This window comes from Nicotiana tabacum, chromosome 10 (assembly GCF_000715075.1).
Source record: "Nicotiana tabacum cultivar K326 chromosome 10, ASM71507v2, whole genome shotgun sequence".
NCBI classification, from domain to species: Eukaryota; Viridiplantae; Streptophyta; class Magnoliopsida; order Solanales; family Solanaceae; genus Nicotiana; species Nicotiana tabacum.
The window spans coordinates 117,918,789-117,981,995 of NC_134089.1; the positions used below are offsets into that span (position 1 = coordinate 117,918,789).

Sequence of the window (63,207 nt, forward strand, 5' to 3'; positions counted from 1 at the left end):
TTTTGACTTTGAATCATCCGGTAACTGAACTCGACCATGCACGCAAGTCATAACACATAATAAGACGTCGCTAAAGACCTTATGCCGCCGAACGGGACATAAATTCTCAAAACAATCGGCCTGGTCGTTACATTTGTACTATAAGATCTTTCGTCGCACTGTCCATGTGGTTAATGTCTCATTCACAAGGAAAATGTAATGACCAGACCGGTCGTTTTGAGCTTTTGCATTTCGCTCGCCAGTTCTCGGGCATTCCTAGCCCCGTGTGGCGTACTATGACATATGTAAATCTTTGGTTTTGGTTTTGAGGGTAATTAGAATGAATTTGGAAGAACAGTTCTCAGTTTGAAGCATAAATTTGAAAGGGTTGACCAAGTTTTGACTTGTTTGTATACGATCTCGGATTGGAATTTTTGTGATTTGGTTAGCTCCGTTAGGTGATTTGAGACTTAGGAGCGTGATCGGAATGTATTTTGGAGGTCCGTGGAAGGTTTAGGCTTGAATTGGCGAAATTAGAATTTTGGCATTTTCCGGTTGATAGGTGAGATTTTGATTTAGGGGTCGGAATGGAATTCTGGAAGTTGGAGTAGGTTCGTTTTGTCCTTTGTGATGTATGTGCAAAATTTCAGGACATTCGAGCGAGGTTTGATAGACATTTTGATCGAAAGTGAAATTTTGAAGTTTTTTTGGAATTCTTAGGCTTGAATCCGATGTGAACTTGGTGTTTTAATGTTGTTTTGAGAGTTTTGAAGGTTGGAAGAAGTTTGAATGATGTTATGGGATATGTTGGCATGTTTGGTTGAGGTCCCGAGGACCTCGGGTGAGTTTCGGGTGGTTAACGGACCAATCTTTGGTTTTGAGTGTTGGCAGATTTTGCTGGTTTGTGTTGCAGAAGGTTTTTTCATCACGTTCACGAAAGGGCTTCGCATTCGCGAAGAGTGTTCTCTGAGATGGCAAATTTTGTTCTTCGCATTCGCAAAGGTATAAACGCGAATGTTAGATCTAGTTTTAATGATGCAAATAATATATCTATGCAGGAAATCAATTACAGAAGAACAAGGAATCAAGAAGATGATACAAGATCGCTGAAGTCAATATTTATGCTTAAGGAAAGAAATCAATCAGCAAAGATTATGAATCAATCAGCAAATCTGGATGCCTAAGGGAAGAAATCAATCAGCAAAGATTACGGACAGCTGCGATGGAAAGAATCAAGCAAGCCTAAACTTAAGGCATTAATCAAGGCCAGCATATCCGGAAGATCGAAGATCTTGTAAAGATTGCTAAGCGGCTAATTTCGGAAGGACCAACAATCAAGGAGCAAACCTTCATTATAAACAACTGTTGAAGGAAGGATATCAAGGAAGAGCAACAGTGTAATGACCCGACCTGTCATTTTGATCTCTAGCGCATCGTTCAACAGTTTGAGGCAATGAGCAGCTTTACTTCAGGTATTATGACTTGTATGCATCGTCAGAATTGAATCTCGGGAAGTTCGGAGTTGATTTGGAAAGAGAATTCTCATTTCGAAAGTTTTAAGTTAGAAGAATTGACTAATGTTGGATTTTGGGTAAACGACCTCAGAATCGGGATTCAAAGGTTCCATCATGTTCGTATGATGATTTCGGACTTGGGCGTATGTCCGGATCGGGTTTTGGAAGACCCGGGAACGTTTTGGCGCCTATTGTGGAAGTTAGCATTTTGAAGGAATTTCATAAGTTTGGGTTGAAGTGCATTTCGGTGTAATCGATGTCCGTTTGGGATTTCGAGTCTGGGAGTAGCTCTGTATGGTGATTCTGGAGTTGGGAGAGCGATCAGAAGTGAATTCGGGGGTCCGTGGGTCATTTTGGAGTCATTTGGCTAAAGATAGAAATTTGAAAGTTTTTGTCAAGTTTGACCGGAAGTGGAGTTTTTGATATCGGGGTCGAAATCCAATTCCAAAAGTTGCAGTAGGTCTGTAATGTCGAATATGACTTGTGTGCAAAATATGAAGTCAATCGGACGTGATTTGATAGGTTTAAACATCGAAAGTAAAAGTTTGAAATTCTAAAGTTCATAAAGCTTGGATTGGAGGTCGATTCGTGGTTTTAGCGTTGTTTGATATGATTTGCAAGTCTGTAATGTGTTTAGGGACTGGTTGGCATGATTGGTTGGGGTCCCGGGGGGCCTCGGGTGGATTCCGTGTGGTTAACGGATCGAATTTGGAGTTTGAAGAAGAGCTGAAGTTGCTGGTTGCTGGTGTAACCGCACCTGCGATGCTAGGGCCACAGGTGTGGAGCCGCAGAAATGGCCCTATGGTCGCAGATGCGGTATTGGCGGAAGAGAGATGGGACCGCAGATGCAGTCGTTTGGTCGCAGATGCGGGACCGCATCTGCGGTAGAGAGGGCGCAGAAGTGGAATGGGCTGGGAAGCCCCGAACCGTAGAAGCGGTAATTGGTCTCGCACCTGCGGAACCACAGAAGCGGTCAGGAGACCGCAAGTGCGAAAAATACTGGAGGCGGTGAGGTTCTTTTAAATTGGGGGTTGGGTACATTACAACCCCATTTTCTTTTATTGGAGTCGATTTTAGAGCAACTTTGAGGTGCCATTTTCACCACCAAGCATGAGGTAAGTAATTTATGCTAGTTTTGAGTTAAATACGGATTTGGACATGGAAATTTGTAGAAAAACTTGGGGTTTGAGGGAAAACCTAGAAAATTGATATTCTTGGAATTTAACCGCGATTATGGGTATGGAATTAAGAGAAAATCATATATTTGACTTCGTGAGTTCATGGGTAAATCTTATCTTCGAAAATTTTCGAAATTCGGGCACGTGGGCCCGAGGGCGTTTTTGTCAACTTCTCGATCGAGGTTAGGAATTATTATAAATTGGATTGTAATGATTAATTGAATATATATTAATGGATCTGCATCATTATTGGCTAGTTTGGGAGTATTGTGCATCGATTCGAGTCTTCGAAAGAGCGTGGAATGTCGGTTATGGATTTTCGGAGCGAGGTGAGTCTCCTTTCTAACCTTGTAAGAGGGAATTGTCCCTATAGGTGAATTAATTGGTAATGTGCTCCTATTTGTGGGTGCTACATACGCACGAGGTGACGAGAGTCCGTGCATAGCTGCTATTATGTTTAAGTCCAGGTAGTTTAGGACCCAAAAGCATGCTATATTTGGAATATCTGTAATCTTATTGACAGTTTGATTTGCTTAAATCACATCGATTAGTAAATGAATTTCTAAAAAGATTAAACTTCATTTTCTTGAATTGTTAAAAGAGAATTGGCTTTTCCTTGGATAATTATTCCTTGATGAATTCTTGATTGACTGATTGTTGTGTTTATTTATATTTGACTGTGTCGCACGTATGATTCACGAACGGGGTAATAGACACATCTATGGTTCGTGTCGTTCGACCCTCGGCAGTGCACATTTTAAATATTGTTGGATCGGGCCGTACGACCTCGGCATGATTTGCGCATGCTTGTATTGCTTGCCTTGAGATTTATTGATATTGATATTTACTCTCTCCGACTTGAGATAATTGAAAATTAATGGACTATGAATCCGGAGACCTTTAATATAAAAAGGAACTTTTACCTGTTCGTGACTTATTTGAAATTATTGTCATTCTTAATAAATCCATGATTATTCGCATTAATGATATATCACTATTGGACCCCTAGTAAGTGTCAAAGTCGACCTCTCGTCTCTACTTCTTCGAGATTAGACGGGATACTCATTGGGTACACATTGTTTTCATACTCATACTACACTTCTGTGCATTTTTGTTGCACAGGCACATGCATCTCTAGTGGCCTAGTGAGCGTAGCAGCATGGTTGATACAGAGACTTAGGTGAGCTGCATTTTCGAGATGACCCGCAGCCAGCAAGTCTCTTTCAGATTACTATATTTATTTTCTGTCCAATATTGTATTCCGGACGGTTGTTGTATTACATTATTTCTTAGAAATTGCTCATGCACTTGTGACACCGGGTTTTGGGATGTCTATGGGTTTATTCAGAATTTTTTAAAAGTTGTTAAATGTTTCATTATTTATTTAGAGGAATTTGCGAAGTACTGTTTAAGCGTATAAAAGAAGTGATTTCGAAATATTTTAAATGAGAATTTAATTAAGTATTTTGTTGGCTTGCCTGACAGCGGTGTCTGGCGTCATCACGACCTTTAGTGGATTTTGGGTTGTGACAACATGGTATCAGAGCACTAGGTTCCCTTAGGTCTTACGAGTCATGAGCATGTCTAGTAGAGTCTCGCGGATCGGTACGGAGACGTCTGTACTTATCTTCGGGAGGCTACAGGGCTGTTAGGAGTACTTCCCTTCTTGATTCCTCATCGTGCGATTTGATTCCTTGAGGCTCATGCCCTTGTTTCCTTCCTAATCAATCTTACACGACGCGAACCGCTGGTTATAAATCGAGAATTGAAGGATTGTTGATTGGGTTATTGTCATTGCCTTGCGGGAGGATGTCTTGTCATTTCAGCTCAGTATCAGTATTCCTGAGAGCTTTGAGACTATGCACAGATCACTATGATTGCTCATGATTGGTTATCGCACAGTACTGACTTGATGGTACGATACTTTCCTATGTGTTGGGGCGGTGAATAATTTGAAAGGAAGTCTACTCAGTGCATGATTCAGAGATCTGATATTTCATTTCTGGCGGAGGAAAAACAATTGGCCTATGAATGTCCAGAATTGGGGTGATGGAGAAACGAGACTTGGTATTTTCGAGCTTGGAGGAATTTTCATCTGCGATGTAGGGTCATCGTCCTCAATTGTATGTGTTAAGTTTGCAGGTGTTATGGTCTTCTGCAATTCGCCTTTGGGGTAAGATATAGTGAAGTAATATTGGAAAAACGACTATTAGATATCACGGGGTGTGGTGTTTCTGTATTGAATCGACGTTTCTAATACTGACAGCTCGAAAAAAAAATGATCTTCGGAGAGGTTTAAAGTTAGTAGCGATTTGTGGGTTCAAGTGTTACGAAGATAGATTTTATTTAAGGCAACAACTAAGCGGCAAAGGATGAGAAAGTACATGTGTGGAGTGCCAGGCGGTGGTTAAAATTTCTAGAAGGCCAAGTACAAGAAGCAAAGGTCGAGTAGTCAATTAAAGGGTTGAGTTCCGCCAAAGTGGGAGAGTGGCGAAGCTGCATAGGGGCTTGGTGATAGGATGACCGCGCACCTCGAGGAGAGTTTGGAATAATTTGGGAATTTTAGAGATTGGTGATTGGGGCCTACATATTTAATTTAGATCATGGGCTATTATGCGGCAGGAGATTTGATATAACGGAAAGGAGCTGCTTGAAATAAAGAAGGATACAACATATGTTTGAATTGTAAGGATGTTGTCGTACATCTAATTGATGTCCACGAGGGGTGAATGGACTTGTGCAGCTAGAGAGTGAGCTCGGACTCAGGATGGGTTATTGATGTCGTAGTGATTGTACCCCGTGCAGCAACGTTGGAAGATGTCGGAAAGTGATTTCCGTGGATGGGTTATTCCCTGTAAGCAGGTTAGTAGTCGCGTGGTTGGCGAAGCTTCTGTGGAGGATTTTAGTGGCCATTCTGGTAAGAGGTCGAATATGTGAATGTTGATGGAAATTCAGGGTGTTCATGAAGTGTTAATGGAAGGATTTCAAGGAATCTGGCAGTTTAATTGCGCGAGGTCATGTCAATAAGAGATAAAGAATCTTGGTGAATTCCATAGGTGTGTAAGAGTGGCTTCAAGCTAAGTGGGAGAGTCTCACAGCCTATGATTGGGTTGCATGGTTAACTACTTGCGAGGTTTCTGGTTATTAGCATATTGATGGGTTATTTCAGCTACAGGAAAAGGACATAAGTGGTAATTAGAGCAAAGGAATTGTTAAAGGTGTGTTATGGTTGGCCTTATTGGATCATGTTCAGACTTGGGGAAGGATTCAGGATTTATGCCTTGTATAGATGCGGGTTTCAAGGGAAGTGATTTTGCCGGGTGCTTCATCGAGAGGGTATTCATATGCTAGAAAATTCATGGAGTTGAATATATTCGGGGCCAAGTCAGAGCGGGTGGCTCTCAACAACGGTCCTAGTGGATTTAAAGGTTAAAGTGTAATGCCTAATGATTTCGAGCCTATAGGTAGTTAAGAATCAAGCTTTGTAGCAGTTTATGAGAAGGTGCCCAGAATGTTCTATGATGTTTTGACTTGCAGTGTAGCATTTGGGAGGAAAATGAGAACAGACTTCATATCCGTAGTGGAATTATCAGAATGGGCATACCAGTTGGGGATGCGAATGTGCGCACAAGGGGGTATGAAATGGTTCGTGGGGTTTGAGACAGCATGGTCTCGTGATTCAAGGTCACTCGAGATAGGTGCGGATGGATTGTGTTATGTGTCAAATGGAGTCATCATTATTTCAAAGACAATCAAGGATAAATTGGAAGGAGATAGATTGGTTAGCCATAGTTGAATTGGCATATGGGTGGTAATGACCAGTTCCTTCAGTGTGATCAAGTTATGCAAGCGATTTGTGACGGTGCGTGCGAGGCTTATCGGCCGCCGTAATTGATATTTTTAGAAGCATTCTACTATTATGGCCTGTTATGTGTAGGCGAATCCCGGAAGGGCTATGGTGTCTTAGACCACTACTCAGAGATTTTCATATTCCACGGTGATGAGAATTCATATGTGTGTTGCTATGGTTCCCCTGAAGTGAGTTAAATGGAAAGTTTTTTATATGATGAAGTGTTAATCTATTAGTGGTTCCGAAGTTATGATGAAAAATGTGTTCTATCGTATATTGGCATGTTGGGTGCGGTGAGTGGTATGGAATTGGAAGTGAGGATCAAGGTTGTAGTTCGGTGTTGACAAGGATGTCACGAGCTCGGATGAGTAGGAAGAGAGTTTCGATGTTTAAAGTAAGTTGGTATTGTCCTCAGTGTCACCTGAGATTGGTGCTTTGTGAAAAAGGTTTTGCATCCTGGTTAAGGATTCTTGATCGTTTTTCAGCGTTAGTACGACCGGTGGTTTGGATGTACAGACCTGTTATCTATTACGGAAGGTTGTGGGAGCTTGCCCCACGGGAAGGTTGTATAAGTGTGGCATGTAGTCACTTGATTTATTGAAGAGTTAAACCAAGTATGAAGATTGTAGTGATGTCGTTAAATTGAGAATTGATGCTTGGAGGGCACTCGGTTTATTGGGTTGTGGACTGTGGAGGATTACTCCGATCATGATGGTAGTTCGCGGGTGTTATAAGAAAAAAGGGAGTTATTATGGTCCTTTGAAAGGTTATTAGCCTAGTTCAGTGTGATCAGAATTAGCTTGAGGTCTGTGGATGGATCTAAATGTGAATATGGGCTCTATATCAGGCCAGATGTGTTCATTTCAGCAATGCACTCCTTGTGGAAGAGTAGTCAGGGTACTATTTCGTCGTCAGCTATTTCATGTAATGATATATTGCGCCGTATGAGTTGCAAGACGGCTTGGTGAATTTCTTATGTGTTGAGGTTCCGCGCAGAGATGATGTTATATAAGCAAGATGGCTCTCGAGATTCAAATCATATATCGCACCTCAATTGTGCTTGAGTTTTGTAGCCTATGGCGCTATATGTCTCCCCAGGGATGGTATTATGCACTTAGTGTGCTTGTGACCGATATTCGGTATTTTGTTGTAATGAGCAATCTAGCTCGGTGTGTAACTCCTTTTAAATTTTATGTGTGGATCGGGTAGCACGTCGTCATGGGTATGTTGTTTGGATCGGGTTGCGCGCCGCAACAGTGTGATGTTGAGTACATATTCCTATATCTGTTTTTATGTGTTTTGTTTCCTATCTTTCTAAGGAAAACTCATATGAGTTGTGTGCCCGCGTCGCATGTATGATTCACGAGCGGGGTGTTTTTTTAATTATGTTGACCGCGTCGCATGCATGATTCGCGGGCGGGGTAACTGGATTTCCTTTTCAGAGTTCGTTTTCCTTTGTATCACTTTCGAATTGGCACATTGTGGCACATTGTGGCATCATATGAGACTTTTGATCATGTCCGGGATGGCTCATTGCCTGAGCAGTTCGTACTGGGTGAGACGAGATCATTGGATCTAGGATCAGTGCAATCGGATTATATGAAGTATATTAAAGAGCAAAGATCATTATTTGGTTCAGAATGAAGTAATGGTTCTTGCCAGAAGTATAGACTCAATGATTGTTGGCTTGGCAGTTGGTTATAAATTTCTACACATCTCTTCTATTGTGGCGGTATTGCGAGAGTTGGAACAATAACAACAACAACAACCCAGTATAATCCCACTTAGTGAGGTCTGGGGAGGGTAGTGTGTACGCAGACTTTACCCCTACCCTGGGGTAGGGAGGCTGTTTCCAAATAGACTCTCGGCATCCTTCCCTCCAAGAACTTCCCACCTTGCTCTTGGGGAGACTCGAACTCACAACCTCTTGGTTGGAAGTGGGAGTTGCTTACCATCAGAGTTGGAACAAGACTTATATATATCATGAGGTGTGTTGTGAGCATCAGATTCGGGGAATGTTGGTTATTACGCTCAAAGAATGTTATTGTGGTTCTATAAATAAAGTGGTGCAAGGTGTGAATTTAGCAAGGGTATGCAGTCATGTTCTGGTATATCGTGTGGTGATTGATACGGTGTTCGTATGATGGAAACAGGCCTGGCAGAGAATTCTGGATGTTGGAATTAGACTCTAAGGCTTATTTGCTTGAATAAAAGGGAATAACTTCAGAATTTACCGAGCTAATGTGCTAAACTGAGTTCTGGTAGCACGGGTAGGTGCACGAGATGTTAAACAGCGATTTCAGACTACTCCAGCATACTTCTTAGCACGTTTGAGGACGAACGTATGTTTAAGTGGGAGAAAATGTAACGACCCGACCTGTCATTTTGAGCTCTAGCGCGTCGTTCAGCAGTTTGAGGCCATGAGCAGCTTCACTTCAGGTATTATGACTTGTATGCATCGTCGGAATTGAATCTCGGAAAGTTCGGAGTTGATTTGGAAAGAGAATTCTCATTTCCGAAGTTTTAAGTTAGAAGAATTGACTAAGGTTGGATTTTGAGTAAACGACCTCGGAATCGGGATTCAAAGGTTCCAGCACGTTTGTATGACGATTTCGGACTTGGGCGTATGTCCGGATCGGGTTTTGGAAGACCCAGGAACATTTTGGCGCCTATTGTGGAAGTTAGCATTTTGAAGGAATTTCATAAGTTTGGGTTGAAGTGCATTTCGGTGTAATCGATGTCCGTTTGGGATTTTGAGTTTGGGAGTAGCTCTGTATGGTGATTCTGGAGTTGGGAGCGCGATCGAAAGTGAATTCGGGGGGTCCGTGGGTCATTTTGGAGTCATTTGGCTAAAGATAGAAATTTAAAAGTTTTTGAGAAGTTTGACCGGAAGTGGACTTTTTGATATCGGAGTCAGAATCCGATTCCGAAAGTTGGAGTAGGTCCGTAATGTCGAATATGACTTGTGTGCAAAATTTGAAGTCAATCGGACGTGATTTGATAGGTTTAAACATCGAAAGTAAAAGTTTGAAATTCTAAAGTTCATAAAGCTTGGATTGGAGGTTGATTCGTGGTTTTAGCGCTGTTTGATATGATTTGAGGCCTCGAGAAAGTCCGTAATGTGTTTTGGGACTAGTTTGCATGATTAGTTGGGGTCCCAGGGGGCCTCGGGTGGATTTCGGTGGTTAACGGATTGAATTTGGAGTTTGAAGAAGAGCTGAAGTTGCTGGTTGCTAGTGTAACCGCACCTGCGAGTCTAGGGCCGCAGGTGCGGAGCCGCAGAAGTGGCCCTATGGTCGCAGATGCGGTATTGGCGGAAAAGCGCTGGGACCGCAAATGCGATCGTTTGGCTGCAGATGCGGGACCGCATTTGCGGTAGAGAGGGCGCAGAAGCGGAATGGGCTGGGAAGCCCCGGACCGCAGAAGCGGTAATTGGTCTCGCACCTGCGGAACCGCAAAAGCGGTCAGGAGACCGCAGGGGCGGAAAATGCTGGAGCCAGTGAGGTTCTTTTAAATTGGGGGTTGGGTTCATTTCAACCCCATTTTCTTCCATCAGAGCCGATTTTGGAGCAACTTTGAGGTGCCATTTACACCACCAAGCATGAGGTAAGTAATTTATGCTAGTTTTAAGTTAAATACATGATTATATATGGATTTGGACATGGAAATTTGTAGAAAAACTTGGGGTTTGAGGGAAAACCTAGAAAATTGATATTCTTGGAATTTGACCACGATTTTGGGTATGGAATTAAGAGAAAATCATATATTTGACTTCGTGAGTTCATGGGTAAACCTTATCTTTGAAAAATTTCAGAATCCGGGCACGTGGGCCCGAGGACATTTTTGTCACCTTCTCGATCAGGGTTAGGAATTATTATTTGTAATGAATAATTGAACATATATTAATGGATTTGCATCATTATTGGATAGTTTTGGGAGCATTGTGCGTCGATTTGAGTCTTCGGAAGAGCGTGGAATGCCGGTTATGGATTTTCGGAGCAAGGTGAGTCTCCTTTCTAACCTTGTAAGAGGAAATTGTCCCCATATGTGAGTTAATTGGTTATGTGCTCCTATTTATGGGGCGACGTACGCACGAGGTGACGAGAGTCCGTGCGTAGCTACTATTATGTTTAAGTCCGGGTAGTTTAGGACCCAAAAGCATGCTATATTTGGAATAACTGTAATTTTATTGACAGTTTGATTTGCTTAAATCACATCGAATTAGTAAATGAATTTCTAAAACGATTAAACTTCATTTTCTTGAATTGTTAAAAGAGAATTGGCTTTTCCTTGGATAATTGTTCCTTGATGAATTCTTGATTGACTGATTGTTGTGTTTGTTTATATTTGACTGCGTCGCATGTATGATTCGCGAGCGGGGTAATAGATGCATCTATGGTTCGTGTCGTTCGACCCACAGCAGTGCACAGTTTAAATATTATTGGATCGGGTCGTATGACCTCGGCATGATTTGCGCATGCTTGTATTGCTTGCCTTGAGATTTATTGATATTGATATTTACTCTCCCCGACTTGAGATAATTGAAAAATAATGGATTATGAATCCGGAGACCTTTAATATAAAAAGGAACTTTTACCTGTTCGTGACTTATTTGAAATTATTGTCATTCTTAATAAATCCATGATTATTCGCATTAATGATAATATCACTATTGGACCCCTAGTAACTGTCGAAGTTGACCTCTCGTCTCTACTTCTTCGAGATTAGACGGGATACTCATTGGGTACACGTTGTTTTCGTACTCATACTACACTTCTGTGAATTTTTGTTGCACAAGCACATGCATCTCTAGTGGCCTAGTGAGCGTAGCAGCATGGTTGATACGGAGACTTAGGTGAGCTGCATTTCCGAGACGACCCGCAGCCAGCAAGTCTCTTTCAGATTACTGTATTTATTTTCTGTCCAATATTGTATTCTGGACGGTTGTTGTATTACATTATTTCTTAGAAATTGTTCATGCACTTGTGACACCGGGTTCTGGGATGTCTATGGGTTTATTCAGAAATTTTAAAAGTTGTTAAATGTTTCATTCTTTGTTCAGAGGAATTTGCGATGTACTATTTAAACATATAAAAGAAGTGATTTCGGAATATTTTAAATGAGAATTTAATTAAGTATTTTGGTTGTCTTGCCTGACAGTGGTGTCCAGCGCCATCACGACCCTTAGTGGATTTTGGGTCATGACAAACAGCTTGCTATCTTATTCTTGGAAAGAATCAATCTCTTTCCAAGGATCAAATCTCTTGGGTTGTCAAGCCTTGTCAACAATCAATCTTCACCAAAGTATTTATACTCGACTTTAAACCTTACACAAATATACTTTGATTGAACCAAAAAACTTTATCTTTGTTGTACTGCAAACAAACATTGTAGTTCTCTAAGATCTGTTGTGTAACAAGTCAGAGAAAAAAGGAGAGTACAACACTGGTGAGGCATTGTATCAAAAAGAAACGAGTGTTAGAGGAACTGAGTTATCAAGTCATTTACACTATACTCGGAGAAACGCATTTACTAAAGAGAACTCCCTTGCAACCCAAGGGGACTGGACTAGGATTCACATTGAATCCGAACCAGTATAAAATTTCGGTGTCTTTAATTCCTACACTTACTTTCTGCATCTTACTTTCTGTCATTATAACTGTTAAGTCATTACATCTAGTCGTCTAATTGACAAACTAGTCAACTAATAAGAGATTAAGTTTAAAATATACAATTCATCCCCCCCTCTTGTACTTTCAATTGGTATTAGAGCAAGGCTCACATTCTACTTTTGCTTAACAGTTTGTGAAAAAAGATCATGGCAAATCAAGTTATCATAGGATCTCTCTTTCAGGAAGGAACTTCACAAGTTAGACCATCATACTTCAATGGACAACATTTCTCCCATTGGAAAGTGCGGATGGAGATCTTTGCCAAGGCCTATGACGTCAAAGTTTGGAGAGTCATCAAAAAGGGGAACTATCCCTTACCAACTACTACTCTACCACTTGTTGATCCTGAAGATATAGATTCATATATAAAAGAGCAAATGGAAGTGGTACAAGTTAACAATAAAGCGAGAAATTTGCTTCATAATGCTATAAGTGGTGAAGAATATGAGAAAATCTCAAGCTGTGACACAGCCAAAGAAATGTGGGACAAGCTTGAGGTCACATATGAAGGAATCGGCAAAGTAAAGGAAACGCATATCAACATGCTGGTTCATGATTACGAACTCTTCTCAATGAAAGAAGGAGAATCTATTGAAGAGATGTTTTTTAGGTTTTGCAAAATAATTAGCAATCTAAAGGCATTTAGAAAGCCTTATACCAGTGGTGATCAAGTTAGAAAAATTCTCAGGAGTTTGCCAAACACTTGGCAGACCAAAGTAGTCACACTGAAATCTCAGGATCTAAACAAATTATCTTATGATGATCTACGAGGAGTACTCATAGCTTTTGAAAAGACGAATCTCAAGAAGACTAGTCAAGAAGAAAAAACGAAAATAGTCGCATTCAAGACCTCAACTGAAATAGCTGAAAATGAAATTGATGATGATCCTGAAGCTCTACAAGAAGAGATTATTATGCTATCAAGAAACATGGATGGATTAATGAGAAGATTCCAGAATACAAAGAAAGGAAGAATCCCACCAAGATGATCCAGGCAATACAATGAACAGGACAAGAATGATGGAAAGTGCTATGAGTGTGGAAGATTTGGGCACATTCAAGTTGAGTGCCCAAAACTAAAAAGGAAGATCTCCAGAGGCTTTAACAAGAACAAATCCTTCGGAAGCTAGAATGATGAGGACAATTCAGACCATGAAGAGATAGCAAATCTCTGCTTCATGACGATTCTAGAAAACAAAATGAACAAATCCTCAGGATGCTGGACAGATAAGGACACTTCAGATGAAGAAAATGAAAATTGTTTCATGGCACGAGGTGAAATAAGTGAGGTAAGATCTTATAACTGTGAAAGATGCAATGAATTACAGGATATTCTTGATTTAACTTTGAAAGAGTCTCAAAAAATAATGAATGAGCTTAAGAGACTTACTAAAGAAGTTAAAGACTGGAAACTCAAACATGAAGTATGTGAAATCGAAAAAGAAGTACTTCAAGAAGAGTTTGAGGAATTGCAAATGCAATTCAATGGCATGCACAAATCCACCAGTCACAGTTATGTTAGGTCAAACCAGACGACTTACAAGTCAACTGGAAAAGGACCAGTCAGAACCAAGTCAACTAGTACTAATACTAATGAAAGACCTAAAGGTGGGTTAGAAGTTATGTGTCATTACTGTAACAAAAGTGGGCATAAATATTCCTTTTGTCATTTTAGTAAAGCAAACGTTTCAGGATAGGTTTGGAAACCAAAAAACAATTCTGAATCTGGTAACACTAACCCTCCAGGACCCAGGAAAGCTTGGGTACCTAAAAAAAAGTAATCACTTTGTTTTACAGGAACACCACAAAATAAGTCGCAAAAGAAAATGGTATCTAGACAGTGCATGTTCCAGTCATATGACAGGTGACAAAAACCTCTTCAAAGAAGTTACAAAAATTGATGGAGGAAGTGTTAAGTTTGGGGATGACTCAAAAGGCAAAATAATTGGTACTGGAACAATTCCCTTCAATAACAACTGTGACATCACTGAAGTTTATCTTGTCGATGGCCTCAACTACATTCTCTTGAGCATAAGTCAACTTTGCAACTCAGGATATGAGGTAAATTTTAAGAAAACATGTTGTGCTATTGAAGGCGAATCAGGTAAAATAGTCCTTCCTGGAAAAAGGTATGGAAATGTTTATATCCTTGATGGTTTTGAAAATATAGATGGTCATATCTGCTTAACTTCTATGTCTGATGATCCATGGTTGTGGCATAGGAAACTTGGTCATGCTAGCATGCATTTGATAGAAAAATTGTCCAAACATGAGTTAGTTGTTGGTCTACCCAAACTGAATTTTTCTAGAATTCATATATGTGATGCATGTCAAATGGGTAAGCAGACCAGAAACTCCTTCAAAACCAAAGATATAGTATCTACTTCCAAACCTCTGCAATTACTTCATATGGATTTATTTGGCCCTACTAGAACTGTTAGTATAGGAGGAAAGAGGTATGCTTTTGTTATTATTGATGATTATTCACGTTTCACTTGGGTAATTTTCTTATCTCATAAGGATGAAGCATTAAGAAATTTTGAAGTTTTCTGCAGAAAGGTTGAAAGAGAAAAGGGATATCTGATCTCAACAATTCAGAGTGACCATGGAGGAGAATTTGAAAGTAGAGCATTTGAAGATTTCTGTAATGATTAGGGATACACACATAATTTCTATGCACCACGCTCACCATAACAGAATGGGGTTGCAGAAAGAAAGAACAAAACCCTCCAAGATATGACAAGAACTATGTAACTAGATCATTCACTGCCAAATCACTTCTAGGCAGAAGGTGTAAGTACATTATGTCACATTCTCAACCGATGCCTCATAAAGCCTATTCCGAAGAAGACTCCATATGAATTATGGAAAGGTAAACGTCCCAATATCAGTTACTTCCATCCCTTCAGAAGTAAGTGTTTTATCCACAATAACGATAAGGATAATCTTGGAAAATTCGATCCAAGAAGTGACGAAGGTATTTTTCTGGGCTACTTATTAAATAGTAGATCTTTTAGAGTCTATAATAAAAGCACATTATGTGTGGAAGAATCAGTACATGTTATATTCGATGAAAATAATCCCTTGATCAAGAAAGGAATTACTGCAGGTGATGAAGGTCAAGCTCAAGAAATTCAGGAGACAAGCAAATCTAAAGAGTTGACTGATATATCTGCTGCGACAGAGTCAACTAGTGAAATCAGCAGCAGTGTACCAGATCAACCAATCGAGTCAACGGCCAATGTAGTGCGTCCAAATGAATGGAGAAGCGAGCCTGAATATCCTCAAAAATTCATTATAGGGGATCCAAATGAAGGAATGAAAACTAGGGGAGCTCTCAAAAAGAAAGCAAATATTGCACTAATCTCTCAGGTTGAGCCAAAGAAGATAGAGGAAGCGTTAAAAGATTCAAGTTGGGTTCAAGCTATGCAGGAAGAGTTAGATCAGTTCAGTAAGAATCAAGTGTGGAATCTGATACCCAAACCTGAAAATGTTTTTGTAATTGGAACAAAATGAGTTTTCAGAAATAAATTGAATGAGGATGGAAAGGTCGTAAGAAATAAAGCCAAACTAGTTGATCAGGGGTACTCACAACAGGAAGGAGTCGACTATGATAAAACTTTCGTTGCAATAGCTCGTTTGGAATCCATACAAATTCTTCTGGAATACGCATCATTTAAAGGATTTAGACTGTTTCAAATAGATGTTAAAAGTGCCTTTTTGAACGAATTTATTGAGGAAGAAGTATATGTAAAACAACCACCTGGGTTTGTAGATTCAAAGTTCCCATACCATGTATATAAGCTCACTAAGGCGATATATGGGCTAAAGCAAGCTCTGCGTGCTTGGTATGATAGACTTAGTTCCTTTCTTGTTGATCATCGCTTCACAAGAGGTAAAATAGACACTACCCTGTTTATTAAAAGATCATCGGAAGGTAACCTCATTATTCAGATTTATGTTGATGATATTATATTTGGTAGTGCTAACCCTCTTATGTGCAAGGAATTTTCAAATCTTATGCAAAGCGAATTCGAAATGAGTATGATGGGAGAGCTAACATTCTTCCTTAGACTCCAAATTCAACAATCTGAAGAAGGAACCTTTATATGTCAGACCAAATACACAAAAGAACTGATTCAAAAATTTGGTATGAGCAATGCAAAATTCATTAGCACACCAATGAGACCTTCCACAAATCTAGACAAAGATGAACAGGGAATTCCTGTTGATGAAACTAAATATCATGGAATGATTGGATTACTGTTGTACCTGATAGCAAGTCAACCGAGTATTATGTTTAGTGTATGTAAATGTGCCAGGTTTCAGTCAGCTCCTAAGGAATCACATTTGACCGCAGTAAAAAGAATCATTCGATATCTCATTGGGACTGTATCTCATGGACTATGGTATCCTCGCTCTAACTCTTTTAAATTAGAAGGTTTTTCAGATGCTGACCTTGCAGGTGATAAGGACGATAGAAAAAGCACAGGAGGTACATGCCAATTATTGGGAAAGGCATTGATATCCTGGAACAGTAAAAAACAAGCATCAGTTGCATTGCCTACTACTGAAGCTGAATGCATTGCCATTGGACAATGCTGCGCACAACTACTGTGGATCTCATCAACAGGGTGACTATGAACTTTCGTTTAAGCCTATACAAATTTTTTGTGATAATTCAAGTGCTATTTGTCTTTCCAAAAATCCTGTGCATCATTCGAGAGCAAAGAATATAGATATCAAGCATCATTTTATTAGAGATCATGTTCTTAAGTGAGACATAGAAAAATCTTTTGTTGGAACTACTGATCAGTTAGCTGATATTTTTACTAAGCCTTTATTAGATGAGAGATTTTGTGATTTAAGAAAGTTACTTGACATTACTTGCTTTACTAATAACCTTTAGGACCTTTATGTACTATTGATTCTTTTACAGGTGTAATGATTGTCCTTTACTCATGCATTAATTACGCCTCCGTTTTTCACTCTCTTTTCTCTTGTTTCACATCAGTTCGTCGTTTAAAGTTGGAAAGTCAATCATCGCATCCCTTCAACTGACATCTTTTCCTTTTCTATACTTAACCGTCAGAAATTTTCTTCTTAAGGCAGAGAACCCTTCTCAGTCACTTTCATCGTTATCCCCTCTCCAAAGCTCCGATCAAACCCCTTTCCTTCAATGGCCAAACATTCCAGATATCCCTCTACCTCTACCAGAAAAAGCACCCGTTCCAAAGCTAAACCCCCATCTATGCCTCCAGAACAAGTAGACCTAGTGTCTGATCACTCTGAGGGTTTCGCCTCTTCTCAGGGAGATTTCTCTGAACACTCTCAACTCCTAGGAGAAAAAGCCCTAGGTAAACGACCCATGGAAGAACCCCCTGTTTCCTCTACCCCAAAGAAATCCAAGGTTGATTTTTCTGCCTCTCTCGAGTCTGACCTAGACTTCTGGGATTCTCCAAATAGGGATCTTTTCATTGCTCTGAAGGACAAGTTTGTTGCTCATGGAAAGGTTGTCAACCTTGACGACATGGAACCCCTCAATTGCAAGGTCAAAAACCTCTTTGTTCATAAAGGATGGGTTAAGTTCCTCTCTATTCCTCCGCCTAAGGTATATGAACCCCTGGTAAAAATATTATATGCCAATCTCTGTTCTAGTAAGCCTGATAGGTTGGAATCCTTAGTGTTAGGTAAGCGCATTGTTCTTGATTGTGCCCTGTTTGATTCACTCTTTCAGTGTCATTGTTCTGGTTTTCCTATGCTTTTTAAAAAACACCTGGCCTGATGATTTTGAAATTTCTTTTGACCAAGCTAAACAGTGTATTGTTAAGTGTCCCTCTGACTCCCTTCCAAACTAGTTAGGTCCCAGTGATGTTAGTTTCGAAACTGGTTCTGGCCCATATTGTAGCAACTACTTTGCTTCCCCATACTGGTTCCTTTTCCACCTTCTCTCAAAGATACACCTTCTTCATTTATTGCATTGTGACCAAACTCAAAATCAAGTTGTCCTCCTGGGTTATCAATTTCATGATCGAGAGTGCTGAAGATCCCACTAGTCTACCCTATGGCATGGTAATCACTCACATTCTGGAAGCTCATCAAATTTCCCTGTCCAACTATCCCTTCATCACTGTTTCGAAGTCTTACAATTCTAGAGCCTTTGCTAGTATGGGTTATGTGAGTGTAAAGGGCTCCTGGGTTAAGAAGCACGATAGTGTAGCAAAGCATACTCCTATAGAGCCCAAACCTTCACCCTTTGTTCCTCATCCTAGTCCTGGTAATCCTGATCTTGGTGACAAGCTTCGTGTCATTGACTCTCAACTCTCTGAAATCAAAAAATCTTCTCACAGCCACTCAGTCTACTGTTGGTGGCATTCATGTCATCTCCAAGGAAACAAGGTCTGATGTGTCCAAAATTAGAGTTACTTCTCAGAGTTAGGGAGAATGTTGTCAAAGCCTTCAAGGAAATTCATGACAGGTTGGATGGAGTGAGCATCTCAGCCAATGCTAGCTTTGAACAATTGAAGGAGGCCATCTGCAACACCCTTACTTATTTTCTATGCCGTTAATGTGGTTGTTTAAGACAATATTTTTTTGTTGTGCTGGTTGTGGGCCGTTTTCTCAGCCATTGGATAATTTTTATAACTCTATTGTTTAATGCTATATATTCTATTTAGTTCTTGGCTTGTTCCCTCTTTGCTGATTCCAAAAAGGGGGGAGAAGGGTATATGTAGTATCTGTACGGGTATAGTTTGTTGGCAGGAGTCGACTCTAACCATGGACTAGTCAACTGCATGAACTGAGGGGGAGTACCATGGACTAGTCAACTGCATACAATGAAGGGGAGTAAAACACAGGGAAGTCAACTGGTGTTTACACTTATATATTATTTTGTCATCATCAAAAGGGGAAGATTGTTAGATCTAGTTTTAATGATGCAAATAGTATATCTATTCAGGAAATCAATTATAGAAGAACAAGGAATCAAGAAGATACTATAAGTTCGCAGAAGTCAATCTTGATGCTTAAAGAAAGAAATTAATCAGCAAAGATTATAAATCAATCAGCAAATCTGGATGCTTAAGGGAAGAAATCAATCAGCAAAGATTATGGATAGCTACGATGGAAAGAATCAAGCAAGCCTAAACATAAGGCATTAATCAAGGACATCATATCCGGAAGATCGAAGATCCTATAAAGATTGCTAAGCGGCTAATTTCGGAAGGACCAACAATCAAGGAGCAAACCTTCATTATAAACAATTGTTGAAGGACGGATATCAAGGAAGAGCAACGACTAGCTATCTTATTCTTGGAAAGAATCAATCTCTTTCCAAGGACCAAATCTCTTGGGTTGTCAAGCCTCGTCAACAATCAATCTTCTCCAAAGTATTTATACTCGGCTTTAAAACTTAGACAAATATACTTTGATCGAACCAAAAAACCCTTTCTTTGTTCTACTGCAAAACAATATTGTAGTTCTCTAAGATCTGTTGTGTAACAAGTCAGAGAAAAAAGGAGAGTTCAACATTGGTGAGGCATTGTATTAAAAAGAAACGAGTGTTAGAGGAACTGAGTTATCAAGTCATTTCCACTGTACTCGGAGAAACGCATTTACTAAAGAGAACCCTCTTGCAACCCAAGGGGACTGGACTAGGATTCACATTGAATCCAAACCAGTATAAAATTTCGGTGTCTTTAATTCCTGCACTTACTTTTTGCATTTTACTTTCTGTTATTATAACTATTAAGTCATTACATCTAGTCGACTAATTGACAAACTAGTCAACTAATAAGAGATTAAGGTTAAAAATATACAATTCACCCCCCCCCCCTCCTCTTGTACTTTCAGCGAACGCGAAGAGTGAGCTGAGTATTCATCGCGTTCGGGGGGAGGCTGTCGCGTTCGCGAGTGGGCCATCGCGATCGTGTAGAAGGATTTCTGGGTCTGAGGCAATTTTTCTTTGTGAACGCGAGAGAGCTTCCGCGTTCGCGAAGGGTTAAACCTGGACAGTCAGTATATATCTTAAAAACGAGGGTTTAAATCCAATATCACAAAAAAACATTAGAGAGCTCGGGAAAAGGTCAAATTTAAGGAGATATTCAGTGGAGCAATTGGGGTAAGTATTCTTCATTCATATTTGGTTTAATTCCATGATTTAGTCTTGAATTTCATCATTTAATTTGAGAAATTAGAGTGGGAACCGAGAAAATGGAAGAAAAGTTTGAGAATTCTTTTGGGGATTTGAATGGGCAATTGAGGCCGGATTTTGATGAATTTGAAATGGATAGACTCGTAAGAGGATGAGGATTCTATTGATGTGATTTTTATCAGATTCCGAGATGTGGGGTCGGGGGTCGGGTTTGAGCAATTTCGGGATTTTTAGTGTAAATTGGATATTTTCGAGTGGGGTTTGTTCCCTTAACATATTTTAATGGTTATGTACTAATTTTGGTTAGATTTGGAGAATCCGGAGGTCGATTAGAAAGGGCAAAGGCATCGCGGGCTAGAGTTTGGACCGGATGGAGGTGAGTAATGATTGTAAATGTTGTCCTGAGGGTATGAAACCCTGGATTTCACATCGTTGTGCTATATTGAGGTGACACACACGCTAGATGACGAGCGTGGGGTCGTGCACCGTTGGGGATTGTAACTTAGTCCATCCCGTATGACTGTTTTACTGCGTATTTGATTGAAAAACTATTTGTTATCATCATGTTTTGGGTTGAATGCCATAGTTAGGCCTCGTGCCAACTATTTGGATCCTTGCGGGATTTTTACTACTACTTTCTCACTGTTTTGATTTTATATCTGTACTCAGTCATGTTATATTATTCCCTCCGTTTCAATTTATGTGAACCCATTTGACTGGGCACATAGTTTAAGAAAAGAGAGAAGACTTTTGAACTTGTGGTGTAAAATAAGGCACATATATTTTGTGTGGCTATAAATCATTGCATAAAGATAAATTGTTTCCAAATAAAGAAAGGGTCTTTCTTTTTTGGTACAGACCAAAAAGAAAATAGGTTCACATAAATTGAAACGGAGGGAGTATAATATTTTTATAACTCAGCCATGTTTACTCTGTTTTTAACACTTTAAATGATATTTTGGGTTATGCATCATATTTTACTGTGCCCGAGTGACTTTTTAGAGATTTCTGACTGAGTAAGGCCGAGGGCCTGTATTGTGAGGATTATTATGGGATTGGGTTGTACGTCGTAGCAATGTTGTACTGATTATGACTATGAGGCTAATGGCCTGAGTTGTACGCCACAAGGTGGCTTGATGTGAGGCCAAGAGCCTATTGATTATGCCACGAGATGGCTTGATATTGTGCTTGGGTCGTAAGGGGGCCCTCCCGGAGTCTGTACACCCCCAATGAGCGCGGGTACCCAGTGTGATATGTGATATAGCCCGAGGGGCTAGTGTTGTTCCATGTTATTGCCTGAGGGGCTGATTTTGTTGACATTTTGCCCGAGGGGCGGATTTTATGTGTTTGTCTTTTCTAAATGCTTCTCATTTAATTGATTAATTGTTAAAAAGGTGTTTTAAAAAAGCTTATACTGAACTAAGGTGTTTTTATAAGATTTCTCTATTTTATAACACTTTATTGGTTTTACTCTGCCTTTTTATAGCATGTTGTTGTGTTTTACGTGATTTCTTATCACTCAGTCTTCATTTATTGTTATTACTCACTGAGTTGGAGTACTCACTTTACTCCCTGCACTCTGTGTGCAGATTCAGGAGCTTCAGGTCCCGCCAGTGAGGGTTGATTGCTCCCAGCAGGCTATTCGGAGTCCACTAGGTAGCTGTTCGGCGTTCGCAGCCCAATGTTTCTCCCTCCTATCTTACTTTCTGTTTCTAGTTCTGTAATAGACTATATAAACTCTTTCAGACTCGTAGACACATGTTTAGATGCTCATGACTGGTAACACCCCGATGTCGGGCTGTGTTGGTTTCCTCAAATTGTACTAGTTCACTTTTATTTTGGGATTATTAGCATGTTAATGACTTAATTATGTTATTTTAATTGTTTAAAATGAATTGGGTGTTGTATCGGCTAGTCGAATCTTCACGAGAGGCGCCATCACGATCGGGTCTGGGTTTAGGGTCATGACAGAAAAACACATCATAATAATTGTCATGGTTAAAATTATCATAAGCAAAATCATATCTCGCTTTAATTTTTCCTTTAATAACTTTTTATAAGGCATGACAAAATATTTTTTGGCATACCATGATATGTACGCGACCAATGACATATTCATGTAACCACACATTAATGTTCATTATCTTTATTTCACTCAAACCTCCCGTAGAGGTGAGTTGTAATATCTATTCAACCATGCATAAGCACATTCTTATGCATATTTTGTATCACATGTATATTTTCATTTCACTTTCAGGGATGAGTCTACATTTACAATATTTATCATAATCACATTTTCAAGGAATTGACTATAATCATGTGAACGTGTTTCGTATTAACAGACCATAGTGATACATATTTCCTTCGCCTTTGAAGGACTATTTTGAAAACCCTTATTATTTTTCGTTTTACAATTACCATAATGGTGACTATTATTGTTTTGGTCTTTGACACGCCCATGTTCATTGGTCAACCACTTATCTTTATTTAGATTTATTATGCACCACTACCCCATTCACTTCAAGAACAGAGCAAATCAACTGAGACAAGCTTCATGCTTTTTCATGAAAAATACATTATTCTTCTATAACCATCATTATATCATCAATTTGGTGTATTGGAACTCAAACTCAATGCCTTACCCATATAAAGATATACTAAGCCATAATGTGTTGGGAATAGAACCAATATCTTATTATCATGATGCACCAGGACTCAAACATGATGTCTTACTCTTATGGTACGTTGGAACTCAAACCCACCGTCTTACCCTCAATCAGTGTCACTAGGCCAAAGTGCAATGGGACTCCCTCTTGCCCTTAATAATATTACCATTTTTGATGGTTATATGCACAAAGTCATTCATGAGTCAGAGTGAAATTATTATCATGTTGTTTAGATTCACAAAAAATCAAACAAATGCGCAAAGAATTTTACATTAACAACAGTTATACTAAGAAATTAATTTTTTTATGTTGCTAATTTGCAACTTAAAAAATTACACTGCCAGTTGCTTTGTTGATTAGTAATTATAACATAAAATATAATAAGAAGAGGTGATGCATCAAAGCACCTAAGCTTCTGGAGTAAATTGACCAATAGAGCGACATAAATATGTTATTGGCTATGTGTTTCAAAGTCGAAAGTCAATCTCATATTGTCATGTATACTTACTGCTAATAGGTCTTAGAAGTTCGACAAATACTCTTAATAATATTTTAAGGCAGTCAATTATTCATATGTTAGCACCTTTTCATATGTAAAAGCTATTATCAATCAGTTTGCATTTTTAAAATCAATAAAATATTAAACAACATACATTCAAAAACTTGATAAAAGAAAAATCACTTGTATCACTCATGCAAGACAGAAACCAAAAAAAAATTATGTTCATCCAAAAGTAGAAGAATTAAAGTGATGGGAGGGTCTTAGGATGGAAAGCACACATGCAGGCTGATGCATATATGAAAAAACACAACAACTACGCAACAACTAAATTGTAGTCAAAATACATAAGTTGTCACCTGATTTATGGCTCAAATCCTCCTTACATACTTTCTGTGGACGATAATAATATTACACACACAACCTTTCTAAAGTATATCTAGTACACACCACATTTGACAGATGGCGCGCGCGTATTTTACACGTAAAAGAAGCGGGTGAATATAAAACTTTTGGGTCTTAATCATTACTTAAACGCCATATGTCTAGCCTTTTTTACTTTTAAACTTTTTTTGAGTCAATTCTTCTTTTTCTATTTTTAACTATTTCATCTCCAAATAATTTGGTCCCTTTTCCACACCCTACCACCCCACACGTTTTCCTCTTCCCCTGGCCACCCACTTTGTCTTCTCCCTAGATTAAACTCTAAAACACAACAATAATTGTAGAGCTAGATCCAAGTTCTAAATTATTAGTCATCTCCTCCAAGATTTAACCCTTTCAGATCTGCTAATGAAATCAATGACTAGTTTCTCTATATTTTTTCATAATTTTATTTTCACATCTGCTGATTCTTTCTTTGACTTCAATTTTTTTTTAATTGAATGGGTTTGAAAAGGAGGTTTATAGTGTTTGTGGATTTTGCTCTAAAAATTAATGGCGGTAGTGGTACTGTTATGACAATGGCGATTTTAATAAAAAAAAAACTTTTTTGTAGAAGAAGATGGGCATCTTTAGCTCTTATTCATCTCTAAGAGTCAAGCTCCATGGCAATATTGAGAAAATGGGACACGGTGCTACTAACTAAGGCGTTAATGGTGGAAAGATTGTGGAGAAGATGATTAAGTGGGTTGGGGCAGGGGGGAAGGAATTACTAAAAGCGGGAAAGGGTGATCTTTTTTATTTATTTTTTCTTTTTCTAAAGAAGAAATTTTAATTATGGTGTAAATTAGGTATTTTATTGTATTTTCTTTCTGTTTTGACACGTGTCACGATATTATTGGTGCGTGATATTACACATATTTTGAAAAGCTGGTCAACAAAAAGATGGTGTGTACTAAATACACTTTAGAAAGATTGCGTGTGTAATATTATTATCGTCCACAGAAAGTGTGTAAGGGGGATTTGGGTCATAGTTCAGGTGACAACTTATGTATTTTGCCCTAAATTGTATAATGAGATATCAGGATAAAGATAACGAATATTTGACCATACAAAACTGGTACCACGTGAGAGTAATTCCAATGAAACAGAGTAAAGAGACTAAGAGCTCGTTTGGCTTAGCTGATTTAGAGTAGCTGATAAGCATTAGGTGCTGAAAAGCACTTTTAAGTGCTGAAGTTGATTTAAAAAATAAGCAGTTACGTGTTTGGATAAAAGTGCTGGAATTAATAATAAGCAGTTGAAGAACGGGTATACGAAGAGTTTTGTTTAAAAAGAAGTATTTTAGGGATAGAATAGTAAATATTTTGGTCAAACCTAAAGTGCTTATAAGCTGAAATTTGATAAGTTGGGGGAGACCAACTTATGGCGTTTGGCTTATTTTTGGCTTATAAACACTTAAATATAAGCACTTTTAATTTTACCAAACGCGTAGATAAGCCAAAAAGTGCTTATAAATCAATTTGACCAGCTTATAAGCTTAATTAGCCGAAACACTCTCTAATAAAAAGCATATTCATGTAACAGTGAAAAAATTAATGTTCACCCCAAATAGTTTGTGATAACTGGGGGAAGGCTATATGTTATAAAAATCTTTGTTTTCTTTCTTATAGGCTATAGCTATAGATATCCCAATCTCAAATAATCAGAAAAGAAAACTATTATAAATAGGCTAAGATAGAGCACAACAAGGAAAGAGTAATATACTTAGGTATGATAGCAAGGAAACATTTTTTTTTTTTTTTACCTTCTCCCATAAGTGGGTTTCGTAGATAGAATTTGTATACCCAACTAGTAGCAAATCCCTTTTGATTTCTTCAAGCACTGAGTGCAATATGAGGTGAATAACTTTCAGTTAGCTATGTGATAGTAGTATGAGTACGTAGTGGATGAAGGCGAGCTTTGTGCTGATAACGTGTTCTAAAATAAAAACAATATAGCAAAAACTATATAATTAAGATTAATAATAGAAGAGAATGATAATATTAGAAAGTAACGTTTCTTTTTTCGTTTCAAAGTGTCTTCTTTAGGTTCATGAATGAACCTATTTATAGATACTATTGACTATTGTATTGTTACATAACATCCTAATCTAGCTATGAGCTCGAAATCAACACAAATCTAGTCATGAAGACAAGTCTAGATATGGTAAGATTTTCAAATCTCAAGTTGGACATCCACCTTCTGTTCAAGTGAATTTATAACAAAGACAAGTCACTCGTCCTATCATGACATAAATCACTTGTAGCAGTTGAGTATATTTCCTTGGTTTCACGTTTTATGTGGCTTGACTTGGCATTGTTACTAAGATTAAAGTCGATAATATATATAAATGATTAATAGAAGTGGAAAATGAAGATGAGCTTCAGCTGAGGCGAAGTTAAATGTTTAAATTGGGCATTAGGAGGAGAAAATTGTGTTGAATTTCAATGCCATCCTCACTTCTACTATCCAGTAGTCTCTTTCGCATTCTCTAGTTAACTATGTGAATGTAATAACAATTACGTTTCAATTCCAAATAAATTGGAGTTCGCTATATGAAGTTTCTCTTACCATTTTTCTCAATTTAAGGTCAACTTACACCATTATATATATAAAAAAGTTAAATATGTATAAATGATATACTATAGTAAGTAACAATATTACGAGTCTCTATATTTGTATTGGCATATCAATCTATAATAGTCAAAATACTCCTAGAAAACAATAGGTTGAAAATCAACGTACTAGCAAGACTTATTTTCAACTATAGTTACTTATGTGAATGAAATAAAAGAAGTTAAAGAGTTATAAACATATTAATTAGTCATAAGCTCCGTCACATTCTATTTGATGGGGAGAATTGAAATTATTCAATTATTATTCTATAGTCGGAATTTTTTTGAGTTTTTGCTAAATTTTTATCTGCAATTTGATTTGAAGTTTTGCATAGAGGTGCGCATTCGATTTATCGATTCGATTTTGACCCTTATCGATAATTACTTATCGATTATTGATTTATACATATGTTTATCGTTATCGTTTCAATAAGGTTTCGATTTTTTCGATTTCGATTTATCAATTTTTGGGGCTTATCGATTTGGTTATCGATTACACCAATAAGAAAATTTGTGGGATTCCAAGGAAAGTATATCTCTATAAACACGGCTAACTAATATGGACAAAAAGAAGCTAAAATAAGACGAACGTCGTTTATAAAATAAAAATTGTGTCAACAAGCACATGCAATGAAACTAAAGTAAGGGATCAAATGTATGCCACCAACACTCCAACGGTATAAAAATAAAAATAAAATACATCATCACCGCTAATTCCGACGTCAATTTCAAAAGGTGGAAATACGCATCATACAACTTTACCATCGCAACTTTTTGGTCACCACTGTTGGTCAAATTAAACTTTGATGATCATACGCACGATGGAGTCTTCAACATTTATCTTGACCAAGTTGATAAAAATTGGGCCAAATCAATGAGTTCAATTATATCATCCTTAATGGTGGCCACTGGTTTAATCGATTATACTATGAGAAAAATCAAGTAGTTGGTTGTTGGCGATGTTCACTAAAAAATGCTACTGAATTCCCAGTTCATTATGCGTACACGATGGCATTTAGGACAGCTTTAACAAAGGCACGGAGAGAGGGAGAAAAGTACTTTTGAAGTCGCCGTCAGAGTTCGCCGGAGTTCACTTTCTCTGCTGGATTTGCAATTCGCGGGAGAGAGGGAGGAAGGTAAAAGCGGCGCTGAAGAATGGGTAGAGGAAATAATAGGGTTAGAGACTTAGGGTAAAAGAAATGGTATTATAGAATAAGGGTATATTTGTCTTTTTAGTATATCTTATCGGTTTATCGATAAATCGATAATCGAAGAGGACAAAATCGAAATCGATAAACCAATAACAAATGATCGATAAACCGATTGGAATGTACCCCTAGTTTTGCAGTTTTAGTTTGGCGGGAAGTTCAAAAAGGGTGGCTCTAAAGTTTAGAAATTTGCGCCATTTCAAGTTTTCAACTAATGATGTCTTCAGCAATTTTTATTAAAAATTTAAAAAACCTTCAAATTCTCCAGGTTGGGCACGGGGCTTTACCTCATCTACTGAAATTAAAAATAGTAAGTAGTAAGTCGAAACTACACCGTTTCAAGCGCATTAATGGCGCAAAATTCTAAACTTTAGAGCCACCCATTTAAACTTCCCGCTAAATTAAAACTTCAAATCAAATTACAGTTAAAAATTTAGCAAAATCTCAAAAAAAATTGGCTGCTCTTCTCCCGGGTTTTTCTTCCCTACTTCATCCTCTCTCTTTTCACAAATTTCCTAACTCCCAACTTTTTCTTCCTCCTTCTGTCCCAAAAAAGAAAAAAGAAAAACAAATGGGGGGCAAGCTTCAGTTTTTACCACCAGCCAAAAGATTCATGTTAATGCAGCAACAACAACACAAAGATAATGGCTCTGTTTCATCTTCACAACTTCCTGCTAAAAAGCGAAAATTCTCTCCTGAAAAAACACCCTTCTTTTCCGATAGCACCGGTGTTACTACTCTCTGCTTGCCAGCCAAAAAACGTGTTTGGGCTTTTCACCCATTTGACCTCAATATTGAATATAATCCAATTTCTTCTCTCAATGAAACTAAAGAAGAAACATTAATTAGTCAAGCTGACATCACTCCTCAACAAGCTGCAAAAACAAATGACGATGATAACGAAGACGGCATTATCTGTGCTATTTGTGAAAGCACAGATGGAGACCCATCAGATCCAATAGTTTTGTGCGACGGTTGTGATTTAATGGTCCATACAACTTGCTACGGTCATCCTTTTACAAAGGGAATACCAGAAGGTGATTGGTTTTGTGCTCAATGTTTGGCCTCAGAAACAGAGAGCCGAAACCCTCTTACTTGTTGTCTCTGTCCTGAAACCGGTGGAGCCCTAAAACCCACTGTGAATGAGGGTAAATGGGCTCATGTTGTTTGTGCACTTTTTGTTCCTGAAGTTTTCTTTGCTGATCCAGAAGGACGTGAAGGAATTGATTTCAGTAAAGTGCCTAAAAGAAGATGGGAACAAAAGTGTTATATTTGTAAATCCAGAAATGGTTGTGCTATTGATTGTTCTGAGCCGAAATGCCCTTTGTCTTTTCATGTGACTTGTGGGTTGCAACAACAACTCTGTATTGAGTACACAGAAGGAAAGAACAAGGCTGCTGTTGTTGCTGGTTTTTGCAGAAGCCACACTGAACTATGGAAAAAGGTTGAGTCTTTTTCCTTCTACCTTTGCTTGTTATCTTTTCCCCCCTTTCATTTAGCTTGTATATATTGATACTATATAAAAGAGCATTTATATTATTAATGTAGTTTAACTTGTTATGACATGCAAAATGTTTTTACTTTTCAGGTTATTAATATTTTTTGTTACTACGCTTTCATTTTTATAGATGGCAAATTTCCTTATTTTCATTTTTACTAATCTTTCTTTTTTGTAGACAGTCAGTTTTTGAGGTTACTAATCTTTCTTTTATGTAGATCGTAAATTGTCTTATTTTCCAGGTTATTAATTCATGTTATTTATAGATGATTATTAATATTGCTGACTGCTATTGCTCCTTCCATCTAATTTTTTTGGCTCTTAGCCTTTGTTGTTAATATTGCTTATACTACTATTTTTCTCTCTTTCTTGAGTTGAGCATCTATCTAAAACAACTTCTTTACAGGTTGGGCTAAGGTCACTTGCCCAGACTCCACTTGTGGGATTCTATTGGGTTTTTTATTGTTGTTATTGTTATTAATTAGTACTAGTAGTTACTCCTATATTTTAGATGATTTGAAAGAGTATTTTTTCTTTTTACTTTGGTATATATAAGTTAAACTCTTATTGTTTCAACGTTTTTAATTTTCGTGTTAACGGGTAATTTTTGGTGTGCAGCAACAACAAACAGGGAAGTTCAAGATTGTGCCAAGAGATGAAGTTGACAGATAAGACTATACATCTACGATGATTAAGCAGAATTGCAGAAACAGACGATTGAGAATCCTAGTTTTTAGTAGTGGATTAGTAGTAGAGTAGTTGATCTCTAATAGTATTCTGTGATTGTTTAAGTTCGTAATCATTTTCTTCTATACTTATTGAAGTCTTCCATTTTGTTTCCAACTTCATTGTTAAGTACTTATTAATTGGCACCCGAGAAAATCTGAAAAGAGACTGTTATTGGACTCTATGAGGACTCTAATATTGAAAGATTGATGAAAGTCTTATTTGGATAAACTCTCCATAAATTTTGATCATATCCAATCACAATAACAAATCTTATAAATGGGGTTACCATATTTTAATCATCTACGTTTCACAACTATGCTCAATATGGCTTCAAGTTTGCGATTTTGGGTGTGTTTCCAAATAGTTTTAGTACTTTTGGGGTCATGTAATTGTAAAGAGAAATCAGCAATAGGAGATCCAGGGATGAGAAGGGATAATTTAAGAGTGGCAATAGAGGCATGGAATCAATGCAATGAGGTACATGAAGAGGCTCCTAACATGGGAAGTCCTAGGCAAGCTGATTGTTTTGATGTTGAAAAATCGAAATCTAGCAGTAAGCCAATTCTCCATCTCTAGTTTAAAATTTTATTATTCACCTTGGTCTTTACATAAGGCTATATAGAATTACTGTGATTAAGTGATAAAAAGAGAAAGGTTTGTGTTAATTAACTATGGTCATGTGACTGATAACAATATAGTGAAGTCATATGTTATTAGATTAATGTAAACACTACTTGTGGCTAAGTAGTTTTTCACATGTTAAGTAGGTATTCTTCCATTTTTCTAAGCAATTAGTTTGTGCATCTTTATCAAAAAGACATAAAAATTTATCCACGTTTGATATTTATACCAAACCATGTGATAAATTAAGGTGAGAGAGTGTTAATTATGATTTAGTGATAACCATGTTTATGAAGACATGTGTTATGTTTTTGTTGGATTGATGCAAATTTACAAACACCTTATGCGGAAAGTTTTTACCGTCAAAAGACTTTTTTATACTAGAATTAGTGTTATGCTCGTTTTGTATACCATGTGACTACAAATTTAGTACTCCACAACCTACAAGGAAGGAGTCAATTACTCCGAGGCGGCTTAAACCCAAGCCACTAAAGTCGTTTTAGGCCTCACAAAATTAGAGTCCCCAAAAACTACTATTTTTATATGTAATTTAAATATTTATTGTATTTATTATTAAATAGTAATAAGAAATTTTTTCAACTATCCTTTGCTACTTTGTCACCAATCATTAATAACATAGTTTTATATTTTATGTGCTCTTTTTTCGGAGTTGATTTAGAAAATTCAAATGAAAGTGAAAGACAATTAAATCTGTAGTTACTTTTCCAACTTGAATAAATTTTATTTACAATTCTAACTTTGTAAGATATTTTCTTTCAAGATCTCTATAGACATACTTTAAGCTATCATCGTTGTAAATATAAATTTCTACATGATTATTACTTTGGGAGGCAATGCTATATAGTGAGTTAATTATGTTGACAGTCATGTAAAAAGAAAAAAATTAAAAATTAAACTTAATAAAATCTTAACAATGTTAGTAATCTTTCAATAAAGATTAAAGGGGTTGATTACATCGTCAAAATGAAATTGTTGGGTACATCGTCAAGATAAAAGTGCATCTCGAAAAGTTAAAAGAATAAACTTCAAAAAAATATTTGAAATTATTAAACAAGTTTAAGGCCTCTTATTACGTACTGGCTTTAGGCCTCTAAGACTATTGAGCCACCTCTGCAATTACTTCACCAAAAAATATAGGCTTGTATTCTGTTCCTATATATCCGATACATAGTTGTAAAGAGAGTATATACACTTACTAAAACCTCTTTATCTTTTGTTGTCTATTGCAAGTTATCATGCTTTTGTTTTGCAGTGAAGCTGGTTCACTTAGTGAACGATTATGATAACAAGCTGAGCATAAACGATGCCAAAAACCTAGGACTAGAGAATCTGGACGTGAATAAATATGCAGCCTGGAAAGAATTGTTCTTGGGATCCAAATGCCAAGTTCAAGATGATCCAAACCCATGGAATTTCTGGATGATTATGCTCAAGAGTGGTAACATGGACACCACAGCTGCTATTTGTCCCAAAAATGGCAAACCATCTCAACCATTTCCACCCGAGTCGCGCTTTCCATGTTTTGGCAAAGGTTGCATGAACATGCCTAAGATATACCATGACTACACCACATTACATAGCCATAAGCACATTGTAAAGCATAGAAAATTGAAGGGAAGTTTTCATGGGACATGGGATTTGGATGCTGATATTTACAAGGCAGAAACTCAAAATGATACTTCCTTTTTCTCAGTTACTTGGCATAAGCAACTTGGAAAAGGAAGCTGGAAATTTCATCATATCTTGAAAACTTCATCAAAGTACCCTTGGTTGATGCTTTACTTGAGGTCAGATGCAACCACTGGAGTTTCTGGTGGATATCATTATGAAACAAGAGGCATGTCAAAAATAGTAGGTTTCTCTTCCAAATCTTTGCATTCTTGAAATTTTCATTACTATTATGTTCTTGTTATACATACAATGTCTTGAAAGAATGAAAAAGATCAATATACCTGATACCACATAGTTGGGGTTAAGTTTTAGCCATGTTAGTACATTTACTTTAGCTCCAAATTGCTTAGAGTTTTTCGACATGTCATACATTTATATGCCAATAGAAAATATAGAAGCAGTGATTGGACTTGAGGCATAATTGTTATTGTTGCTGCTGCTGCTGTTGTTTTATTCTTGTTATACATTCTTATATTCTGGTCTGCTGATATGGAATTAGGTCCCAAAGTCACCAAATTTCAAAGTGAAGTTCACTTTGGATGTGAAAAGAGGAGGTGGTCCAAGTAGCCAATTTTATCTAATGGACCTAGGCAGCTGCTGGAAGAACAATGGACAGCCTTGTGATGGGGATGTTACCACAGACGTAACACGATACAGTGAAATGATCATTAATCCTGATACTGAAGCATGGTGCAACCCCACAAATAATTTAAGGCTGTGTCCACCTTACCATACTTTTGCAAATGGAACACGCGTTCATCGGACTGATAAGGCAAGATTTCCTTATGATGCTTATCATGTGTATTGCTCCCCAGGGAATGGAAAGTATCTTGAAGAACCATTCAACTATTGTGATGAATATAGCAATCCTCAAGCTCAGGAAATACTTCAAATTCTGCCTCACCCTGTTTGGGGAGAATATGGATATCCAACTAAGAAAGGGGAAGGATGGACAGGAGATCCAAGAACTTGGGAACTTGATGTTGGCAGACTCTCACAATCACTTTACTTCTATCAGGTACTATAATTTTTGGAACAAAATATATGTATAAAACCCCTTATACAGGATGAATCATTTCATAACTTTATATTTTCTTGATGATATTGCAGGATCCTGGCACAAAACCTGTTGAAAGGCATTGGCCATCTGTTGATTTGGGTACTGAGATATATGTTAGTGGAAATCAAGTTGCTGAGTGGATCGTTAGCGACTTTGATATCATTGTGACAGATGAATAGTTTCACTTTGGTTAGGAATAGTGTGTAGTTTTTTTGCTTGTTTCACTTAGAACTTTAGTAGAACTCTGTAAGGATTCGATATTCTTTTGTTTATGTTTATATAAATCAATTAAGGCATACCGGCAAGTGTTCTTGCCTGATCATCTATGAAAGAATTGACGCATTACCAGATATAAGCTGAAATTCATGCAGTAATGGGAAGGTCAGACTAAAATTGCTTGAATGCTTAGTGAAGAAGGGGCCATTACATTTCAATTATTGTAGTCAAAGTACATATTACTACTATCATTCTATAAAGGAAATGTGTCAAAATCTTGAAACAGTAAAAACCAAACACTGGAATGACTAAGTGGACCATGATGAATGTCACAGTTCTTAGACCTTCAGACGGTCCGTCGAGACATAAATATAGTATGTTTTAAGAAACTATTAATCCAAAATATGATATCTATGCGAAAAGACAGTAAATACAGAGAGCAAGTTATTAATGAAGAAGAAATAAATTTGTCATATCAAATACCTTCTTTCAAGAATTATGGGCACTGTGTTGATAAATTTGTTATATCTTGGCAGCTAATGTGAGGTGATAAGCCTCTTGGTAGTATAGGATGAGAATGCTAAAGAAAGTAAACATGGATTTGTTAATTAGTAAACATATTCATATAATCATAACCCTTTCCACGAGAAACTGGATCTTGCTTTGACGAAGGCTGCATGAACATGCTTCTGCTGCTGATATATCATAACAATACAAGAGTGGAAGACTTTCAAAACTAAGTGCTAGTAGTTTCTACGAACATGGGAGCCATGTCAATTAGGCAGAAGTAGATATTAATACATCATATATGCAGTAGATGTGGAAGAAGGAAGTCGGGAAGAATCGTTACTTCTTTCATCTCAGAAATACACATGGACCATCTGGTGGAATATCATTAACAGAAGAGGGGAATGCTGAAAACTGCAAGTGTTTGGTTCGAATATGGATGTTCCATTAATTAAAGAAGGGAACGATCCAGGAACTAGGATATTTCATGTTCATGAAGATTCCTGGTTCGAATCCTAGCTACAGTGCTCAGCGTCAGCTAATCCTTTCCAACTTTGATTGGCAGATTTACCCCGAAATAAGATTATGGCATATAATAGTAAGATGAAGATGTCAGGTCCTTATCCTAACTACAACACTCTGTGTAATCACATTTTTATTCCAACCTTGGTGGATAGGTTTATCCAATAATTGTGATATAGGCTGTAGAGTGTAGAATTTTGTCTGATAGATTAGTCAAGGAGAACTTAAGCTGCCATGATACTACTCTCCCCATAGCTTCGTAAAAATAGCACAGGCTAGCTAGTATTCGAACTGATCATTCAAAAATAGCCAGTATTTGCAAAGTCATTGAAAAATAGCCACTATTTTGTTACAATACGGAAAATTCCAACATAATATACTGGAGATTGGTGTGCCTGTGTATGAACTTCCAGCATATTATGTTGGAACTCCAACACGCAGAAAGTTCCAGTATAATATACTGGTGCTCCAATCTCCAGTATATTATGCTGGACCGGTATTATACTGGAACTCCAGTATATTATATTGGAGTTCCAATATAATTTATTGGAACTCCAATATATTATACTGGAGTAATTTTCCGAATTTTGAACACTGTTTTCGTTCAGATTTATCTTTACATGAAAAGTGACTAAATTTTGATTACTTTCGAAACTGTGACTATTTTTGAATGACTAGTTGTAAATCTGGCTATTTTTGAATTTCTCCCCTCCCCATAGCTTCTGATTGTCCACCAGTCAAGAATTATTGGCCATCCATCGTTTTAAGTAACAAAAATTTTCATTATTTCTGGCTTGCTCTCTTTTGATGCTTAAGGTTGAATAGATTTCTTTTTCGTTTAATATCTTTCTCACTATAGGCAGGAAATAGGCAGAGTTGAGCACATGAAAGTAAAGGTCTGTCAGAGGAACAATTTTTTCCCTTCATTAATATCAATGACGCAGTACCTATATATATACAGGGGCATAAATACTAACTCAGCAGGGTACACACTAAGCTAAAGAATGCCTATTTAGAGACCCTGACTAATTCCATATCAATGATTTTTATCTACTGCGTAACAGATTGCTCTTCAAATCTCCCGTGCTGCTTGAATTGAGGAAAATGCACACCTTGAACTGTCTCAACTACAAGATGGATGTTGTCACTTGATTCAAAGACCATTAAAGATAGATAATCTGCTAGGTTAGACCATACTGAACGGTGCTAACCTCTCTGTGAGCAGCAACAGCAACAGCTGCAGCCCCGACTGCCCCAAACTGTGTTTGTGCCTGTAGTAGTTTTGCATCTATGGCAAGTTGACCTCCCAACTGTGCTACCTTTGCCTGTGTATGGTAGTACGGGTTGGTGTTCATATCGATACTCATACTAGCCGTCGACTTGGCAACCATGCACTGCCCAGGTTGCTGCTTAACTTGAGAGCGGTCCTTCTCTGCTTCGGCTCTATACTTCTCTAGATTTGCAGAATTACTTCTGAACAAATAATGTGGAGAAATGCCATGCGGTGGGAGGACAGGGTTCTGGGAATATACTCTTCCATCAGCGACTTCTTTGATGCTTCTGTCACCATCATATCGTAAAACCGGCCCTACTACTCTTCCAGGTTTGGCTGAAAAATGATCGAACTGGCTATTAGAGAAGAATCCAACATACATGCACCCCACCATCAAAAATATTTGGCAAGGGCGTTAAAAAGCAAATCCAATAAGCATTCAACATTCTCTAAGTTTCAGCATTACATATATACTTGTTGGGACACCACGTATATATGATCTTTTTGAAAACGTAGACATAACGTACATTATTGCTGGGAGTACCAGCACAGAAAATGTTAACCATACCTGTGGGTACTCGAGGTGGTGGTCGCAAAACCTTCTGGTCTGTGACTCTGACGCCAACAGTTGCCTTTTCTGTTACTTGCCTATGATCAAACATAGGGTTCTGTTGTGTTCTGGGGGGGATGGTACTTGAATTAACCGTAGATCTGCAACACATTTAAGAACATATGTGAGAAAGGCCCAGATAAACAGACTGAAAAGGAGAGAGCACAAGGGAAAAGGGTAGGAGCCACGCTCTCGGAGTCTCAGGCAACAGCTTTTCCAATTTAATGCACAAATTATTATTCCAAATCTGAACTTTCTCAGAAAGCATGAAAGTACATCTTCTTATTGTTCAGTCAGGCCACTTCTCCAGCAAATACAAAAATAAATAAAAGCTCTTTTTGTGGGAGAGATAAAGTGAAACGAAAGGAACATATTCATGAAGACAAAACCAACAAAACATCATGGAGACAAACACAACTAATGGACTCTTACCGTGGGAGAGAGACATGCTTTCGACCAGGAGGAATTACTGGACCACTTTTACCACTATTTTCCTCGAGATAGGCAAATTGCCTTCTGAAATTACCAATGGCACTGCATATTCAATGATTGTTAAAATATCAATCAGTAACTTAGACAAGATATTATGGTACAAGAAAACAGAGACAAGAAATAGTAGAGAAGTATATTACAACCTAGGATAGACAAAATTTGCCCCATCATTTCCAGCCATGTAGTCCTTCAGAAGCTGAGGATGGTACTCTAGTATCTCCCGAAATATTAGTTCTCTAATGTCCTCCTTGGTGACCCTACGCCGCTCAAACTCGAACTCCAGCTTCGAGATTGGTGGACTAGAAGGTTCCCTCTCAATCTTGGCCAGTCCCTTGAAGTAAGGATCAGCCAAAGCCTAAAAGATAGGAGGAAAAACACAATAAATGAGAATGAAATTAGATAGGGACAAGCACACAGAGATTCCATTGTAATCTTAACACCACTAATATATGAGGGAGAGTTACCTGTTCAGCAGTTGGGCGATCCTTTGGATCAAATGCTAACAGCCTCCGCAAAAGCCCGAGAGCCAAAGGATCTGCATTCGGAAATTTCTCGGTAAAAGGAACTGGGCTCTTTGTCCACATGTCTGTCAAATACTTCCTTGCCTTCTCATTGCGAACCTGCACTCAAGAGGGAATGCTCTTCAATCAATTTGTTGTCGAACAATGCTAACATAAAAAAAAAAAAAAAAAAAAAAACAAATAGACTGATGTCTCTTACCCCAGATACGATATCAGCTGATGGTGTCCCAAGAAGATCAGTAATCAAATCCAACTGGTGCACAACACTTTTGCCTGGAAACAATGGTTTCCCTGTCAGGACCTCCGCAAAGATACACCCAATACTCCAGATATCAATAGCAGGTGTATACTGCAAGGAATTCAAGCATGAATTAGAAGACAAATCAGCAAAAAGATCAGTAAAGTCCTGGTGAAAAATTGACCCAAGACCTAACACAATTACCTGAAGAATAGAAAAATCAACTTCCAGGAGAGTTCAATAAGTCCTCCCTGAACAAGAACGGTTTTAATCTACACATCACTATTTAATACACTCGGAACGGAACAAAAATCTGTTATTCTAACTAGAAAGCCCTTCCTTTTAACACTATCATTATACACGACATGGCAACAATACTGAATAACAAGTACCTTTTCACCTTTCTAAAGCATGGGGAAAAGGAGTCTTTACATGATGCCAAAACGGCATCTAAGCAATTGAATCCAGCAAAAACAGGCACGAAAATGCTCTGTGATTATGCATGAGCTATTGCAAGGTGGCTAATTAATTGACGACTAAATATGTAATCCTAAGGTACAAAATAAAACAACGCAAGGAGGGGTTTTGCGATACTTGACAACTATAATTTTTTTTAAAGTGAAAAGTATTCTGACATATTAAAAAAATCACCTAAGTCGAAATTCTAGAATGGAACTCATAGATAAGGTACAACATAAAACGTACTAGCTATTATCGGGGAGCTGAAACAAGCTGCACATTATTTGCATATATTACCTTAGAGAAGAAAGACCCACATAGCTAAATATGTAATCCTAAGGTACAAAATAAAACAACGCAAGGAGGGGTTTTGCGATACTTGACAACTATAATTTTTTTTAAAGTGAAAAGTATTCTGACATATTAAAAAAATCACCTAAGACGAAATTCTAGAATGGAACTCATAGATAAGGTACAACATAAAACGTACTAGCTATTATCGGGGAGCTGAAACAAGCTGCACATTATTTGCATATCGGGGAGCTGAAACAAGCTGCACATTATTTGCATATATTACCTTAGAGAAGAAAGACCCACATAGCTAAATATGTATAAGTTACAAAATAAAACAACGCAAGGAGGGGTTTTGCGATACTTGACAACTATAATTTTTTTTAAAGTGAAAAGTATTCTGACATATTAAAAAAATCACCTAAGACGAAATTCTAGAATGGAACTCATAGATAAGGTACAACATAAAACGTACTAGCTATTATCGGGGAGCTGAAACAAGCTGCACATTATTTGCATATATTACCTTAGAGAAGAAAGACCCACATAGCTCTGGTGCTCGATACCACCTTGTAGCAACATAATCCTGCATAATGTGTCACAACAAGACAAAAATGAAGAATGTTTTAGTCAAAATGAAGGAAAACGTTCACCATCTTAGTGATGCTTTAATACATGATCTAAACTAAATCCAAGTAACCCTTATATATGACATGTGAGCTAAAATGAAAGCTTACCGTCCAAAATATACTAGTTGGAGTATCACTGAATGCAACCCTTGCCAATCCAAAGTCACATATTTTGAGTTTACAATTCGCATTTGCCAATATATTTTTGGGCTTAAGATCTCGGTGGTACACATTTGCTGAAATGAATATATATCAGTCAGAACGGGGAATGGGGAAAAACAGGACCCTCATCCACGGGCTGAAAATAAACATCCTTAGGAAAAGTTAATGATATATCATCAATACTAAAAGTTAGTACATTCACTAGACTATCACCTGTGTGCATAAACTTCAATGCTCGCAGCATCTGATAGAGGAAAAATCGATGGTGCTCATGTGTCAAGTCATCGTTGGCCTTAATGACATGGTGAAGATCAGATTCCATAAGCTCAAAAACAACATAAATATCTCGAAATTCTCGTCTTGAAGGTGGTAACATGATTCGCTTAATTTCAACAATATCGGGATGCCTAAGAAGTCTAAGCAATTTGACTTCACGCAGAATTCGTATTGCATCAGAGATGTGCTCGAAAATATCAGTTATTTTCTTTATAGCCACTTTCTCTCCTGTATGAGTGTCAATGGCAGCACAAACTACTCCATAGCTTCCCTTGCCTATAACTTCCAAAATTTTATACCTATTCGCATCACCATACTCGGTGAAGAACTCCACTTCTTTGGAACTCTGTATGATCATTAACAAAGAATCAGAACATACATTCCATTGTAGTAAATATAAGATGAAATTTGTATGGTGCTCAAAATATATGTTAATGCAATATTCAAATAATATTCCTAGATGATCAACCTTTCAAGAGAGAGAAATAAGGATTAATTTGTAACTTGAATAGAGAATGTGACCAGATTTGAAAATTAGACCACACAATCATGAAATACTATTTCAGAGCAAAAAAGAGGCCAAGCAAAGAACTTAAGAATCAGATCACATTTCGAATTGACATAGTAGTTAGGATAAAGTAAAAATTTGGAATCAAGAAAACCAAAAAAAAAAAAAAAATGAAGACTCGCAGCTGAGTCAATCAGTCAATTATGGCTCAACTCTACCTAGATGGGTTCGGCTATATCCATTTCCTCTATATTTCATTTGAAAAAAATTCTGTCTTTTAATTAAGGCAAATTAGGGTTATCTAGGAAATATCAAATCAAGATCTCTCCTTTCTTAAAAAGAACAAAAAAAAAAAAAAATTGAAAGAGGACGAGAAAGAAAGAAACCTTCTTGCGATAATCTTGCTGCATCTTCAATACTTGTTAAACAATTCGGGGAAACCAATAAATTCCAAAAGAGGATATGTTGAGGGTATTAAACAAACAATGAGATCAAAAAAACAAATCCCAAAAAATTAGAGAATAAATGAGAATTTAGCCGCAGTTGCCCCAGCGACACCAACTACGGATAACCAAACGGCAGTCCCTCGTTATTCTCTCCCAAATCAGCACCAACTTACTCATCCACTTCTCAATTAACCCAACTTTGATTCTCTTCTAACACTAACACATACACACAATTAAACACTATCAGTTGAATCCTACAAAACTTTAAAGGAAGAAGTGTAACCCTTTTCGGGTTTTGGGAAGAGATGGAGCAAACAATTGAAGAGAAGGAAGAAAGGAGAGGAAATATGGGTGAGCTTTCGGGTCTTTTTAAAGGCAAGGAAAGCCTGTGCCTTTGCGTGTTTCTGCGGTTGTGTTTTCCCCTCTTTTTTATTTTTTCACTTTTTCCTTGTTTTTTCCCTCTATTTCTATTTCTATATTTCATTTGAAAAAGAAAAATTACCCAAATACTCTAAAACTTTATTTTATCAAAAATTGAAGTTTATGCGATATACTATTGGTCAATTTATTTAGCACTTTTTTCCTTTTTGTTTGTCCCTAAATATCAGGGCATATTTATATTAATAAAATCTAGTTAAAACATATTTATGCTACTGTTAAGATTTGTTTTGGTACAAGACTACTTTCAGTATTTTATAAATATATGTCCTATATGTCAAATATCTTTTTTTTACTTTTTCAATCTTTAAGTTAGATTATGTAAAACAAATTAAAACAGAGAGTATGCTTTTGGACGGTTAATAAAAATTAGGAAAAAGGAGTAAAAAAATATCATCCGTCCACTTCTCTCTACTACTCTGTCTCTGCTTCTCTTTTGTTGGTTTTTGTAGGTGCGAAGCATATTCGCAGAAGTCAAGCTATAGCATGTAATGTCATACCTCCCTATAAAATTATTTTTTTAAAAATTATGAAAGGCAATTTTTTTTCGTAACCAATTTTTATGTTATATTATAGTATATATTCTTTCAGAAATAGTCTCTCTATCTCTATAAAGATAGGGATTAAAGTCTGCATACACACTATCATTTTCAGATCCCACATGTGAGATTACACTGGGGTGGTTGTTGTTGTTGTTCTAATATGATATATGTCCTCACTATAGCAGCCAAAAAATATCGAGACAAACGAACTATTATAAAAATGTTTCACTGTACTTCAAAATCTTTTTTCTTTTTCTTTTTAGACTGAGACTATGTATTTCCTTTATTTATTAGATACCCAATGAAAGAATGTTTAGATAAACTTTTTCTGAATAAATGGTCTATGAAAGAGATTTAATGTATTTGGTAATGGTTTTATTATAGTTTATATTCTTAACCTTAATTAGTCACCATATTTATATATATTTTTTTTCTTCTTCTTTTAAAATCGGATTGCTCATTTGTTAATCTCGCCATAATAATGATTAATAGAGCAAGAATAATGTGCGATAGTATTCAGCATTACTATTATAACCATAATAATATAAAACTAATATCTATGCTCTTTACCATAAGATGTAGTTTGATTGCATAGGTAATGAAACTTCAACTTATTAGGTAAAAAGGACAAAATGTAGATCATATTGCGATCCGCAAGATAAGGATTTTGAATGATTTTTGGATTAATTAGCAAATATCGTGTAAAGATTACATAAAAAGATACTGAAATCAAGTTCATTAACGCACTTACCAAATGTTCCATTAGTACATTAATTTATTTACTTTGCTGTCTAACATTTTCGGGTACAGAGCATAATATCCCTTCGTATTTATTTATTTATTTCCTGTTTGCATTATCCTAATCCATAATGTACAGTATTGTTGTGTTGTCACTACAATGGAAAGTCAATTTCTACTTAATTAATGTTTTGTAATATAACCCGGAAGCTGTATATTAATTTTGTCAAACCATGCTAGCGTTATTAAGAGTAAAGACAGAGTCAATTAAATTGTAACCATTCAACCACCGTTAAAAAGTCTATAATGATGAATGGAATCCAACATCCACTTTTCACCTAAAAATATATTTTTGAAATAATCTTGTATTTTCCCTTTTTTCTTTCTTCAAAATTAATGCCCTTTTCTGCTCCTCCCCCTTTTTTCTCATAGAGCTTGCAAAGATTCAGGGTAAAAATTAGCGCAATTATATTTGGAATTAGATTGTACAATATAAAGGTCATAACTAGAGCGGTCAAAACGGGTCAGCCCAACCCACTCCAACCCAAGCCTCGTTGACTTTTAAATTTGGTGGGCTAGGACGAGCCGGCCTGTAATATGAATGGGCCTTAAAATGACCGGCCCAACCCACTCCTAAGAGGGCAGCGGGCTAGGGCGGGCCGATCCTTCAATTTTTTTTAGATTTTTTTTTTAAATCCTTAAATATGTTTTCGTGACATAGTCGATTAATCATGTAAACAACTTCTGTTTAGTTAGAGCGTACAAAAAAAAAACTTGATATTTGACGAGGAATCTCATAATTGAAATGCAAATTATCTATATCTCTAGCTCTTCTTTTTTAAAGTTACATAAATATTTTCTTAATACTTTTCTTTCATCTATATCTCTAGCTCTTTTTTTTGTATTTAAAATTGATCTTTTTCTATACTAAAGAGTAGTTAAATATTAATAATATATTAAAGTAATCCAAACTGATCATTGGCCACTTAAAGTATATTTTCGTTTGAAACAAAGATTATTATTGGCCACCTAAAACTTTTTGAGTTCTTTATTAATTAAGCAAAAGAAATTGTAATTTTGTAATATTACATGCATGTCAAAAATCTAAATTCTAATTGATATGGAAGGGTAAATGAACAATCTAGGGTTGGGGAATGAGGACTATAGTTAATAGTTTTATTTTTGTTTTTACTTTTTTTTAAATATTTAATAGTTAGTTAATTTGAATTTAATTAATTTTTGGCCTACGGGCCGGTCCAGGCCCAGCCTCGATCAAGCCTCAAGGGTCAGGGGGCTGACTTGGGCCGGACTTATAAGCCTCAGTTTTAAATAGACTAAAAAAATCATAACCCAACTCTGCCCAAGTAGCAGGCTGGGTTGGGCTGGCCTCACGGGCCAAGCCCATTTTGGCGGCTCTAGTCATAACTCTACATAGCATTAATTAGGAGCATTGTCGCAATGCCGCAAATTTTAAAAAAAAAAAAAAAAAAGAGAGAGAGAACCTCATCTCTTTTATCTTTTTGCGCTCATAATTTATGGGTCGAATTTCACTTTAAAAAGATAAATTATTAGAAAAAAGCTTTTTTATTTACTATTATCTGAGTATAATAAAGGCATCTCCGGCGCCAACTGCAATATAATGCAGGTGATTTTTGGGTAATTGGTCTCCAATGTTGCTGCATTGTTGGCTGCAAAACGAGGGATGAATAATATCACTCCAAATTTGGAGTGATACTATTCATCTCCTCCATCACTATTTCCTATTATTTTATTATTATTTTTATTATTTAACTCTTTTAGTTTATATCTTTATATATACCTTATTATGTTTATGATTGGGAATGTGCACCTCCAATGGTAGAAATGGTAGTAGATGAAAATTATTGATTTGAATAATTTTTAGCTCAACACAAAAGAATTAAAGACAAAGATGCTTATTTTGTATTTCGTAACGCATTAATAGATCATTTATGGAAGCATATTAGAGGTGAAAGTTATATCTCAACGATTTCATTTTTACTTGAAGTATCCGTTAATATATATAATCTATAATATTTGTTTACAAATTACATTATTTAAAACTTTATTGTCTAAAACTTATATTAAATGGTTATATAAGAAAGGAATATAAATTATATGTGATGAAAATGTAAAAAAAAAAAGAATTTCTTCAATAGAAATAAAAAATAAAACTTAAATAAAAGATAATATTATTATATTAAAGGAAAAGTAGTGAAGCATGGGATTAAGCCAAGTGGCTTAATAAGAAAAAGCCACTTGGCACTTTTAAAACAAAATTTAAATAAATTTTATGACAAAATCTAATAGAGATTAACAGGATTATGACAAAATCTAATATAAATTATTCAAGAAATATTTCTATAATAAGAGTTCTATTTAAGGAATATTCTCCCTTTAATTTTGGTCCAAGTGATAAACGAAAGGAGTGAATTTGGACTGATTTTCTTTCATGATATATTCCAACTCAAGGTTTAGTTTATGTGATATTATCCCTTTAATTTAGGTGCTTAACAAAATATTTGGTTTGACTTATATGATATATGCAACGTCATTATTTATCTATATTTATATTATAAAATTTTATTTTTATAAGGGATGGTAATTTACAATGTAGTTACGTCGGGTAACATATTAAGAGTAAGACACATAGCAAAATTAGGACAAAACTAATAAAAATTGCAATAATTTTTTTTTGAATTAATAAATTATATTTATATATCTATATCCATAGCAATATTCATATCTATATCAATAATTTTTAATACATAAAGTAAGAGGATGATTTGTAATGTGGTGAAACCAAGTAGCAAGTTAATAAAAAGTCATTTGGCAATTTTAGGATAAAATTAATAATTACATAAAATAAGAGGATGGTTTGTAATGTGGTGAAACCAAGTAGCCATCTAATAAGAAGTCATTTGGCAATTTTAGGATAAAATTAATAATTAATACTTGGAAAAAAATATTATTAATGGAAGTAATTAATATCAACTCTATCCTAAATTAAACGTAAATCTTCTATATCCCTCTTCTTCTTTTTTTGGTTTGTTTTGTTTTTCATTTTCAGCTTTTATGTCTTATGATAGGCTATTACATACCAGACTTAAGAAAGTTAAAATAAATAATCGTAATAATGAACTTTACATTGGTAGATTGCTAAGAAATGTCAAATTGTAGATAAGGCGACATAGCTGAAGTCTAATAGATAAAAAAAATATTGAAGAATAAAAATAAATTAGAAATAATATGAGGATACTTATACTAATAATTAGTTTTGAAATTAAAATAAAATAAATATGCAATACTTAAAAAATTATTGACTAATTGAAAAAATTTAATAATTTAGAGCAATAGTTTAAAAATAAATTAATATTTATGCAAGAACAAAAATTTACATATCTATTTATATTATATTTGGTTAACTATATTAAATGAAATGAAAAGTTACTGAAAAAACACATGAAAATGTGATAACGAAATGGTTTAATAAATAAATTAAATAGCTAGAGAATATAATATTATTGATACATTTAAATGATAAAAGAGTCCCAAATAAGAAGATAAAGCGTAAATACATTAAATTTCAAGAATAAAAATTTATAATTCTCAATGATTATTAAAAGGAAAATAATCAATACATTAAGTCAGTTGGTAAACTAATAAAAAATCATGTGACAGTATGACAATATTAAGTAATGAGCAATACAATAACTATAAGCAAAGAACAAAAAGAAAAAAAATATGTGGAAGGATAAGACATTTGAACTTGAGATGTAAAATAAAGTTTTAGTAAGAATTTTGTTAAAATAATATAATTTAATATGCTCAAACAAGATAGATCACAACGTGGCATATTTAGTAGTCTTTAATATTGATCGCGGGACGAAATGCAAGTAATAAAATCAAGAGTTTATGTTGTTACAAATTTAAAAAAATAGCTTATCCACTACGAGATTTGAAAAATGATTTAATGTCCTCTTCTTTCTTAATATCTACTGATTATCTATAATTTTTATATGAAAGTTTAAATACTAAGGTTATTTGCACATAACCTAAATTACACAAATCATAATTTGACATAGTTTGTGTCCGTGCATCGCGCGGGTGCTAATACTAGTATAATATTAAAGAGAGAGAAGAATATAAAATAAAATATATTTTTTCAGAGTAAAAATGAAGTAATGATTGGAGTAACTTTACTTTATACTAAGTTTACTCTAGGGAGGCAAAGGTCGGAGATGACATGATAGAAACGTAAAATCAAACATAATTGTCTTTGTTCAACAGTTCAAGTTTATTTTCAGTGTCTCTATCGCATTAAATGGTTGGGAAAATTAAAGAAAGAAACTTTTGGCCGTCCTGAAATATTTCACTTGCCTTTCATATGTTTATATTGAGATGAGATAAGGTTGTTCTCTTATCATATATTAACCACATCTACAATTAGCATCGTTAAATGTGTTTTTTTTTCTTTACCTAAGGACAATTGAAAAGATTAACTTATATAAAATATATATATATATATATATATATATATAAAAGCTGGCTTTTGTCGGTGATTGAAACAATGGAGCAACTACAAGTGTGTTCACATGTGAAATTTTATATTGAATAGCTTAGTTTATCCTTTCAATTATTTTCTTTAAAAATGCTTAAAATGAAATGACACTAAAAAAGTAAAAATGATAAAGGAGAAAAGGAAGTCAACATCACGTGGTTCATTAGATTTGAGGTCCCCTATCAACCCCCACAATTGTTAGAATTGTAGGGTTGGTGAGGTTTGTGGGGTTGGTATGAATTGCAATTTGATTAATTATTAATGTATGTTTATATTATCAGCATTTTAAAGTTATTGTATGCTCTTTACAAGAAACTTAAATATTTTATTAATTGAAATAATAAAGTAAATTTAGAACATAAGGACTCCTTTTCTTCCGATTGTATTTGATTTGGCATAGTTTAAAAAATACTTTTAAATTTATGATCTTAAGCAAAATTTCTTTTTTTGGTTCGAAAAGCATACTATTAAAGGAAAGTAAGAAAATTAAGATAGAATTCTTTTCATATATAAAAACTATTAATATTTTTGAACACACTAATAAAAAATTAGTATCATATAAAATAAAGTAGGGATAATAAATTAATAATACTCCTAATATTTATTTTTTATATATCAAATATGTTGATACATTTAGCTCCTTTTTAAATTTCGGCAATTTTTTTTCAAATTTTCTTAAAAATATTGTTGGTTCATGAAATATGGTGAATTTAAAAAAAAAAAATTGGAAAAAAGATTCTAGTTCCAAAAAACTGGATTAGGATAATTTTTGGGTAACTTTTTTTTTCTTCTATTCACAGAACTTTATTTTTTCAAATAAAATATATGTCCAAACATAACTTTAATTTCTAAAAATTATTTTTTATTGTATCTTTAAAAATTATTTATTTAAGTTTCAACTTAAATTTAAAATTTAAAAGAATAGGAAAGAGACTACCCAAAATATTGACTGAAGTCGATGGAAAAAAAGGTTTGGAGGTGGGCGTGGGGCGATGACGTAAATAGACAAGCCACGTGTTAACAACTTGCAAACAAATGGCAAGCGATTCTCTGTGATCTTGTTCCTTGCTTCTTTTTTTCCCTCGACTTGTCTCTGTCGTCCAGTTAGCACTGTTTATTTTAGAAAATCAAAGATACAAACTTAACTAAATTAATAATTTGTTCGAACTTAATTATTATAGTTATACAAAGTATGAACATAGTTTAATAAATTATTAAAACTTTTGAAAAATACATTAAATAAGTATATGTCCTATTCATTCATATAGAAGAGCACAACATTAAAGGCAGAATAAATTTTCAACACTATTATTAAAATATAGAAGATGAGAGTATTTTTTTAAAACCTATTGAAAAAATGTCTTTTGAAGCAGCATGAAAAAGGTTGATGTGCGCAAATTAATTCGAAAACCCTTAGAAAAAAAATAAAGGAGCAAGGACTGCGTATGTGCTATTGCTCATAGAGATTTACAACTTGCAATGGACTAATACCAACCACAAAAATACGTATAATAATGTTCTCTATTTTCTAAATTTTCTTTTTTATTGAGTCAATGGTGGTGGGAGTATCTTATTTTATATTCCAATGGCATTCCCTTGGATGCTTCCTATCACTACGACAACTTTTTAGTTCTTTCTCAATGCGGTCCGTCCTTATTTGTTTTTTTTCCTTTTGAATCGTGATCATTTTGATGCTAAGTGGGCTTTTGTTGGGGGTATTATCATAATTATAATATACTCATTTCCTACTTAATTATTGCTCCATCTAGGGGACATTTATCTTTTGTCCCCCAATCCCTTTCTACTTATTATATAAATTTTCCTTTTTTTTCTTTGCAATTATTGAGGGGAAGGATGAAATTTTCTTCATGTTGAGTTCGAGCTATGGAATCAGCCACCAATATTTGCATTAGGATATGTTATTTACATCACAATTCATTGGGTGCGATCCTTTTTCGAACTTACGTAAATGCAAGATACTTCGCGCACCAAACCGCCCTTTCTTTTTACAATTATTCAATAGTTAGAACTTCGTCATCTCCTTCAAAAGATTTAAAATTAATCCCTTTTCCTATTAAGTTACTTGACACGATTCCTCATCTTGAATATTATAATTAAAATGTTTCAAATGTATATATATTACAGCGACAACGAAATATATACAAAAGCAAACTAGCTCAAACTGCTAAAAAGAGTCTAAAAAGTTAACGAAATAAGTTTCCACCCAATAAAATCACTTGATAGATGGAAAACTCAAATTGAACCTATCTTGTAATTTTTTTTTGTTTTATTAGAAGAGTTGGCTCGTAAATAGTTTGGGAGGAAAAGATAGAAGAGCGTAAACTGTTTATCCGTAAAGCAGTAAAACGATATAGTTGAATTTATACATGATTTATAGACAAGTAAATCGATTTGATCCTAAAATAATACATAAATTAGGCAAAAATGTAAGGCTTAGCCTCAGATAAAACAGGGAACAAGGTCCTAAGATCCTAGAATATACTTGTCAAAAATTTGTGTGCCTCCAATGATGGTAGAGCTCACTATTTATAGCTATACCTAGGGAACAAGGTCTTAGGATCAAGCACATCTTAAATGATAATTATGAGGGCTATTGAAGAATGTGTAATGGTAGGCAGTGAAGGCCATATTCTTTGTAATGGACCGTGTACTTATTGCTATAGAATATTCTTCATCGAATGCTACCAGGTGGCAGACATTTATTTCGCCTTTATGGATGTCATTCTCTCTGGTAACAAACGAAACCATTGCCTTCGGCCCCGACTATCTTCTGTCTTCGGCTCAACGTGTCGCTTTCTCATGCAATCATTAAATATGAACATATTTTACCCTAAACAGATAGCCCCTCTGTTTTTTGGTGGCATAACTTTGTGTCACCAGAAAGTTGGTAAAGATACCTTTTTTGGCGGAAAATTCTCTGACCCCCTCTTAAAAATTTTCGACGATTGATTAGATGCACGCTTTCCACATTTAATGCCACGAACACGCGTTATCCCATGATTCATTACCACTTTTTCCGGTTATCGAGGTAATTATGACCGCCACGATTTTAGCCGCATATTTCTTTACTTGAACGCATCAAACTTCTTCATATACACTTCATAATTTTCCAAACTTTCTCAAACCATCTTTTTCAACTTTCTCTAAACCTCTTCTTCAGAGAAAACCTCTTCATCTCTTCTGATAAAAATGGCTTTTTCTTACAAAAACCTAGTTCCTCAAAGAACAAAGGTAAAGTTGATGATGATGCTACTTCTACAGTAAGCATCATCATTCCAAAGAGCCTAGTCACAACTAAAAACTTCGAAGAGAAGTATCCTTCCGTTAATCCCCGCATATGGGTTGTTAGCGTGTACTCTTCTTCTATCTGTCCCTCCAGTATTCCTGCTGTGAAGGAAGACTACTATTGCAAAAACCTAAACATTATCGCTCCTAACCTAGTGGAGCGGATAACCTTACCCAAGAAGGGTTTCACGTATTTTTATACGTATCCCTTCACTTTGGGGCCATTTTCTTTGAGCGGAGAGCTTGACTTCGTTATCGTGGAGTTATGCATCCGTTACAAGGTATGCCTGGCATAAGTAAGTCCTGTTGTATGGAGGACTATTGTTTGTCTTCACCGTCTATGCTAGGAGACTGGGGATGAGCTAACCCTAGCTCGGTTAATGACCTTTATTCCCCAAGTTTTTTCGTGGGGGAATGATAAATTTTAGCAAACGTGGCCACCATGCTTTACTAACCAGCATGGATGATGACAACAACAATAGGTGGATGGAACAGTTCGTTGCAGTTTCTACCAGAGACATCATTCCAGCCATGACTCCATCCTTTCCAGAATTGTGGAACCGTACTCGTAAGTTCATCATTTGTCTCTTCTTCTAGTTAAAGATCACCCCATGTTGTTACTGATTCCTCTTTATTCACATATTTCAGCAACTTAGTGAACACCACCTAGGGATGAAGGCTTGGTAGTGGGTCCAAAAAATTTTGGATGTCACAACGCCCGAGACCCGCACGTGGAAAAAACTAGCTCTTAAATATGGGTAGAAGGCCAAATATCATGGTAAGTTGAACTCGTCTTGTTTTTACCTTCCATATAAGGAAGTTGATTAACCTTTCTCTCCTATTGAATTAAGGTCTACCTCATGGCTCAGTTGTCGTCCCTGAGAAGGACTTTTGGCTAATCCTACTAACGCGGCAAGGCTGTTGTAGGAGGTTTTACCCAAGTAGGCATCTCCGGGCCTGCTTTTAGTGCAAGTGCTCCTTCTCGGAGTCCCCTGCCGGAGAATAAGCAACAAAAAAGATGACGATGCACTGCAGCTAGGGAAAAAAATAAAAAAGCAAAGAGTTCAACGCCCGAGCCATCCCCAAATGTTGTGGTGATGAGTGTCGCGCCCGAGCCAGTCAAAGACACCTTGGTGATTGACAATGATGGATAATATAGTGATGAGAGAGCTTCTCTACATGGAAAACAACGACCTTAAAGAGCTCAATAGAATGCTCAATCTGTTGAGGTAGTTACGCCAAATGAGGATGATGCCTTGGCACTCTAGGGGAATATAATATTGGAAGATGCCAATTCTCGATTTCGAGTCCCATTCGGTGTTCCCGGTACCATGAGGCTGAGTATTGTTTCTCTTTCATCCTCTGTTGATGATCAACCAACAACTAGCACTATGATTGCCGCAACTATTCCTCAACCTACAACACCATCAGCTTCATCTCCTTCTTCACCAACTCTGCCTTTGCTACTAGCAATTGCTGCATCATCTCCACCGGCCGCAGTTGCCCGAGAGGAGGATGCCTCTCTTACCCAGTCCCCAGTTCATGGGAATTTAGGGCAAAAGTATGTTGTCCCCTCCGAAGATCCCCAAAGGAGGAGGAGAGTCACCATTTCGATCTCTATCAGATGCCATCTTCTATCCCGGCCGGTAGAACTTGCTAATTATCTGAAGCCTTGGCTTCAGAAAAAGATAGGGATAATATACAAACTCTCTCATGAGAGTATTTGTTGAATAATTCCATGCACAACGCAGTGGTGGTATAGCCTTTGTTTCCCCTGTTATTTCTTTTTATCTTTGTTATGACAGGGTTTTGAGTTTACATTTTTGTTTTGCAGGACAACTTTCTTGCTTCCAAGGGCCTTCACATGCTGATTCGTGATAATGAGGAACTCATCTGTGAGCGGGAACAACTTTTGGCCGAGAGAAATCGGACTGTTGCTCGCCTCTCAGAACTAGAAGCACGAATTGCTGATGTTGTTGAGTTGGAGGCTTAGTTGCAGCAAAGCAAGCAATAAGTAGTGACCCTTAGCTAGGAGGTTGCCCCATTAAGGGCACAATTTGAAGAAACTAAGGCCAAATAGGTTAAAGTCCATAATGTCGTTCTTGTTGCATCTGATGGAGAGGTTGTCTCCATGGAAAGGTGGAGAAATTTGGAGGCAGCCTTAAACTCCAAAACTGAAGAAGTTACCGTTGAGGCGAAGTATTCCCGGTTGGAGGAGAAGCATAAGAGGACCATCGAGCACAATAAAGTTATCAGCTCCACTATTCGTGACCTTGATGTCAGCCTTGGGGCCAACAGATCCGCACGGGATAATCTTTTTGCCTAGCTTGACCGACTTAAAGAAGAACTCCAGCATCGAGCGGCTTCCCTCGTTGTCGAAAAAACATATGCTATGTATAGTATGAGGATAAAAACCTTGGAAGAGGCCAAAACGGGTGTCATTGACTTTGATGCCAAAATTGCTAAGGCCTGTGAACTGGAGTCGACTACCAAAAGGGGTCTTCCGGCTCGACCTGATGCTACCGGCTTTTTTGGTTCCGATTTCGAGTTCTCGGGAACTAAAAAAGAACCAGAAGGTGATGATGTGGAAAGCCAAAATGGTAAAGACCAAGATATTAAGTCGGCAGCGGATCCTCCCACTTCCCCTGAGGGCGTAGATGTTTCTCTTCCTCTGGGTTCCGTAGATGCAGTAGCTTAATTTTGGCTTTCTTTTCTTTCTCATATCTTTGTACTTGTGTTGTCTGGCACATTTATTGTGAATGAAAGCACTTTTTCGTTCAAGTATCGTGCAAGTATTTTTCTTTGTGTACTTTTTATTTAAGTATTCTTGTAAGTTTTCGGCGCCGAGATATGCCAGGCTTCGGGTTTGATTTTCCCCGGTAGTAATTGGATTCCAGGCATAAGTTCTTTTGAAATTAGCCCTTTGACATGAGGGTTTTATTTAGTATTTGGATTTCGGGCACAAATTCTTCCGAAATCGATCCTTTAACGTGAGTGTTTTATAAGAGAGGACCCTCTTATGTTTACCGTGCTCTTGAAAAGGACGTCTCCTGTTCATTACGGCATTAGCATTTGAAGTACTTTTTTAACTTTCAAATGATAAAATCAATTCATCTTTCAAACAAGAAACAAGATAGAAATAAAAGGACTTTACTTTATTCCTTCCATTTTCAAAAGTACATAATCATTCGTTGTGCTAAAAAGAAATTTTATTTCTTGTGGCTAACTCGCATAACTTATTTCTACAAGACTGGCCGTGCAGTCCCCGGACCCGTTGATACAACTATGTTTTTGGACTTCGTATTCGGATTGATATGGCAGTCATTGTTGCAGTATCCTCGTATCATTCCCCAGTGTTCGAATGCGAATAATGCGAATTTGAACACTGGAAATTTTGCACCTTTGAGGAATCCACTAGTGAATTGCTAGATAATCTACAACTTGATAGCAAACTTCACTTCCTCTTAGAAATTTATGCTATCGAGCCAAAGATTATCTAACAATCCCCAGTGGCTTGCACTTGTGAACAGTCGGGTAATCTTTGTTTGACAGCAAATTGTACTTCCATGTAGAAACTTTGCTTTCGAGCAAAAAATAATCTAACCACTTTGTAGTGGTTCTTTGCTTGTGTGCCTCGTCATTTAAAGGTCTTATTTCTGCTGTTGAAAATTCGTTCGTAGTATTCTTTTCATTGCTGCCTCGTATGACCCTTTCCCGGTGATAGTTGAAATCTGGTAGGGGCCTTCCCATGTCGGACCTAGCTTCCCCGCATTGAGATCCTGGGTGTTCTGAGTTACTTTCCTTAAAACCAATATCCTACTTTGAAATAACAGAAGTTGGCTCTTCAATTATAATATCTTTTTATTCTCTGTTTTTGGGCTGCCATCCTTATATGCACCAAGTCTCTGTGTTCATCGAGCCGCTCCAAATTGACCAACATTGCTTCATTGTTTGTTTCTTCGTTCGCCCAAAAATATCTCAGGGTAGGTTCTCCCACTTCAATCGGGATCAAGGCTTTTGCTCCGTACACAAGAGATAAAGAAGTCTCTCCCGTGCTCGATTTGGCCGTTGTTCAGTACGCCCATAGTACTCCTGGACAGTTCTTCGGGCCATTCACCTTTAGCTGCTTCCAATCCCTTTCTGAGATTTTGTACAATTACCCTGTTTGTTGATTCTGCTTGATCGTTTGCGCTCGAATGATAGGGTGATGATGTGATCATTTTGATTTTCAAGTCTTCAAGAAACTTTATGACCTTTTCACCTATAAATTGCGGCCCGTTATCGTAGGCTAACTCTTTTGGTATCCCAAACTTGCAGATTATATTCTCCCATAAGAAATCTACCACTTTGTGTTCTCCGACCTTCTGATAATGACCTGCTTCAACACACTTAGAAAAATAGTTAGTTAAAAACAAAAGAAACTTTACCTTACCAGGGCTGGTGCAATAGACAAACTATATTCATCCCCCATTTCATGAACGGCCATGGCGACAAAATTGAGTGTAGTGGCTCTACCGGTTTGTGAACCAATGGTACGTAGCATTGACACTTATCACATTTTTGAACATAAGCCTTGGTGTCGTGTTCCATCCGGGGCCAGTATTATCCTGCACTAGTTAATTTTAACACCGGGGAATTCGCGCCTGAGTGATTTTCGCAGATCCCTTAATGGACTTCTCGAATGACGTAATTAGCTTTGGAAGCTCCCAAATATTGGGCTAGCGGGCCTTGGAAGATCTCCTGTATAATTGACCTCCTTTGAAACTATATCGAGCTGCTTTAATACGCAGCGCCCGAGATGTCTTAGGATCTTCAGGCAATTTTCGTGTTCGAGGTAGTCAATGATCTCATTTATATAGTCCCACACCAAATTGGTCACATTTACCTCGTAGTAGATATATGCATCTAATACCGAATGCATGAGCTGCAAGACCGTGCTGGAGTTCAATCCCTTAATTTCCGTGGACGATCCTAGATTGGCTAGTGCATCTGATTCTGCATTCTCTTCTCTAGGGATATGAGCAATTGAACATTCTCTGAACCCAGCGAGCAGAGCCTATACTTTTATTATATATTGTTGCATGCGTTCCTCTTTGGCTTCGAAGATCTCGTATACCTGATTTACTACCAATTAGGATTCGCATTAGATTTCTATGACCTCAAAGTCCAGTCCCCGGGCCAACTCGAGTCATGCACTCAAAGCTTTATACTCTTCTTCATTATTAATCAGTGAAACGATTTTTATGGCATGCCTTAGGGTTTCTCCCCAGGGCATGGTTAGCATTATGTCGAGCCTAGACCCCTTCATGTTGGAAGCTCCGTATGTGAACAAGGTCTAAACTCCTGATGTCGATCCCGACACCATCACTGCTTCTTTGGTAGCCAAAGGCAACAATCTCAGACTGAAATCGACCACAAAGTCGGTCAAAACTTGTGACTTAATCGCAGTCCTAGGTTTATATTTTATGTCAAATTCACTCATTTCGATGGCCCACTCGGCTAACCTACTTGAGAGTTCATGTTTATGAAGAATATTCCGCAGGGGAAAGGTTGTCACCAAAATTATCGAGTGACTTTGGAAATAAGGCCTTAGCTTTCGAGCGGCGACTATGAGGGCTAAGGCCAATTTTTCCAGATGTGGGTAGCGAATTTCTTCTCCCATCAAAATTTTACTTACATAATAAATAGGAGATTGCGTACCTTCAACTTGACGGACTAAAACGATACTTACCACTATCTTTGAGACTGATAAGTAGATCAACAGTTGTTTGCCTTTCCTTCGATTTCGACAACAATGAAGGACGTGACTAATACCTTTTCAAATCCCTCAAAGCCTACTGACATTCCGGAGTCCATTCGAAATTGTTGTTCTTTTTGAGTAGTGAAAAGAAATGATGGCATTTCTCCGAAGACCTAGAAATGAATCTGCTCAAAGTGGTCAGTCTCCCTATCAGCCTTTGAACCTCTTTCACACTTGATAGCTGGTCAGGGATGTCTTCGATGACTTTGATTTTGTTGGGGTTAACCTCGATTCTCCTTTGTGACACTAGGAATCCCAGGAACTTACCGAAGCTGACCTCGAACGCATATTTTTCGGGGTCGAGCTTCATGTTATGCTTCTTTAAGATGTCAAAGGTTTCTTGCAAGAGTTTAAGATGATCACCTGCGTTCAAAGACTTAACCATCATATCATCTATGTAAACCTCCATAGTGTTCCCTATTTATTTCTCAAACATTTTATTCCCGAGCCTCTGATAGGTGGCTCCAGTGTTCTTAAGACCGAAGGGCATCACATTATAGCAATATGTGCCAAAGTTTGTTATGAATGAAGTTTTTTCCTAATCCTCCAGGTTCATCTTGATTTGGTTGTACCCGGAGTAAGCATCGAGGAAACTAATTAACTCGTGCCCGACTGTTCTACCAATCATTTGATCAATATTTGGTAGTGGGAATGAGTCTTTTGGGCGCGCCTTATTTAAATCCTTGGTAGTCTACGCACATGCAAAATTTATTATTCTTCTTTGGAACTACTACTACGTTAGTTAGCTAGTCAGGATATTTTACCTCTCAAATTGAACCGATATCAAGAAAGCGAGTTACTCTTCTTTGACGAATTTGTTTCTGACCTTGGCAATAGTATGTTTTTTCTGTCTTATCGAAAGGATGTTGGGATCCCAAGTTAGTTTGTGCACGACCACTTCTGGCGGGGATACTTGTCATATCTGCATGTGTCCATACAAAACAATCGACACTAACTTTAAGAAATTCGATAAACCAAGACCCGAGCTCGGGGGTGTAATCTTGTCCCCAAGTAGAACTTCCTCTCCAACAACTTTTCGAACAATGCAAACTTGTTCAAGTTCTTCTGCTGTGGATTTTGTTGCATTCGTTTCTTCCGATACCTGATAGGATTCCGGCGGCTCCTCCCCTAGTTGACTTCGCTCAGCTCGGGAGCAGGTGCTGATTCTTGTAATTTCTAAGCCATGTGCTCCTTCCCTTTGCTTCTAGAAACTGAGATTGCATTCATCTCCCTTGCTACTGGTTGGTCACCTCTTATTTGTTTAATTCCCTTGGGAGGTTGGAATTTCAGCAACTCATGATATGTTAATGGCACAACCTTCATCTCGTGCAACCATGCCCTCCCCAGTATAATATTATAGCCCATATCACCGTCCACCACCTCAAAGAGGGTCGTATTCATCGCCCCCTCAGCATTTGTGGTAAACAAGATCTCTCTTCGGGTTGTCACGCTTGCTAGGTTGAACCCTGCGAGGAGTTTTGTGGCCGAAATGATACTTCTTGTGAGATTGGCTTGCTCCAACACTCTACATTTGATGATATTTGTAAGGCCCCATAAAATTTTGCCAATGGATTTATGGTTTGTAGTGCCGAGGTAGACTCAGGTCAGTAGGGTGAGTCAATTTAGTTGACCTCATGCCCGTTGCGTGAAGTGTAGGAGATATAATTCGGGGGTATGTCACTATTGTACCAATGTATGTTATGGATGTGGAGTCGAGGGGCATCATTTAAGGTGCTGCCCCATCAACCTAAAATCACCAAGTAAGTCGCTCTTTGCTACATCATTCTAAACACTGCATAATTTTCCTTGTGGTATACGTACATTTGCTTATTTGAGAATGCACCATCATAATACTTACCTACATGGCATCGAATCTTATGTAAAGCGGCCTAGTGTTGAGTTCTTTTTTGAGCCACTCTCTTTCTCTATCCTCTGTGTGTGTGGCTCACATGGCTTGAACAGTCACTTTACTCCCTTTGTGAACATTATCATGAATTCGTTTCACTGTATGGTAACATAAGAGCACATCTCAACACCTATCATATGTGTTCATGTAAATTGAAATTGTCACTTGTCCGCATAAAATCTCTCTGAAATTTGGGACTCGCACACATTCGTTATATGAAGATCTTTTGTTAGCTCATCTTAGTATAGCTTTCATGTCCACTAAGATCATTCCGCAGTAAGTAACTCACCTTGTTCCTAGTATTGTAGTTGCCCATGACATGGGCCGGTATTGCAGTTTGGGAGTTATTATAGCTAAAACATATCTAGCTCATAACAAATGTCTAATCTCTCTCTACACCCCTGCAATATCTTTGGGCTGTGTTCCTTAGTTAGTAAACTCATTGTGCTAGTCTCTTGACACTTGATGGGATGACCATGAGAGAGCGTGTCCTTCCACGAGTTGATTTAGCAATTCCTTTTTCATAGGATCCTTAATAGGTCAAGACTGAATATACTTTTAGAGAGCGTGTCATTTCACGTCTGCTCATTAGGACTTCCTATTCCGCAGAGGATTATGTCAGGCTTTATATCAAGAAGATAGTACGAATGCATGGTGTCCCTGTATCTATTATCTCGGATAAAGAAGCTCAATTTACATCTAATTTCTGGAGGTCCTTCCAAAAATGATTGGGGACTCAGGTAAGTCTTAGTACAACATTTCATCCCCAGACAGACGGACAGGCTGAGCGCACTATTCAGACACTTGAAGGCATGTTACGAGCTTGTGGGATAGACATCAAAGGTAGTTGAGATGATCATCTGCCGCTTATTGAATTCACATATAATAATAGCTACCATTATGGTATTCAGATGGCTCCATACAAAGCTCTTTATGGATGGAAGTGTAGGTCGCCTATAAGGTGGTTCGATGTTGGGGAAACTATGTTAGTAGGACCAGAATTGGTACAACAGGCAATCGAGAAAATTAAGCTTATACAGGAAAGACTATTAGCAGCAAATCTTATGCGGGTAATCGATTACGAGACTTGGAATTTCAGGTGGACGACTGGGTATTCCAAAAGGTATCACCGATGAAAGGTGTCATGAGGTTCGAAATAAAAAGGAAAACTTAGCCCTCGATACATGGAATCATAGAGGATCATACGCAAAGTAAGCCATGTAGTATATGAGTTAGACTTGCCTTCAGACTTGGAGTCAGTACATCCAGTCTTTCATATGTCTATGCTCCGTAAATATATCGGAGATCCTTCTAGAATTGTGTTAGTTGACGACGTTCAGGTCGCAGAGTAGTTGTCATATGAAGAAACTCATGTTGCTATATTAGACGGACAAATTCGGATATCGATAACTAAAGACGTAGCTTAGGTAAAAGTACTTTGAAAAAAACAACAATGTGGAAGAAGTGACTTGGGAGGCCTAGGGAAACATGAAGTCTAGATATCCCTACTTATTTCCTCCACTAAAGAAGGATCCGACTGAGACGTCATAACCTTAAGGTACGTGTATGGATTCTGGTGTTAATTATTATCATTAGTCATGTAAGGCCATTGTCGTTATTAAGGGTCGTGGTCCTGTGTGGCATTGAATTATTAAGTTTTTACAGGAAGAGTTGGTTGTAGTATTGTTGCCAAGGGAGATTCTGCCAAGGATATATAGATCCCAGAGAGTTAAACATTCGAGGACGAATTTTTCTAAGGGGGGAAGGATGTTACATCTCGCGTTTTCGTATGTTAAAAGTTTCGTCTTCAGTTAATTGACATAGACTCGAGGATGAGATCATTGTGACATTAATGTATACGCTATTTATAACAAGCGATAAATAAGTGTTATGAAGGAAAAAAAGGGATACACGAATTGAAGAAAACGAGTTTCGTTGAAAGTGGCCAATTCGGAATAAAATACGGGTCGAGCGATAATACCCGATAATTATAAACTAGTACCATGCAATGTACCATATGACCACGATAGTATAATGTATAAAGTATATTAAAAATAATTAGAATTTTAAGTAATTTCTGACAATTTTTAAATTATGCGGGTAATTGATTAATTACCGGGTAACAGGACATTACCCAGTTAATTAATAAGTGGATTAAAAATTATAAATTATACCCCCTCAAAACGTGGCATAAATCCATAATGGCTAAACATGACTCTTGGTTATTATTGCCATGTGGCTACTTAAGATTTCATTAAAAATGTAACCAAATAAGACTTGAATATAAATTCTTATCTCATAAACATTCTAAATCTTATCTCATAAAACATTATGATCCTAAGGTGAAGGTTAGATTAAAATGTAAGGAGACGTTCTAAGCTCTTTTCGTTCAAAAGTTTAAACAAGCAGAAGCCTATTTTCGTTCAAAGTAGTTCAACATAATTCCATCAAAATTTTGCTGTTACAAAAGAGTACGGTGCAATCTTCAAGAATATTATACGGAGTTTTCCCTACTCCGGGTATGTTATGGACATCCCTTCTTTCTTTTGGCATGGTCCAAATTATACTTTAGAAACGAGCAAACACACAGTTTTCATAAATTATTCTATTCATAGAGATACTAGGGGTTCTATACTTGATTCCCCATGAGAATTATTATTATCTTATGTTCATGGGTCTCAGAATAATACACAGCTGAAAAAAGTTTATCTCGAAGGAATATTGAAATTTTTACGTATTTTCATGCATTTCACCCATTTGTACATGTGCATTGACCCATGACCAGATGGCGTTATATACGCGTATATATGTAAATATATTTATATGGGATATGGGAAAAGGTTACGACGTTATGTACGCACCACCACCTAATTAGCTGGTATATGTTTATGATATTGCCCATAGTGTCCGAAACGATATGATGGGATGCCCTCAGTGGATTGATGATATTATGTACACCTATACCTACGCATGACACAATATTTATACACACGTGCATGACATTATAAATGTTTCAGAAGTGATAAAGCTATTCAGATTTACATATGGATTTCTTTATTCTATGTTTCATCTATATCTTTTACGTACTGATTTTCATGCCTTACATACTCAGTACATTTTTCGTACTGACTCCCTATTTCACGGGGCCTACGTTTCATGCCCGCATATGCAGGTAGGCAAGCTAATGGTCCCCCTTTTTAGGATCCCTAATCAACGAGAGTTGGCGTGCTCCACTTGATCCGGAGTTGCTTTTGATTTTGGTACGATATGTTTATATATATTTATATATATATGGGTATGATGTGGCTCAGTCGTGTCTTTGTACAGTTATGTTTCCATTAGAGGTCTGTAGACAGTATGTCTAGTTGGGTTGTATGTGGCCTTGTCAGCTTTCAGTTATTGAATGTATAGTTGTCTATAGCAGCCTTGTCGGCTCGCCCACGGTATTCTACATGTATATGTACATATGCCTTATTGGCAGGTGATCCCAGCCTACTCCTCACTACTATTGAGTAGCGAGAGAGGGTCGGAGCAGCTTTTACCCGATTTAGGGTCGGGATTGATTTTCACAGAGAGCTAGAATTTGGAATCGAGTATCTATCTAGTTTAGGATTGCGTATGTGTTCCAAATTACACTTCTAATCATTTTTGGGGTTTTCGTTTTACTTATACTATTATCAACTACAAATGGTAAATGCAACTAGATTAAGCTAAGAGTTAAACTAAAAAGGGTTGTTCAAATGGTTTAAAAGGCACTAGGGTAATGACTTTCACCTAGGTGGTTAATTGACGGGTAATTGAATCTAAGACACGATTGACATAATTAGGGAGTATGATATAACCGTTGCACCATATTACCCACTCTACACATCTCGGTGGTTCGAGTGATTTTGCCCGAATTGACTTTCTCAAGACCAATTGGGTATGCAAATTTGCACAAGCAACTAGGGTTCAAGTTGGGTATTACTCTCTCGAGGTTTAACCCTTTAATTGGGGCTATCAATATCTTGAGTATGCCCCAATTCTTTGTTGAACCAATTTCGGAGACTTAAGCTCTCTTTCTCAAGAAGAACCCTAGTCAACTAAACACAAACTAGTGTTTGCAACCACTAATTCAACAATTAACCATGAAATTGGCCCAAATATCAAATACTCATAGTCAATCTAGCCCTAAAATACAATACCCATCAATTACTCACACTAGGGTTGAGCCACAACCCTAGCTTATGGTTATAGCTACTCATAATTAAAGAAGAAAAATAAGAAATAGATGAAGAACAACTCATATTAATTAATCAATAAGGTAAATAACAAGATTCAATGATAAGAAGTAGATAAAATTGCCCAAAATGGCTAAGAAAGTCGAACCCACGAGTGCAGCTACGTTACAAAACTATCTGCTACCCTAAAAAATGGGAAAAGAAGCTATTTATACTAAGCTGAAAATTTTGGACAAAATTGCCCCTGCGGGGTTAGTGTGGACCGCACAAAATGGTGTGCGGACACACTAGGCTCTGAATCTGAAGATCTGACTCTCTGAACTCAGGCACTGCGGACCGTAGAGAATGGACTGCAGCCGAGGAGGCTTCTAGTGCGGTTTGCACAAAATGAAATACGGACCGCATTGACTTGAATCCTTGAAGTTGGCACTTCTCTGATCTTGGGTTATGCGGACCGCACTAAGTCGAGTGCGGCTGCATTAACTTCAGTACGGACCGCACAAAACATAGTGCGGACTCATTGCCTTTGTGCCTGAATGTCAACCTCTCTGAATCCCCTAGTGAGGACCGCACAGAATGGTGTGCGGTCGCATTGGGCCTGTTTTGCCTGAGCTTTGTCTTGTCATGGGACTTGTGCAAGTTTCACTCCTTTTTGAGCCGATCTTTGATATTTTGTCACTTTGTTGATCAAACCTACAATCAAGCACAACTTGTGAGCCTTTTGGGACTATTTTGTATGAATTTCTAATCAAAGCATAAGCAAGAAGGAGTATAAAATGTGTTAAAATCCCTAGTTATCAACTTCCCCAAACTTAAGCTTTTGCTTGTCCTCAAGCAAACAGAATAAGACCCACCCCTTAAGGGAAAATCTAAGAAGTTTTCAGCTGACCTAAAGTAACCTCATCTAGCATCAATTGGGACTAACAATTGCCCTCAATACAAATGAATCATTAACAACTTTTACTCTTTGAAACACCATGGATTAAGTGCGACACGAGCATCAAGAGTTGGCTCAACACATCAAAAGACTATTTCTATTACTTTGGTCATTGTGGAACCCAAATTCACACATCCTCAACTCTCCCTAAGCAAACCTCACCTTTAGAATAGTGGCACTCAAAACGAGGTTAATGGAAGTTCACTTATCTCTCTCAAGAAAAAGCCACAAGTTC

The 63,207-nt window shown here is 37.0% G+C and overlaps 4 protein-coding genes across 4 annotated transcripts; 3 read left to right on the forward strand and 1 right to left on the reverse strand.

Moving 5' to 3' along the window:
* The first annotated feature begins 16,231 nt into the window (after positions 1–16,231).
* On the forward strand, positions 16,232–16,831 carry LOC142165324 (secreted RxLR effector protein 161-like). The gene has a single exon (XM_075223902.1). It carries the CDS (start codon positions 16,232–16,234, stop codon positions 16,829–16,831), a length of 600 nt encoding a protein of 199 aa, XP_075080003.1.
* An 11,380-nt stretch (positions 16,832–28,211) lies between these two features.
* Positions 28,212–30,135, forward strand: LOC107775943 (uncharacterized). The gene is made up of 2 exons (XM_016595754.2): positions 28,212–29,200; positions 29,873–30,135. Exons 1-2 carry the CDS (start codon positions 28,328–28,330, stop codon positions 29,924–29,926), a joined length of 927 nt encoding a protein of 308 aa, XP_016451240.1. The 5' UTR covers positions 28,212–28,327; the 3' UTR covers positions 29,927–30,135.
* A 124-nt stretch (positions 30,136–30,259) lies between these two features.
* Positions 30,260–33,649, forward strand: LOC107775940 (uncharacterized). The gene is made up of 4 exons (XM_016595752.2): positions 30,260–30,536; positions 31,878–32,476; positions 32,796–33,314; positions 33,407–33,649. Exons 1-4 carry the CDS (start codon positions 30,260–30,262, stop codon positions 33,533–33,535), a joined length of 1,524 nt encoding a protein of 507 aa, XP_016451238.2. The 3' UTR covers positions 33,536–33,649.
* Positions 33,650–35,500: 1,851 nt separating this feature from the next.
* On the reverse strand, positions 35,501–40,919 carry LOC107775939 (mitogen-activated protein kinase 19-like). Its single transcript, XM_075223234.1, has 10 exons — positions 40,447–40,919; positions 39,490–39,898; positions 39,223–39,350; positions 39,012–39,071; positions 37,697–37,846; positions 37,441–37,596; positions 37,120–37,331; positions 36,917–37,018; positions 36,443–36,585; positions 35,501–36,210 (listed from the first exon to the last, which is right to left on the reverse strand). The coding sequence occupies exons 1-10, from the start codon at positions 40,468–40,470 to the stop codon at positions 35,783–35,785; spliced, it is 1,812 nt and encodes a 603-aa protein (XP_075079335.1). The 5' UTR covers positions 40,471–40,919; the 3' UTR covers positions 35,501–35,782.
* Between the last annotated feature and the right edge of the window lie 22,288 nt (positions 40,920–63,207).

Bases quoted from the DNA above. Each gene is read 5' to 3' on its own strand.
- LOC142165324 (XM_075223902.1), top strand. From the start codon at position 16,232: ATGAGTATGATGGGAGAGCTAACATTCTTCCTTAGACTCCAAATTCAA.
- LOC107775943 (XM_016595754.2), top strand. From the start codon at position 28,328: ATGGGGGGCAAGCTTCAGTTTTTACCACCAGCCAAAAGATTCATGTTA. The intron at 29,201-29,872 runs GTTGAGTCTTTT...TTTGGTGTGCAG, and splicing joins ACACTGAACTATGGAAAAAG to CAACAACAAACAGGGAAGTT.
- LOC107775940 (XM_016595752.2), top strand. From the start codon at position 30,260: ATGGGGTTACCATATTTTAATCATCTACGTTTCACAACTATGCTCAAT. The intron at 32,477-32,795 runs GTAGGTTTCTCT...ATATGGAATTAG, and splicing joins CAAGAGGCATGTCAAAAATA to GTCCCAAAGTCACCAAATTT. The intron at 33,315-33,406 runs GTACTATAATTT...ATGATATTGCAG, and splicing joins AATCACTTTACTTCTATCAG to GATCCTGGCACAAAACCTGT.
- LOC107775939 (XM_075223234.1), bottom strand. From the start codon at position 40,470: ATGCAGCAAGATTATCGCAAGAAG. The intron at 39,351-39,489 runs GTGATAGTCTAG...TATTCATTTCAG, and splicing joins ATTGAAGTTTATGCACACAG to CAAATGTGTACCACCGAGAT. The intron at 37,019-37,119 runs GTTGTAATATAC...TTGAATATGCAG, and splicing joins GCAAATTTTGTCTATCCTAG to TGCCATTGGTAATTTCAGAA.